Consider the following 71,527-nt stretch of genomic DNA (forward strand, 5'->3'; position numbering starts at 1 on the left):
GAACTTCTCTTGTGCTTAAACATGTGTTAGTCTTCACAGGATTGGTGTGACGTTCAAACGGTTAGACTTTTATGGAATACAGAAATTGCAGACTGTATAACTCTTAAGAAAAAATGCACTTTTATGGTTGATTTTACTCACCTAAACAGTCCAAAGTTCTAATAAAATGCAAACAGAATAATAGTATAAAATTATTCTTATCCCTTATTCTCAGCAGCATCAGTCAATGAGAAGAAAAGACTATAGCCTATCCATATTTAATTATAAAGAAGGTTTCTCTCTGATTAATTGAATCATTAAACATGCACAGATACATTTCATGGTATTAAATATTAGTTACCTTCCAGTATATTAAGAAGTAAAAATCAGAGTGGATTAAATGGGAAGAATTATTCTTAGTGTACATCTTGCAGTGCATAAAACCACTCACTTGTTTCCCAGGAAACGAAAAGGAAGCACAGATATTCAACACAGAGCAAGGAAATGTGTGCAGTCTGCAGAACAATTGAAAAAAAAAAAAAAAACTTGGCCTCTCTTTAATTTATTTATGGTTTTAGCCATTGTACTGTTTATTCTAGACTTTACAAAAGAACAATTCCAGCATTTCTCATACTCCTGTACTGACAGTTGGTGTTTCTATTAAAAATACAATAAAAATACTACTTTAGGTATGAAAAGATATGGAAAAAACATATCCAATCAAAATATCTGCATCATATGTTCACAGTTGGGAAGGATTGATCAAAATGCTTTTATTTGAACCCCCCTATTTTCAATTAGCAAATAACTGCATTAACAAATGCTGGCCTCAGCTCACAGGTTTATAAATGTACATACACAGAATTTACACCCAAATAATTGATTTGTATCCCATAACTTCATTAAAAGAAAGTATAATGAAGAAAGGGGAAGGGGGAAAAAAAAGGTAATCAGGTGTCACTCAAAGAAATGACAAGGCTGAGAGAATAGTTTGGAGCGGAGGTTTTAAGCTGCCATGCTGTGCCTTTCACAGCTGCCTACACTTCATGTCATTAATAACCAGTAAATAAGATCTGCAGGTGGGCATATAGGGCACCCTGAGCCAAGAAGCTGTAGCTAAGGCGTCTGTCTCTAAGATGGGTGGCCAGGCTCATTTGCACAAGGCTGCTTATGTTTCCATAAAGAAGTGTAACCCTACTTAGCATAGCTTCAGGGAAGCTGCCACAATACAGAGAATGCTAATTACTGTAACCAACTGGCAATGATGCATCCAAAATTAAATGGCCTGTGACTGAGCAGATGAACAATTTTTATAGCCCTAAGTTCAGGGAACATGGATATTCTGTCAAATTAACAGACAGTCTATTTGGTCTTAATAGGTAAATTGAAGTCTTTTAGAAAAAGACGTTTAGATGTGTTACTAAGTTATCAGTGTGAGTACAGTTCTCCTTCCAGTTTAAAGGCATCCATTTTGAATCTAAAATACCCATAGCCTATTACAGCAAAAATCAAAACAAACAAGAAAAATTCATGGCCCTCATAAACTTCATTTTCAGGAGCAGATGCAACATGGCCTCTACTCCTACTCTAGGTTCCTGCTCGTCTCTTTGTACTCAGACAAAATTCCCACTGAAGTCAGAAGAAGAGCTTGAGCACAGAGGCCTCCGGGCACAGGCACTGCAGGCTGCCTCCCCTGAGGTCCTTGGTCTTCAGTTCCAGGGAAATTTGGGGGCTTTTCAGGAGAATATCATAAGATCAAAGTTTTTTCTTGACTCTCTACAATGAGCTTTAACAAGCAAATCAAAGCAAAGGCCAGATATAAGTAGTCCTTGATTTTTGCTGATCACACTTCACGAATGAATTACCCACATATTTCAGCAGAGATGATACACCAGTCCGGCTTTCCTACAAACACTCTCAGCAAATATATGTATTCATCAGCTGCCTTTACTATCCTCTTTTAAGTCATCATAACTCTATTCCTGAATAACAGAAAATACCCGAGAAAAGGAAAAAGAAAAAAAAAAAAAAGTAAACTATGGAGAAGAAAGTTCAAAAAAAAAACCACATTTTTTATTGTCTGAGTGTAATCCTTTTCAAAGGGTGTTCTATAGCAAGTGAGGCTTACAAAGAAAGCAATTGGTGCAGTATACCTGGCAGAATGGTTTATTTACAAATTAATCAGTAAGCAAGTGGCTGGTTTCAGGGAAAGCAGAGTTGTAATCAAGCCTGGCTTCGTCTCCCCCCAGATGATAAACAGATGGGCCTAAAACCCAATGAACTTAGGATATGATTACAAAAATGTCACTGAACTCAGGACCTTTAATTACCTGTCAGAGTTCCTTTTTTTTTTTTTTTTTTTTTTTTGCTTTTTGTTGATCATATTGAATTGTAACACGGATGTCTCTTCATTCCAGCTTCCCAATACAAAGTATGGGATTCACCTCATCTGTCTTAAGACATATTTACAGTGTTTGGTCTACTCACCCTAGGGTCCCTTTACAGTCAATAGAGAAAAACAAGGCACTTTTAGAATATAATTCATCTAATCTACTTAGGACGTTTATCTTAAGAAATGATGCATCATGCCCTAAAAAGCTCTGTTTCTCTGCAGTGACTCTCAGAAGTGTTTGGTAAGATTTGGTCTTATGTCAATGTCTACATCTTTTGGCTGGGTAAAGAGGAATCTACGAAAAACCTCTCATTCATTTTTCAGATACCCCAGATGAAAGCTGCGTACCTTTCATGAAGGGGTTCCTTAAAGAGTGAAAGCACCTGGGAGAAGTCCCCTTCGTGGCCACTGGGACTTGTGCAGCCTCCATCTCCGTCATCTACACGAGCACGGAGAGGCAGGGGGAGCTGCAGGGACGAGCCAACCGAGGAGAGAAGCTGGCAGAACAGCTGCAGCCACCGTTCAAGTGGGAACTGATGGATATTGATAACATTGTCTGAATACCTCTGCAGTTTTCACAGCGGACCCTCTCTTCCCTTCGCTTATTGGCTGTTCTCTCCAATTGCTTCTATCTTTGCTTTTCCATTTTTCCGTTTACCTCCTAACATAACCCCCCTGGATAGATTTAAAAAACAATAACACAAAGCTTATAAAACTCCAGCAGTTCCTGGGTGTATGTTATATCCTTCCCTCCCTTTCTCTCTTGTCTATTTAAGATCTGTACAGCAGTCTATTTCTTAACTGTGTTTTTCCTGAAACTAGCCTCAGAGGCGAAGTCTGCATTTACCTGAGCTGCGGTGTCCCCCGAGCACTCTGAAGTCTCTGAAGTCATGTCTAACAAGCTATCATGAACTATTAAAAATGGGGAGGAGTATTTTGGTTTAAATTTGATAACATTACCATCAGAGAATCAAGAAAAATTACTTGTATGCTAAACACCTTTGTAAAGTTTAATTGCAACGAAGAGACAGAGAAACTGGGACTGTAGATTTCAGAGGTAAGTCAAGCAGGAAAGACCTGGGACTGATTTGAGTCCATAGCATCTTGCATATCCTGCTGACAAACGCCTGGTCCTGCAAGGAGCCATATGCAATGCCCTCGTTACCACCATACTCCAGAAGTCTCTAACTCTGAGCCAAGGGTAAATACATGCATCAGTAAAAGGCAAAACAACACTTTTTTGCATTTTTAACAATAAATCTATTTGAAAGCCTTTCAAAAATCAGCTAAACTTACTAAATCAACTTAATCCAATTAATACGAAATTCAGAGAGACAGAAATATCTACTGCATATACTAGCAAGAAAGATAACATTTTTCTCTTACATGAAGTTAAAATTATCCCTATGAAACACAGTTTTGCATATTCTGGATTAAAAGAACTCTGTGTATTTAGGGAGATATTGAAAATTTTAAAAAAAAAATGCATTTCCATAAACTAGTAGCTCATATTCAGCTACAGGATTCATTCTCAGAAGTGCTGAAGTTGTTGAGCAGTGAGTTGCTGAAGTTGTTGAGCAGTGAGTTAGTGACACAATATTTCAGTGCAAAAACTCCAGTTGGGCCATTTTGCAGGTGTTACAGCAAAAATCCGGGAAGAGCTGGGGCATTGTTACAATCATATCTCTCTATTGTTTTGCAGCTTTTCTTTGTCTTCTTTTCTGCCAGGAAAGACTGTCCAGGATTACTGAGTTTAGTACAAAACTTAACACACTGCTCACATTCACACTAGCATCTGTCAAAACACAGGATAAAGAGACAGCTGGTTCAGACTGCCACACTATTCTAAAAAAGTGCTCAGCAGATATTTACAAGATCTCCTTAGCATCACTTTAATTTGAAGGTATCAGCTGCAACTGGACTCAGAAACACGATTCTGATTTTGCAACATGCAGAGAACAGACAGGGATCTTTTTAAGGATATAAATGGCGTAACTTAACACACCCACCACTTGTAGCACTCCTGTGCTGGACATGACTGTCCACATAGCAGACAATTACATACAAACACTCCTTAATTTGCCACAGTACAAAACAAACAACTTCTGTCCAAGATCTTGATGCCTCATGGACAGAGAAAGTTAAAAATGAGTTTCACTTGGCAGCATACAGATGAGGAGAACAGGGGTAGCAAACAGATCAGAGACAGCAAAAACTTATTTATAAGTTAAGATCTTATTTACCAATCTCTTTATGAATAGCCAAAGTTATAAAACAAATGTGTTATTTGGATGGTCTCTGTACATTGCCTCTGACATCAGCCTTATGGGATGACTTTCCTGAAAGGGCACAAAAGCCCTGGGTACAACTGAGATTTAAAAAAAAAAAGGGGTCTGAGAACTTGCTGTAGATTGATTTCATTTTTATGGGAAAAATTAGTGCTGTGGATATGGCACATATGAACATATTATGTCATCTTTCAGTAGAATATATGGTAAATGAATAGTACACTTTGATTGGTGAATAGAACTCTGAAAAGGAATTTGGGATTCAAGGACTTGAATTGTGTGGTTTCCAATCTTAGATACATGAGTGGTCACAAAAATGAAAAAATGATCCCTTCTCCAAATTACACACCAATATCAGCAAAAATAAGGATTGCTGACAGGGATTCACACAACTCCACTTTGTATGGACGCTGAGGAGCCCAGACCCTTCCTTAAAGCATTTTTCTTTAAAAATCCTTACAGAGTTCTCTTTATAAATGCAACTGCTACAAAAACAAGTATTGGGTTCACACCCAGGCATGAGAGATGCAGCAGCAGACTCCGCAAGAGCACTTCCAGGTACCTTCCCCATCCTGGAATGGGTCACTGCCTTGTGTATGACTGCAATGACAGGGACTACAGCAGGACCACGGCACACTTGATAGGTGTATCCACAAGCACACCTACTCACATGGCTTGTCTGCAGCTTGGGAGAGGCCAAAGAGCAGAGCAGACACAGCACTGGATGGCCATCAGGAACCCATTACTACCTGTGATGGACTAAGAGGAATCAGGAACACAGCCACTGAGGGTGGGACAGGAAACTCCAGAGCACCATCTTCTTCCCTTGAAAAAATCCACATTTACTTTCAAATCACTCCTTTTGCCTGAGATGACAGTGGCTTGCAACTTCCAACTAAAGAGGCTTTTTACAGGTGACAGATGCCAGCCAGAAGGCCCTACTGGTACGCACTGTGGGTACACAGGACCTTTCAGGATGAGGTGTCAAACCTGCCGAAAGGTGGCACAATGTGCGATGACTGCATTGTTAGCTGGCTGCTCAAATTAAATTTTAATAGAACTTTTAAAAATAATTTCAGCGTAAACCACAATGTATGGGAGTAAGCCTAAATTAATAAAAAACTATCTTTCAAGAATGAAAAATAAATGTAATCTGAGATCAATATTTATGAAGCTGTGATTAATTGACTGATGACCAAATGATTACAAACTTCTGTCTGAGGCAGCTACTCAAATGTATTAGCTTTGATGGAAAAAAATTAAAAAAAAAATACAAACTGGGTCAATGAAAGAATGCATTCCTAATCAATTTTTAATAGCACTTAAGATTTTATGATTTTTTAAACTTTCCTTTTAATAATTAATCAGAAAAATGAATCTAATTTAAACAAGGTGCTGTAAGGTGTTCTGTATCTGTTTGATGGTGTTCTTAATGAAGAAATTCAATTAGGGCTGACTTTTCATTATAAATCTCTGGTTTTAAGGAATGTTCTGATTGGCTGGTAAACATTCGAGACAGAATAACTGAGATGAACCGCACTGCTCAGCACAAGCTACTCATTAAGATTTTACACCGTTAATTCCAGCTTTCTACTGCTTCCAAAAAGAAAGGGAGAAAAAAAAAAAAAAAAGAGGTTGTGATCTCTATGATCTTTGCAACTTTTTTATATCACAGGGGGACAGATCCTCCACTGCTGGCAGCCACCATGAGGTGTACTACACCACTCTCATAATCACAGTTTAAACCAAAAAAAAGGCCTGTCACAATTGCATGTATATTTTCATAGAACGGTTTGGGTTGGAAAGGACCTTAAAGCTCACCCAGTTGCAAGCCCCCTGCCAAGGACAGGGACACCTTCCACTAAACCAGGTTGCTCAAAGCCCCACCCAACCTTGTTTTGAACGCTTCCAGGGATGGGGAGTCCACAGCTTCTCTGGGCAACTTGTTCCAGTGCCTCACCACCCTCTGAGTAAAGAATTTCCCCTTAACATCTGTCATGGTTTTACTGAGGTGGGCAGCTGAGTTCCACCATGGCTGCTCTCTCACTCCCCCTTCTCAAAGGGGAAGAGGGAGAAAATACAATGCAAAGGGCTCAAGGGTTAAGATAAGGATGGAGAGATCACTCAACAATTACCGTGACGGGCAAAACAGACTCAGAGTAGGGAGACAGTACAATTTATTGCCTATTACTAACAAGCTGGAGAAGTGAGAAACAAAGAAAAGAAACCAAAAACGCCTTCTCCCCATCCACCCTCTTCCACCTCCTCCCCCCAAATGGTGCAGGGGAACGGGGGAATGGGGGCTGTGGCCAGTCCCTAACACTTTGTCTCCACCGCTCCTTCACGGTCACTCTCTGCCCCTGCTCCACGTGGGGTCCGTCCCACAGGATGCCGTCCTTCCAGAACTGAGTCTGCAGGGGCTGCCCACAGGCAGCAGCTCTTCAAGAACTGTTCCCACATGGCTCCATACCACGGGGTCCATCCGTCAGGAGAAAACTGCTCCAGCACGGGTCCCCCATGGGCGGCAGCTCCCCCCAGACCCCTGCTCCTGCGTGGGCTCCTCTCCACGGGCTGCAGCTCCGGCCCGGGGCCTGCTCCTGCGGGGGCTCTCCATGGGCCGCAGCCTCCTCCAGGCCACATCCACCTGCTCCACCGGGGGCTCCTCCACGGGCTGCAGCGTGGAGATCTGCTCCGTGTGGGACCCGTGGGCTGCAGGGGGACAGCCTGCTCCACCAGGGGCCTCTCCACAGGCCGCAGGGGACTTCTGCTCCAGCGCCTGGAGCACCTCTCCCCCTTCTTCTTCACTGACCTTGGCGCCTGCAAGGCTGTTTCTCACTCCTCTTTCTCTCCCAGCTGCTGTTCCGCAGCTGTTGTGTTGTTTTTTTTTTTCCCCTTTCTTAAATATGTTCTCACAGAGGCGCAAACAACATCACTTATTGGCCCGGCTCTGGTCGGCAGTGGGGCCCTTATCTAACATGGTGCAGCTTATGGATTCTTCTCACAGAAGCCACCGCTATGGCCCCCCTGCTACCAAAACCTTGCCATGTAAACCCACTACAACATCTCATCTAAATCTCCCCTCTTTTAATTTAAAGCTGTTTCCTCTTGTCCTATCACTATTTGCCCACGTAAAAAGTCACTCTATCATTTTTATAAGCCTCCTTTAAGTATTGAAAGGCTGCAATGAGGTCTCCCAGAGCCTTGTCTTCTCCAGACTGTCGTTCAGCCCATGTCAGTGCACAAGACCATTCATCAATCTCTCACTTGGATTCCTGGATAATATGCTGCCTGGTGAGCTCTTCTCGCAATATGCCAATGTGCTTGAAAAGTTTGTCCATCTGGGCATATTTGCACCCATGACGCCCACCTACCTCTGCCTTCAGTCCCTAGCGGGTCTTCCAGATTCCAGAGTTCCCTGAACCTGAGGGTCTGGGCAGCTCCTTCAGTTCTCATGAGGTCTGTCTGGGTGTAGGCGCCTTCCTGGGGAGCTTGCAGCCCCTCTGTCTGAGTTTCAGCCCCAGCCCAGCAGCTGAATGAAGCAGGTGGAAACCATTTTTGTTTCAAGTAGCAGGCTGTTTCTTTTTGCTCCCAGAATAGAAGAAAGTAGCCTGCCCAATATTTTCTCAGTGATATACTCCATATCACAAACTTTGGCATAAGGAGGAACATTCAGTAGTAGCCAAAGTTTGCAGAATAATGTCCCAATCTTGAAGCTGTTCCCTGTGTGGCCAAACAGAAGCACAAGTCTCCTTAAATCAGTTAAACCTTTGCAGATGGAAGGCTTGGAGAGAGGTTTTTCTTGCATAAAAATTAGATGAAATGCACCCTTCTTCTCTGTTACACTGCCTATTTCACTAAGACTCTGTATCTACTTGTAAATAAAATAAGCACAGAATGCAGTGCTCAGACTGTGTACCCATACCTTTTGATAGTTATGGCTCTGCCTGCTGCACCTTTGGGTCATTTCAACCAGCCTTCCACCAGACAGCCACCAGGCACAGCCCAGCAAGCAGCACAAACCTGTTTTTTGTAGGGAGTGAGCTTAGGCAATGTGGACATGAGCACCACACGGCCCTAAGATCAGAGAGCACCCCCTGACATTTTGCTTTTAGCAGGACAGACCTGGCTTTAGTGCATGTCTACACGGTATTGCAAGGTGGCCATGAGCCTGACCTCTGCCCCGGTCTCAGCTGGGACAGAGTGCCATACTACGTGCAAAAAGGCAGCCTCCAGCACAGTGTGGGCAGAGCTCAGCAGAGCTGCCTGAAAAGCCCGCGGATATATCCTTAGGCTAAGACATACAATTACAGGTGTGTCAGAGAGTGCCGGCACAGCATTATACTTCTGGAACTTCTTCTTGCCCTAGGATGTCATTCTAATATAATTCGGTTTGTTCGGATAAAATATTCATCTGAAAAAGAGTCTGACAGGAAATCAACCTCTTACATGTGCCTCAAAAAGAAAAAGGAGCATAGTCTAATCTCCTAGGCATGCAAGTTGCACCAACTGCAGATATAACCCAGCATTTGTATTTACTCCTTTGGTTCCTTGCTGACACATGGCAAGAAAAATGAAAGTGTTAGAAGGGCAAGATCAAAAAAAGTCTCACTAAGGTCATAAAGAACAGGGTTTTTCTGACTTCACTTTGGGTATCTAAAAGTAAGAAGCCTAAGCTAGTCGCTTCAAGTCCCTTTGTGGACAATGCAGCTTGAGAGTGGGTACATTCTGCTTTTAGACGAGATAATATTACTGCAGTTAAACTCAAAAAGAAAACTGCATCTATAAACGTAATTTGTCATCTTTCACTGTTTTGTGTGAAAAAGACTAATTGCACTAAGCTTATCCAAGACCGTCAACGTCAAGCATTATTAAATTGCTAAAGTGACGCTCTTACTCTGCCCCCAGCTCACTTACCCAAAGGGCAGAGATTTACACTCTGGCCTCTGGCGTTCTTTTCATTTCCTTTCTGGTGGCACAACATTTTTCTACAGTCAGAAACAAAACATTGTTTTAAAGAGAAAGATGAAATTCACCTTTGTTTCAAAATGAAAGCTGAATGGGAACTCACAAAGAACAAGAGTAGTCTACCGTACAGATAGAGAAAGTTACGAATTTCCACTGTCCTCTGAATGGCACCAGGAACCAGTGAGGCAGATGCTGCTGCATAGGAGGGCTGTCACTCTGCAGGGCTCGTCAATAGTAAAATCCTGAGCAGAGGGGGCCTGTCTTCACCCTTTCTGAAAGTAACTGGTTTTAAGCACAACAGTTTTGAATTTAGGCACCAGAATCACAAGCTTAAATCACTTCTTCACTCTCAGGCAAACTTCACTCTATATTCTTCTAAATCAGGCAAAATCACCTGGGAAGCCCTTCTTAAGAGCTAAAGGTCCATCCTCATTTCTTAAAGGCAAGCTCTAACGGACTTCACTGTTGCAGCAGCAGATACTGAGAGGGGATACTCTGGCTTGGTACAGCTTGGCAGCATCCAGACATTTCTACCTCAGCAGAACAAGGGGAAAAAAATAGTGTTTTACATCTATTTGTGCAGGTGTAAACAATGACCTTCATCTTAGGTTTTCACAACATAAAGACATACACCCAAACATAACCAAATTATTAGAACTGTTAGTAATAGAAGAAGAAATAATACAATATTGTTTAGTATGTTACATTTGCGATGTACTGTTCCGAGGCTGCGCTTGGAAGATACAAAATATGTGTGCAAGGGTAACATGAGAATGCACCAATTCATGATGAGGAGTAAGGAGGATTAAAAGAATGCTCAATTTGCAAGACATCTAGATAACTGGGGCTTCTTGGACTCTGGGAACTGGGTCAAACCAACCTTGCGGTTTGGACTGAGACCAAGGGCTCAGAGAGCATGCGTGAAAAGGAAAGGTTAAAAAGTTCAACTCTGATGAAGACATCTTACTTCATCCCGATGACCACCCGGACGACCACCAGAGAGTAATACGCAAGCGCAGAAGGACTGATAAGATAATTAGCATACGAAGCGAGGCTAGGTGGAGCTAGGAAATGAATATGCATAGATGAGTTGTGAAACCTAATGCATATGTAGTATCTTAGGAGATAAAAGAGAACTAAGAAAACGAATCAGACGAAGTTAGATTTGGGCAGGCATGCCCCTAACTTCCGGCGCCTAATAAAGCACCTTCATATAATCACTTTGTGGATTATGTGTCTTCATGAACGCTAACAGAACCAGTACAGATGCATTAGTTACCTCGTTTACCACATGGGCTAATTAACTGAGACAACACTGTTCACATACTTACCTGTGCTCCTAGCTATCTCTGCATAACACGTTGGTGGGAAACATACACAGATCTAAAATATAAGTGACTCATGACTTTAATCCAAAAATACCAATGACTTTATTCAGCTTCAGGAGTCAAAAAAATTTATAGATGAATCTCAAGTTTAAAAGAATTAATTAGCTCAATTTAGTACTCTGACCAGTTTATCTTGTCCCAAGTTGGTGCCTTCAAAGCTCTCATCAAATAAACTTTTGTTTTTAATAAGTAATGTTTTCTATTTTTGCTGTTCATTGTCACAAGGTTTCCAAGATTTCAGGAGCACATGGCTCAATAATTTCACAAACAGGTCATTAGTGGTTGGGTTCTTGGCTTTCGACCTGTCCTTTTCCACCCTTTCTCTGTACATGTATTAGTAGCAGTGGCCAAACACTGATCTCCTACCCATTTGTTTGATCCTTATGCCCAAGAGCCTCAGCAAACATACCAGGCACCCCAGGAAGGTTTTTATCTGTTGCATTCTATTTTGCAGCCGTGTGTGTGTCCCCACCACTCAGTACTACAGTGTTAAGTGGCCTGGACCCTTTAAAGGCTTGTCACCTCCTGTAGTCATATTATATTTCTCAGCTCCCCTTAACTGCAGCAGATTGTTACCCCTCCAGCTCCCTTCTTCTCGCTCTCTATGTTCTCCCTCTCTCCCAGCACTACAGAATTAAATATTTTCCATGCCCCTGAAGAGTCAGTAACATCATCCCATAAATTTCAACTAAACCTCAGGCACTACTAGATCACAAATAATTTCTGAAGTATTTGTTCACTGACTAGGCATCCAACTTCAGCAGAAATCTGCTAAACAAATAAGTTTAACCTCCTTACCCAGAAAATATATTCCTTTCAGTAGCTTATTCAGAGAAATGAGCTCCTTTATGAGCTATTTTTTTTAAGAGAAAATATATACATCTCAACAGATCTTGTCCTCTAACAGGTCACTTTCCGGTTACGTACAATTTTTTTGAAGTGGTGGAAGTTATGCTGTTGAAAGGGTTCCTGCATCATCCCAGATTCATTTTAAAGGGTTTCACGTGTCAATTGTAAGATGTATTTCCTTGTTTTTGATTTCTCTTTCATGTATTTACCCTTTCTGCTCTTTTTATAGTCAATTTCAATCAAAATCAATATACAAAAGCAGCAAAGAAAGACAAACAACAGGGGTTTCTTGCATTCTGGCATGTTTTGCTTGCTGCACGATAAATTCACTTAACTCACACCATGCTCCAGTGGTTCCCTTTAAAGTTCAAAACCCAATAATTTTACACTTTCGAAAATCCTCCAGGCACCCTCCTACCTAATCAACAGGTTGATCATGCCAGGTCTAAAAGTGTCTCCTCACAGGAGATGTCCTGTCAGCCTCTAACAAATAATGGTACATATATTACATCACTAATTGATTCTTTTTTTAATTGATATTAAATCAGTTTTTCTGAAACTTACTAAAAAGTGATGTATTTTGGCAAGTGAATATTCAACTTTTATCAAGTACAGCTTACTCAAAACTGTCCTTTCCCACCTAGGAATGTTACCACGAAAGCTGCCAGGCACTGTTGGCACTGCAATGTCAGTACGGATTAGTTTGCTCACTTTATTTGCAGTAACTCACCCATATCAAATTGAAATGCACCCGTACAACTCTGCTGTGTCGGTCTAAGATACTTTCCTTGTTAATCATTGCATCCACAACTTTATGCTTGTTTGAATTAGCTGCTCAGCATTCCCGGCATTTATCATGTGGTGCAATGTTAAATCACTCAGGTCTGTAATTTTCAGCATGCTGTGGCACGTTTACAAGAAACTACAGGGGTCCCGGGACTGAGGTCAAGCTAACAGACTCCTACAAGTCCTGTCCCCCAAGCACTGCGTCCCAGCTGCTGTCAGGCAGCCTGAAAAGCACAAACCCTGGATTTGGAGGGGCATCAGTGGAAGCAGGGCAGCACACAGGTTTTCATCCATGTAAACCCATCTTCTATGAATTCTCAACGAGCCTCCACTGGGCATCGTTAGTCAAGCGTTGCTGCTCTTGCAGGGCTTTCAGAGTCACAGTTTCCTCTTTGCCCTCACAGCCACTGCTGCATGGGCCATGAAAATCCCACCAACTAGCACCCCCTTGAGCAAGGGGTGAAAGGTTTTGGCTGACTGGGCTGTGTGGGAGCCGGTGGCTGACATTGGGTACAAGGTTGTAGAGGCACAGGGCTGATCCTGTAGCACTGGGGAAAATGGCCAGCGCCAGCCAGTGCTATGAGTAGTGGGGAAGGGGGGGTTGTGCCCTGGTTAATTGAAATCATAGAAACATCTCGGTTGGAAAAGATCTTCCAGATCACCAAGTCCAACCATCAACCTGAGCTACAGAGTCCCATCACCAAACCATGTCCCTTAGTGCCACATCCATGTCTCTCGAGTACCTCCAGAGATGGAGCTTCCACCACTTCCCAGAGCAGATCATTATGGTGTTTTCCATGTTGGTCAACAGCAGGCTGAACATGAGCCAGCAGGTGGCCAAGAAGGCCAATGGCATCCTGGCCTGCATCAGAGGTTTAAATTAGACATTAGGATAAATTTCTTCATAGAAAGGGTCATGCATTGGAACAAGCCACCCAGGAGAGTGGTGGAGTTCCCATGCCTAGAGGTACGAAACAAGAGATGCATGGACGTGGCACTAAGGGACATGGTTTAGTGATGGGACTTGATAGGTCAGGTTGTTGGTGATCTGAAAGGTTTTTTCTAACCTAGATGATTCTGTGATTCTGAATCTTTCCCTGGTGCAACTTGAGGCCATGTCCTTGCATCCTATCACTTGTCACCTGAGAAAAGATACTGACACCCACCTTGCTGCAACCTTCTTTCATGTAGCCGTAGATAGTGATGAGGTCACCCCTCAGCCTCCTTTTCTCCATACTAAACAACTCCCATTCCCTCATTTGCTGCTCATAAGTCTTGTTTTCTGGTTCCTTCACCAGCTTTGCTGCTCTTCTCTGGACACGCTCCAGCACCTCAATGTCCTTGTAGTGAGGGCCTCAAACTGAACAGGGTATTTGAGGTATGGCCTCACCAGAGCAGAATACAAAGGGATAATCACCTCCCTGGCCATGCTGGCCACACTATTCCTGATACAAGCCAGGATGCCATTGGCCACCTTGGCCACCTGGGCACACTGCGGGCTCACTTTCAGCCCGCTGTCCACCAGCACGCCCAACGTGATCCACAACCCAGCCCCATGTGTGCTATTTCAGAGCAAGAGGGATGTTGGAAAAAAGACGTGGAGGAAGACATGGGGGAATTAATGGGATTAAAACAGCTGGCATTTAAGTGGCACAACAAAGACCATGGACGGAATGGTTTATTGAGGCAAGAGTGGTTTACTGAGGCAACAAGGGTTTACTGAGGAAAAAAGGGTTACTGAGGCAGGAATGTTTTACTGAGGCAAACAAACACCACTGTAGCCCCACTCCCGCGAGGCGCCTTTACCAAACTCTCCCCACCATCCTCGCTCTCCCCTCACGGGGCCGAGCCGCGGCGCCGCGGGGTATGGCGGTGGCGATGTGTGTACGTGTGGGGGTGCCGCCATGAGGGCGCTTCCCCCCGTTCCTTTCCCGGGGGGGGGGGGCGCTTCAAAAGCCTGCGCGCTGCGCTCCGCTCCCCCTCCATTTCCCCCACCATTCCCCTCCCCAGCGCCGGGCTGCGGCGGCGGCTTGGCCTCGCCGGCTTGCCGTAGTGGGGCCGCCTTAGCGCTGCCTGCCTGCCCGCCTGCCTGCCCGCGGTGACTTCCGTGCGGGCGGCGCCGCCATGTCGCAGCACGGCCCGAGCGTCACGCTGTCCCTCACGCTGCCCATCACCTGCCACATCTGCCTGGGGAAGGTAACGGCCCCGGGGGCGGCCGCTGCCCTCCCTCACAACCTTCCCTCCTTGGCTCCCACCCTGCGCGGGGCCCGGTGGTGGGTGCGGGGGTGCGGGGCAGGAGGGGCTCGGTGACACCGACGGGGGGGACGAGGGGGAGGCAGGACTCAGCCCCGCAGCGGGGGGCGACGGCGCCGCTTGGGGGGGGGAACTGGGAGAGACGCCGGCGGGAGCCTGCTGGGTGCAGGCACCGGTGGGGTTACGCCACCCCCCCACCCAAAAAAAAAAAAAAAGAAATTCGGATGTAGTGCTTTTGAGGTGAAGCTTGTTGTTTTTTGAGGGGAGGGGGGCATTCCTCCTTTTGGGAGCTGGGATGTCTCGAGGTTCGTGTCTGAGCCCGGTGCTGTGTCGTGAAGGCCAAGCGAAACAAAGAAGAGGTGTAGGACCGAGCGGGTTTTGAAAGTGATGAGCAAAATCGGAGCTGGCTGGAGGAAAAGAAAAGTTTTGATTTCCTTTCTCTGACCCGAGAAGGTCACAGGTGCGTTTCTCGTCTCTGGTATCCGCTCCCGGTATTCGCTGGGTGCTGGAAGCCCCCAGAGCCGCCTGTGGGGCTGTCACCGGTTGCTTCTCAAATTTCCCCTCATTCCTCATGGCTCTTCCCTCATGCTTCCTTCCTTTCCAAAGCACACCTCATAAACCAAATCATCGATTACAAAGGCGAAAATAACCTTTGTGTTTGTATCTGTTATTTATCGTCCGTTCTCTTTCTGCCCCACATGGGCTCGACTCTGAGGCCTTTTTTGCTTGCATGGTCACAAAAGAAGAGGAACGATTGATGTGTCAAGTAGGCGTAGCACTTGCAATGGAAGTGGTTGCACACCTCTGTTTCTCCAGCCTCTTACCTGTGGCAGAGAGCGATGCTTTTTGCAGCCACAATTACTCGTTTGTTGGCTTTCCAGTGGGACACAAGCAAACAGGAATGCAGTGCTGTTATCCCTTGTTTTCAATTTATTTAATACAAATGGAGGAGAGCGTAAGTTTATTGTGTGTAATGCAGAGCGGATACTCCTCAACAAGGAGGAGAGCAAAATCAAATTGATAAGGTATTCAGTGTTAAATCTTATCTTGATGGTTTTCAAAATAATGTCACTACTTTAGTGTAGCTTTGCTGTGTAGTCATTCGTGTTTTGCTATAAAGCCGCTGGCTCTTCTCAAGCCACTGCCTCATTCTTCCACTTTTCTTCTGGAATTGACCGGGGACTGGTGTAACTGAGTTTGTACTGGAAGAGATTTCCACACTCTTCTTTCTTGGTATCTTGCACTGAGGTAATTTATTAATGTTATGTAAGTGAATCTAGTGGTGACATCTGTAATGAAGGTCTTTGAATGCTTCCTTTTTCAGTTACATTAAGTTGTTTCAATTTTGCCGAAGTTGGCTGCTCTGACTGTCCTTTTTCTTTTAACACGCATCTTTGTCTCCAGCTCGAAGCATCATTGAAAAGCATCAGAAAAAGCTCCTCTTTTCAAGAGTAAGGCTAGAGGGAGTTGCAAAAAGGTATTCAGTAAAATAAGGAAAAAAATCTTGCGGTTTTTACTAACTCGTTGGGGGGGCAGAAAGCAGAACAGAGGGATGACGTGTTCTAGTACTTCTGTGTTTTGTAGGGTGGGCTTCAAATTGAATATAAAGCCCACCCTCTTCCTATCTGCAAAACTTGCAGAGGATTGGTTACAAACCAGAAACTATTCAGTATGCTTAGTGGTAAGCCGATAAAAAGAGGTAGCGAATAGAAACTCATTCAGTAATGTTATCCACTCGTGTTTAATGAAACAGAGATCTTTGGAGGGGGGATAAAAAATGTTAGTCCATTTTGTTAGTGTGAACAGTTTTGTAAGCTATGTTTGCAAGATGGGCAAATAACCATGTATCACAAGTGTTAATTGCTTGGATGAATTTCATCTTTGTAACCTGAATGTTCAATTAACGTAGTCTGGGCTAATGTCTAACGTAGTTGTGTTCGTAATTAGCGAGTAGGTCAGAAGCTGGCTGCATCAGGCCTTCAGGTTGCTTGCTGCAGAGTGACTGAAGGTCTCCTGTTGATTTCAGTGGTGGTGGTTTGTTTTGGCTTGGGCCTGCAGTTCTGTGTGCGCTGAAAGCACCTGGGATACGTCCGGGGATTTGTTCACTGGTATCAGCGTGCCTGCTTTTTCCTTTGCCTGCTCCTCACTTAATGCTTCTTAAAGGCCCAAGAGGCATAGATGTCTGCAGGATCTGATTTTGATCCATGGAGGAACCATGTTATGTGGGGGGATGTTGGAATTAGGAAATTACTCAAATTCACCTAGCTAATCAAGCCTTCCTAAATAAGCTGTAGTCTTTCCAGTTATTGTGGTCGATTGAAGAACTGAAAGGGTGCTGTAATTCAAGTAAAATGCTCTTTAGTAATGAGTGTGTCATGATCCCCACCCCCAGGCTTGTCACAGGCAGTGGCTCAGGGACTTGGTGAGGGGAAGGGGCCCCCAGCCTCGGTGTTTCCTGATGACATTTTGGTAGCAGCTCCTGCTGCTGGGGCATGGATTGCTTTGTGTGGATTCTGAGCTAACGCACGTGTAAACCTCAGCCCTGAAGTGAAACTTGTAAATGTGTGTAAATCAGGAGTACTGTCCCCCAGAGAGTAATAAACGTGACTTACTATTTTGCTAGAGATATGGAGTAATCATTCACTTGCAAGAAGTGTATAGCCATGTCAGGGTTGGGGTAACTGAGGGTCTCTTGCTCCCCTGGGAGGAGACCTGCACTCTTGAAATGTCTTTTCCTGTTTGGACTATTTTATGTTATTCTGCTCTGTACCCTATAATAGCCATCCATATAACTATTCTCATGTAATGGCTGTTCCTGGGTTTAAAAAAAAGACCAACTAGAGGAAAAAAAAGTTATTTTTTTCTTCTAGCTGCTGATGGGAAAGCTGGAAAAAGCTCTCTTTCTGGTAAAGAAAAGCAGTCAATAACAAGAATGTGTTTTTAATAAATGAAATTGTAATATTTAAATGTTTGCAAAGCCTTATTGTGCTAATGCTTGCATTAAACCCCAAAAAGCCACCTTAATTAGAAGTGATAATATGCAGGTGCTTGGAGGAATCCCTTAGTCTCTGTATGCACACCTTCGTTAACTTGAATTTCTGTTTGTATATAGACAGTCCTTAGGCTCCTGTGCTGTCATATTGGAAGTTTTTAAAATACTGCTAATCCCACACAAAAAGCAAAATGAAGAAGGAACTGACAGACCTGGGCCCTTATACAGATATGTGTGTGTGTCTCAGGGGTAAAATACTTGGTTTGTAGCTTGTACAACACCAACTGTGTAGGCATGATTACTACAGGGCACATCTAATCTGTTTTCCAAGGTGGTTTTTAGCTGTCCTTTTGAGTTCCTTGATTCTCCCTGCCAGCACTTCATTTTTCCTTTTTAGTTTGTCTGCTTTAGTGATAAAATGAATGAGGGAAATCTCAAGGCTGGTGAGGGCTTTTTTTTTTTTTTTGTTGAAGCTGAAAGAATTCGCATGAACGTGGGCTTTAACAGCTTCACAGGGGCCATGAAGTAGACTCTGAAGTAGTACATGCCTCTACCCCCATGAGTCAAAATATGTTTCTTGGGCAGAGATAGTGGTGGAATAAAAACAAATAATTACTTTTAAGAACCTTAACACAGATACTAACGTTAAGCCTTGTGAGGTTTGAGAATGTATTACTATAAATTGTACTAGAGCACCTCAGTAAAGTGGAGGTATAGGGAAAAGTCTTCTCTGTATCATATTTGGTCCCTCTATGCGTACTTACTTTCAAACAGGGTTTGTTGTTATTATTGTTAAATAACATGAGAGAATAATGCAAAGTTTGATTACCCTGCTGTTTGCGGGGGGGGGGAAGCTTCTTGAGAGGAACTGTGTCTGATTGAAATATTTAAGCTGCCCTGTTCTTGGGTAATGACTTACTGGTAGCAATGCATATCTAGCAGGAGGTTTGAATAAGTGATTGCTGGTTCATATTTCTGCTCTGTGGTTTTGGCCTGTATCCTCGTTAGTTTATTTCCATGAAGCTGATTATGTGCAAGCTAGGGTTAATCGGCAATACCGCTTCAGTGGCAGCTCTTTCGAGACAAAGTGTTGGTTGATGCTTGGGGCAATCTCTCAATCCCTCACTGTTAGGAATGAGTGAACGTGCACGTTTTGGTTCCTCCACAGCGGAGCTCATTTCACTGGTTGGCTACAGTTCATGGAGATGGTGGGATGAGGGAGTGGCTTCTGCCACACTGTGTGTTGATGAGCTCTTGGGATCAAGGATCTTTAGTTTTGCAAAGAAAGTTATAGCTGTGGTGTCACTAATAAGGAAATTTGGTGCTGTAAGTCAGGAGACCACTCCTAACCCGTGGAAACAGCAGTGTCTCTTTTCTGCTGGAGACCAGACTTGCTCTGAGAGATTGAGGCAGTATGTTTTCATACTCAATTACCTGAAAGGGTTTTTAAGTATTCATAGTGTCTTTCTGTTTGTTTTCCTTCTTTCCTGTCTTCCTTGATGCTGAAAGGTTCGTCACCCAGTAATCTGTGTGAACAACCATGTCTTCTGTTCCATTTGTATTGAAGTCTGGTTGAAGAACAATAATCAATGTCCAGCTTGCAGGATTCCCATCACGCCTGAAAATCCTTGCAAGGAAATCATAGGTAAGGACAACTGTAGGCTTTGAAATAACCTTCTGATATTTACTGATGGTTGAAGTTCTTTCAGGTCCAAAGATGTCTGGATTTATTTATTTTTTTAAACCAGCCTCTGACTTTAAATCTTTATCGAAGTATACATAATAACAATAAGGTAAAAATTCCAAAGATGATATGTATAATAACGGCTTGATATTCAAAAGCAGCAAGCACCCCACCACTCTAATTATTATTATTTTCAATCTTAGTTGGACAGTGCCTTTTGCTGGAAAGAAGGCATCTGCCTCTTCAAATAGCCTACCTATATGTTGCAGCCTGTTGACCTAAGAGGTCAGCATTTAGCTGAGAAATAGTGTACTTAAATCCAGAATCTTGAATGGGTGTGTGTTCTTTTTGACGGTTGCTTGTTTTTGTGGGATTATTCACCATGCCGCTTTTGCTTTACTTTTTAAAAAAAAGTCAAAGCTGCTTAAGAAAGTCAAAGCTAAAAAACCTGAATGAGGATATGAACTTCCTCAGGGCTGGAAAATACTGGGATCTCGATTTGATGTAAAATGTCACCATTGCTATTTGGTTCTAATCGGAAAAATATATCTGAATAGTCATACTTTAGAAACATATGCTGTCATGTGTTAAATAAATGTATGTGTGTTGGTTTTATGTTGTATTTTACCCTCTCCCTTAGATCTGTTTTAATAGTGTGGTCTTAAATAAGGCATGATTCTGTCAAGGATAATACAAAGTTGAAAAAATTCAAATGTTGTGTTCCTGCTGTGAGACAGGATTTTGACTTCTAAACATCACTAATAGCTATTCCTGTCTAACCTGTTCTGAAAATGCAAGGTTATAGTCTCCCATGGTACTAGATTGGCCCAATATTAGCTGTATTTGTAGCTGATATTATGAAAAGTACTGCAAGCTGGATTGCTAGAATTGAATTGACTGAAAAAGAAACAGTATTTGTGTTTTCTTTCCTTCTGTGCTGCTTTAGGAGGAACAAGTGAAAGTGATCCTATATTTAGTCCGACAGTTAGAAAACACCTACGTAAAACAAGGCTTGAATTGCTCCACAAAGAATATGAGGTAAGCACATGGGAGCATTGTGATTTTCCAGACGAACTGCAACTGTTAAATTACTGTATGCAACTTGATCTTTCTGCTTTGAGTCCTGAGTCTTTAATTTGAGCAAAGCTTTAAGCTGAATCTATGTGGAACTGAGCCGCATTAATATCCCACCTTCTGGCTGAGGTTGGGGAAAGCATTTGCTGGTGGCTGAAGAGGTCCTGCAGAAGCCATAGTGATGCTCTGTCTAAGCTACAGGTAGCCAAATGCAGCCAGTTCCAGAGACTGGAAATTCAACCCTAAGATACTATGGGAGGGTTTTCTTTAAGCATATTGGGTGTTGGGGTATTTGTTCTGTATTTGGTACAAAGACAAACATTTTCTGAAATACTCCCCTGTTACTTGGGGAGGCTAAACTTCTTGTTAAAGAATAATGCCCACTGGAATCCTCTGGTGTAGGTTAACTTATATGAATTGTTGCTTTGTTGAATGAATGCTTGGAAACTTCTCTGTTCTGCTGGAAAAATATTCTCTTAAGAACAAGGTAAAAAGGTATTAATAAGGAATATGCTTAGTTTGTCTTCTCAGTTATTGTTTCCGTAGTAGCAAGAGTGTGAAGACACCGCACACTTTTCAAGGAAACCTGTCTCACAGCAAGGAGAATGAGAGAAAAGAAACAGACGCTGTATAAATATCCTTAATGCAAGGGAGGTGAGGGCTGCCTTACAACAAGTTTGCCTAGAGCTCAGTTTCTTTCATAGAGCAGTCATTGAGAGGGAGGTTTCCCGTGTTTCTATTGAATCAACTCCAAAATGACACAGATGGGCATAGGATAACATAAATGTCTTTAAAAATGAAGCTATTTAGAAATGGTTATTAATTTTTTGAGGGGGGTGGGGAGGGTTTGATATTTTTTTTCATGCAAATATGCCTTGAATTTATGTAAATGCCATCTTATGGTCTCTTTTAATAGTCTTACCCTGAGCAGTGTAATTCTTAAGTTGGAGAACAGTGAAAAAGACATTTTTAGGATAAATTACTTTTTATCTCTTTAGCAACAGGCTTTTGAAGATTTTCGCTTCACTGTGGCTCCAGACTGACACAGCTAGTTGCTTTCTTTTTTTTTTTTTTTTTTTCAGTCTTTCCTTAGATGTTTCTACTTTTATGCACCTGGAGCAGCCTCTTCCAGGCAGTGCTCTGTCCATTTTGAATGCTGAGACTTTCAGCATCTGACCATGTGATGTTTCAGAATGAATCTCTCATATCGTTCTCAAATAACAGCAAATGAGTCAGCAGAGGACGACCTTAAGAATACACTTTATACAGGAAACCTTCCCACAGAGTGCCCTAATAATAGATTCATGTTGCTGACTGCTTTGAACCTTTTGGTCTGCCCGCCAGTTTGTTCAGGGTCCTTTATGTAGTCAGGGGATTCCCTTCACTAAAACCTTCACTGTGCTTGAGTGTGCAGGTTGATTAAAATCCTGCCTGGAGCACAATACATAAGCATATTTAGATAGATGCGTAAGTGAAGGCATGCATCTGGGCTTGCCAGAGAACCCATGTTTCTAAAGTGCTGTGGGAACTTGCCAGTATTATTTAATTAATCTCACACATTATTTTAATTCCTGTGAATTTCTGACATCTTTAGGATGAAATAGAATCCCTGCAAAAAGAAGTGGAAGAACTGAGAGGCAGAAATCTCAATTTACAGACACAGCTGAAATCTCTTCTGGATCCTACAGCACCGGCTTCCTCTTGCCAAAATGAGGAAACCAGCCAATCAGCAGATGAAGCAAGTACCAGTGGCCCAGAAACCCCAGAGGAATGGAGCAAAAAGCTGAAAGCTGCCAATGATATATGTGAAAAAGTGATAGATAATGTGGAAAAGTTAAAGGAGGTAATAAATATGTTTTTTCAGCTATCTGGTCGTATAATGTTCATGTTAGTTAAACAGGAGTGAGAGCTGGCATGACCTCTGGGTACTTCATAGATCTAGAAGAAAAGGGGGAAAAATGAATTCCAGTGATTGTTGGTGTATCATAGTATTTCCATACAGCCTTTGCATGTGTCAGATGTAATTGCTTGTTCTAGTGAGCCTTGTATATGGCTCTTCCTCAACTCCTGTGTCACTCTATGACTGGGTAATTGGATTATAGTAGTGCTTGTCACCAGTATTGATGACCAGATTTTTCAGGCTTGCAATAATCTATATAATATATCTATTTTACAACATTCAATGGCCAAACACAGTACAGTTGGCTGAGGCAGATTTTGCACTATTGCCCTCCTTGCTAACCAATATTTTTGGTGCGATTTGCTGAGACAGAGTAACTTGACCCTTTGACTGAAAATAGACAAGCTTCAGCATTTTATAACCCAAAGATTCTTTACCGAAAACCTGCAGCTTTTTATACATCTTGAATGTAATAGAAAAGAAAAATGATGTTGCAGAAGGAGGGATGCAGGAGGTAGTTGTGTGAAAACCCAAATAAATAAAAATACCTTGCAAAATCTACCTATGGGCACAGGAAAAATGATGTTAAACATTGACTTAGAGTGAAATTTCAAGATAAACTTGAAGGGCAGGGTGGAAAGGACTTGACTTGCATTTACTCAAAATGCTCCTTGTATTTCTTCTATGAACAATCCTGTGTCACCTCCTGCAAAACTGAAGCCTTAGGGTTAGTGTTCTTTCCTAAGAATTAGTACTGTTTGTTCCCTCTGCTAGACTCAAAGGTGTACATCGTAACATTCTGCCATTTTGTTGTTCTTAATGGGACACTTCTAGGCTTGTGTCTGTGCAGCCTAAAGGAAATTCTGGTCCTGATTAAACTAATCTGTGCATGATAAACCCTAAAAATGAGACAAAGAAGTAAACCAAGTTTCCAAAATGAGCTTTTTCAATAGCACGGCTAGACTTGGACCTCGGCTTTACAGACAGGGACACAGCTGGCCTCCTCAGGGGATCCCAGGAGCATCAGAGTATAGTTGGCTGAAGGGGGTTCACAGCAAGGAGTTCTTGTCTATTTTTTTTTTCCCGTTACATTAAACTGTGCTATCTCTTTTCTGTGGTGACTGAGGTTTATAACATTTTTTCCAAGATAGGTAAAAATAAGAATATAGTGAAGGTTGGGGCAGGGGTAATGTGTGTGTGTGGTTTTTTATTTGTTTTTTTTTGTTTGTTTGTTTTTGTTTTGTTTTTTTTCTCCAGCATAACTCCAGCAATGAAAGGGTTTTATGTTTATGGAGTCTCTGATTTTGGTAAGGTTTAGATACAAATAGAAGGTTTAGAAGAGTTTTAGGGGCTAAGTCTGAAACTATGATGCAGATACTTTCTTCCAGTCTGTTTCCTGTTCAACAGCTGCTCAGTTCTGGAAGTACCTGAAGTCACTTGACTCTTCTTCTGCACTTACTTCACTTGTGAAACAAGTGTGCACTGACAAAGCCCAGTCTGAACAGCAGGAGCCCTCTTTCCACATAGACTCAATCTTGAACCACAGAACTACAAACCTACTTATCCCCTAAAATAACTGACACGGGAGCTTCAAACACTCAGCATTTCTCAGTGAAATGGCGTCCCTCAGAAAATGTGGTTCCTGTCACTTTCTAAATCAGTCCATGTGAAGAAAGGAGTCACCTTTATCCTTTAGTGTCCTAGGACAGAGACTCCCAAAGTAGATGTTGTAGCTGAGTAGAGTCAGAGCAAATCTGAAAGTGCTGCTACAAACACAGTAGTTAGGAGTATTAGATAAGTATGCTCACTGATAGTGTGGTTACATGAAGTCATTAATCTAGACACTGCTGCATGGGGGGGATCCCTTGCAGATCACTGGCTTGGAGGTTAGAGCACTCTATGGAAGGAGACCAGAGAAGTTAGGGTCTGCCTTCCTGTGTGCCAGCTAGATAACTTGTGTACCAGCTCTATACAAGTTGTGCAGATTTCTGTTTGATTGTGTGGCTGGAGGAACTATGTCTCTGGAAAGAGAGAAAGGTCTTGGCTGTGATGGCAAATGGTTTGATGCTTCTGGATTCTTACTACCTTCAGAATAGCTTTTCATATTCTTCTTTTTTAAATACTCAATAGAGGAGTTGACACTCAAACACCCAAGCCCTGAGCTCACCCTTCCTATTCCTTCTATACCAGAAATCTCTACTTTTGTCTCTAGGAATATTGTAGGTTTTTTGTTTTGTTCATTTATTTCCCCTCTATTTCTGCCCCCTCCACTGTCTCAGCCTCACCTGGGGAGGTTACTTATTTGGATAAGTATTTAAGGTTTTCTGCCTCTCTTCTTGTGCTGTTTGATGCTTGTAACAAAGTACATTGCACTAACAAGGCCAGATACTCTGGATCATACTTACATGATGTTTCCACTGCATACTAGAACTGAGACTGTGACTTGCAAGTCCTGGATTGGTGGTACAGTTTTCAACATACAGAGACCAAGTAGACTATGAAATGCAGCGAGTTCATGCTACTTGTTAGGATGGTGGCGTTCGTTGTTCTGAAACACGGCAGCAGGAAAGCTTCTCTTTATATGAAGTACCTTGTTAACAAGAGCGTTTGCTGAACTGAAAAGAAGGAATTGACCTCAATTCAAGGAACAAGAAGGGTTGTGAATCAGGAGTCTTAATCAGAAGGTCCTGCAAGAAAGTGAAGAAAGACTGCAAATAGCTTGTCATAATGGATTTACATCCGTAGGATAACTGCTTTGAAAACAACAAGCAAAAAAAAAAAAAAGGGAAAAAACAAACAAAGTAATCTTAATCTAGTTTGGGATGGTGGAAGCTGTTCTACATTAGTTTTGCTGATACCTGCACGTTGTAATGTTAATGCACTTAACGTATTTAGTCATGTGGAAAAAAAAAAAAACATGGAATTGCCATTAGTACATCTCCTTAATGACTTTCTGTACTAACTAACATAGCTGTGTTTATTTCCCTGGATAGGACACTTGCAATGTATTTTGGGAATATAAATTAAAAATGTCTGTTCACTCTTCAGTTTTGCAAGCCATTTCCCATGGTGATTTTTAAGTGGTGTCCCTGTCTGAAGGCTGTTTTCCTGCCTTCACATTTCTAGTTCTGTCTCTTTAAAAAAATCAGAAACAGCTTGTCCTATAAATATTGGAAGTCATTTCTATTTTACTCTATACTGATTTTTTTTCCTTTTCTTTTCCTTAGGCAAATAAGAAACTGAGCATGGAAAACAATAGCCTTTTAAGAGAGAATTTGCGACTAAAAGCTGAAGTTGATAGTAGATCACCCCAAAAGTATGTGAATATTTTAAAAGCTTCTATATTTTATTTATAGACTCTTTAACTGTTGTAGAACTTTAACCTAAAACTATGGTGGTGTACATGGCATTGCATATGTGTCTCGAGGTAGACTTTGGAGTTTTTATCCTCACAGACTTGGGTGACAAATGCAACCTAGAGAATAGCGGCAAGTCTGCGGTGAATGAATATGCACTGGCTACAAATGCTGTTGTGTTATCTGGCCAATACTGGAGAACTGGATTTATTGAATTCTACAGCTAACTTATTTTTTGTTACTGAGAAATTTCACTTAAATCTGACATCCTTTTGTCAAAGCAGGTTTGTTACTCTATAGAGGTTCTCATTTGCATTTGGTTTTGTTTGGTAGTTTGTTTTACTTCCTTTTGCTGCCTTCAGGGTTTGTTCTGTGAACTTAGACTCCTCGTACAAGGAGTGTCTCTGACATTCTTGTGTCTGGTCAAGGCATGCAAAATCAGACTTATGCAGCATGAGGACATCATGCCCAGAGCTGACATCTCTGTTCAATGTTTCTAAGTAGTGAAAACATCAACAACAATTACCTCAAAAAGCAGAAATGTTTTCGTACCGATTACAGCTGTGTACTAAGGTACCTCTCCTTGGAAGTACTTTGTAAAGCAAAGTGATCGCATTTTTAAAGTTCTGTCTTAGAAAGATAAGAGCGACATTGGCCAAAGTTTTATACAGTGATTTTGGGGAATGGGGGTGGGGAGACATCCTTCGTAATGTGAGAGGAGAGCTCTCTGGGTTTTGATCTAATTTGCAACTAACTTGCTGGAAGATGAAATTCATCCTAATAGGGAGCTTCCTTGTCAGACTGTTTGTTTAAGACCCCAGGAAAGCAGATGCATGATCCTTGTGCTATGATGTTAAATGTATAAAGGTACATTTTGTCCTGATGTCCCCTAATAAGGGTGATAAAGTACTGCTAAAGGTCTTGGCAGTGGAAAGGGATTTAATGGCAACAAATATCTTTCTCCCCTAAGACTAGAGGGTGAGATGGCAAGGATGGGAAACACATAAGTAGATGCAACAAAATAAATCCTAGAAAAGAAGAGCTAGAAGAGATGGAATCATCTACCGCAATCCTGTTTCAGTAAGGTCAGGTAAACTCCCCGGTGGAAGGAATTTCAGTTTCTTCTACATGTACCATCCAGTTGATCGGAAAGATCAGATGTGAAGGGAGGGGGAACCAGACTTTGTTGCAGACTGGTTATTTTACCATCTTTTGCCCATGCAGCATAAAAGAATAGCTGATGACTTTCCTCTTTAGAAGCACAGATAGAATCAAATGTTATTGGAAACTGGACATAACAAATACCTGGTTTTGCAACCCAAATGCCTAGTTGCATCCTTCCTGCGTGTTGGGAATGGTTTTGCCCAAGCTAACTCTAGAGCTATGCATGGAGATTGGAGGACGTGAGTTGGATCAGGCTTAAACTGGCTCAGGAATGGTTTCTACGCTTCAGAAGTTTAGATAGTTGCATGCCTGTACCCTGCTTCTGTTATCTTCAACTTTGGTGTACCACAAGAATTTAAGTACATGCAAGGAAAAAAATATCTTGGAAGAAATCCTACAGCATGTTAAAGTTAGTAATTTTGATGTACCCTGTCTATACCCATTCAGTTCTAGTCTGGTCTTCTAGAGTGAATTCATCCAACTCTTCTAGGTATTTGACTTAGGATGAAAAGTAAGCTTCTGATTTATTTCGTGTTGCTGTATACTCTAAGGTCTCTCCATTGCCTATGGATTTCTGAAGCTGTGATGCTTAGAGATGGGTACAGTATTCCAAGTGAAGCTTCAGTAGCACTGACTTAGAGCAGAAAAACTCTCATCTTGCTACAAGGTCCTTGTATCTTGCAGTACTATTGTTGTTGTCTCCTTTTATTTGGCACTTCTAGCTCAAATGGCCTGTACCAGTTCTGCTAAATAGCTACTTTAAAGTTAAACCGGTACCCCATTTTGCACTTCTGCTGCTAACGTCCGCTTTCAAGTGTGGGACTTGACCTGTTTACTGGCTGTCTTCAGGTTGATGGCCTGATGCTTACGTCAAATTTTAAGCAGTTGTTTTGAATTCTAATCCCATGGTAGGAAGTCTCTACCATGTTAGTTTTCCAGATTTTATAAATTCATTCTCTGGTCCTTGCGGTCATTAGTCTAGCCAATATCTAGGCCAGACTTAACATTGAGACACTTCTGAAATAATCTTCCAGTTCTGATGGCAAACTTTGATAACTAATATTTATAAGGCTTTTAAACTAAGCTTTACATCCTGAATAGTGGTTAAAATAGCTTAGCCTTACCTAAGAAATCAGAATTTAAGGCATTAACATCAGAACCCAACAATGTCACGGTAGTTAAACTTTTCTGTGCAGGTGCACTGATTTGCAAATGCAGTTGGTTTTGGTGCACTTCATTCATTGTTGAGATGGTAAGTTTCGGGAAAAGGTTCTGAATGGGTCTCCAGTACACTTTAAAATAGCTACTGAATTATATCCTTATAACTTAATGTCATGACCATTCATTTGCTTGTCATATTTCTTAGCTTTGAATTGCCAGGTGTGGATTTGTGCTTAAACAACTAGCTAGGTAACTGACTAAAACTTGAATCAAATGATTTGGGAAAGGATTTGTCAGTATTCAGTTCCCTTATCCCATACATAACACATCTTGTGCATAATGATACTGGAGCTAATTATCACAACTTAAATAATTTTAATAGGCTTTGCTTTATAGCAAAGGAAGCTCTGATGGCAAGTGAAAGATCCCTTTGTATCATAGACTCTGCATCTGACATCACAGGGAAAGTATAGTTAGCCTTCTTCAGTGGCTAACTGAAGAAAAAAACTTTCCTTTTATCATAATCTGGAGTTGTTTTTCCTTTTGATCATCCATTGAAACCTGCTGAAAAATATCATTTGTCATTGCTGCAGTGTCAATTTTATTGATGGGAGGTTTTACACTTTTTTTTTTAATAGATGATGGTCATTGATTAGGGTTTTGTTCTTTTTTTTATTTTTACTTCCTGAAACATTTTTGAGAATAATTCCTCAGACCCAGAGTTTAATTTTTGAGCAAAACAGATAGAAAGGAAAAGACATTGACCAAACCATCATGAAGTTGGGACATAGGCCTGAAAAGCAAGTAGAGGTAAATTTCATGCTCTGATTCTTACCAGAAACCTGTGTTAGTCTCCCATTTCTCAGGCAAATCAGACTGTTTGGTGGTTGTTTGCTTGCTCTTTACTTGTTCTTTCTCCTAAGGAATTCTCTGTGACTTCTGTTTTTCTGGTACAGAACAAGAAAACTTCTAAAACTTAAGTTTAGCGGGATGATTAAGCCCTGTGACTTCCAGCTCTACTTAAAATAGAAAACTGTTAGGTCCATTGGCAAAGCACAATGGATCTAAAAGCATTTTTGGCAAAGGAGTGTTTGCTTTTTACCTGAAGGAAAATAACTAGCAAGTCCATCTACTCCAGGGTATAGCGTATTTTATGAATGGTTAGATTCAAATTAGCTTGAATCAGACTCCTAGACTTCCTAGGAGCCGTTCCCCTAAATATTTAATTTCTTCTGCCAGTTAAAATCCCAGTATGAAAAACAGTCTGTAACATGCTGAAAATTGTTGCATTATGTCCTTTTTTTTTCTGGTTTTTTTTTTTGTTTCCCCTTCTCCAGTTTTATTGTTTATCTTGTCTAGATTTGTGACTTTGGGTACATGCACACCAAAATCTAAGGCTGTTGACTTTGTAGGTCTTCTGTGCAACGTCCAGTTTTTATTCAGTTCAAATATTTCCACTCATGCCAAGCTACTCAATTCAGTCTGTATCTCATTGAGCCTACCAATAAGCTTCTCGTAACCTGTGTCCTGCATGCAGGTTTCTATCTTCCTAGATAGAAAACTGGGCTACTTTCTCAATCTCCCAGCAAGCTGGCTGTCCCAGAGGGGTGGCTGTTTTCAAAGACCAGCTGCAGTGTGGCCTTAAAAGTAAATAGGAGAAATTACTATTCGGTAGCCTTGAAAACAACTTTGAGTTCTTGACCCATAGCACTAAAACCTGAGGAAGCACTTACTCTAAGATTAAACCTTGAGTAAATGTGTATCGGTAAGGATGTTTAGATCTTACTTGGTTTTGTGGGTTTTCTGGTGTGTTTGTGGCGATTTTTGTTTGGTTGTTTTATAGTAATTTTGAAGTAACCTCTTCTGGCGTATGGTATTCACCTCCCTGCTGCTCTACAGTTGTCCAATAAACAGCAAAGCTTAGTCTTACTCGTGATGTGAAGGAAATGGACTTTCTTGGCATCCAGGAGAGAATTTTGTGAGATGTCTCTAGATCAGTTTATACTCTTTGAACTGTGCTATGAAGAATGTTTACTGCCTAGTATCTACCCATATTGAAAAGAACTTGTTTTCCTACAAGCTTAGGAAATTAGCTCTGGCAAGAGTTTCTCTTTCATCCTTCAAGAAGGAGCTATTGCTTACATTCTTCTGTCACCTTTTCTGCAGATTGGAAAGCAGTAGTAGGCTATACCCAGGGCTTTGTATTCAGTGGAACCAAATTCCTTTACTGATCCATTTTTCTAGATTCAGATCTGAAATAGAGCAAGATGCTTGAGGTCTATCTCTTTTCCTATTTTTTTATTGTTAGGATAAAGCTGCCTAAAAAAAGCTGTTTGTTAAACATTCCTGTATCGATATTACACGTTGCTTTAAGGAGATTGCCTATGCCTGGCACATTGTCAAGATGTTGCTGCAGATCCCCTTACATGGCTGCTGTGGAGATTGCAAAACTCATTCTCGTCCAGCTGCATCTGGTACATGATGCTCTTCACAGAAAGGCTGTAGAACACAGTGTTGCTTTCAGATGTTTTGCTGGATTTCCTAGCTTTCTTCCCTTCTTAACAGCAAAATTCAAATGAAACGTGTATCAAAATGATGAGACTGGGTTTGGATGCACACTCTGGCATTGTCCTAATTTCAGTCTGTGACAAGCACTGACTGTACATTGTCACTTCCCAGCCTTGTTTCTTTTGGAGAATGGATCATGCTCACATTTCTGAGCCCCAGAGCATTGCACAGTCTGGACCATCAGGTGATTAAAACTGGAGAATCATCTGCCACGGTATCCTTGAGGTCCAAGTCTTTCATATATGGTTATGTAGGAAAACTCTAGCTGTAGTTGCTTGCTGTACAAAAAGAGGAATGTTTATCTCAGTCTGTGTGGTTTTAAAGGAGGTTCATACGGAGTTAAGGTCTAAACTAGACAGGGTCATAGTCAGTGGTCACTGATCTGTGAAAACAAAGCCCTAAAAGTGAATTTGTGAAATGAATAGATAAGGAGAGGAGAAACAACTGAAGAAACTTGATCTCTTGTAGGTGACAGACTATTAAACTTTCCAAATTGTTTCTAAATGGACATCTTCAGGAGTATTCAAACATAACCGAAGGAACAGCTGTAGGATAATGAAAGAGGGTTGCTTAAGTGTTGTAACTGTAATGTTAGTTCTTCTTGTGCACTGATTTGACTGCTAATTTTCTGATTGATGGTATCAAGTTAAAATACTGTTGGGGCAAGGTGAAAGACTGGCTGAGGAAGGGCCCTGAAATGCAGGATTTAGGTGCTCATCTAGACATCCAGCATTACTTCAGGTGCTATAAGCCAGTACATTCATCCAAGGCTGGCAGATGTGATACAGGACCTATAGCAGATTGTATCCTCCCAGAGTGACAGCTGAAGGCCAGCAGTCATGTAAAGGACCTTATGTCATGGGCTGCTGGTGCTGGAGGATCCAAATCCCAGCTGAATGTCTTCATTTACTTCAAGTGACCACTAGTTTCTCTGGACTTTCTTTTTTTTTTTTCTAGAAAGGAGGTACTTGAAACAGATGTAGTGAGATACAAACTCACTGTTTAGTGGAAATGACTGAAGAACAAGTCCCCAGCACTGAAAATACATAGCCCATGTGTGAGAACATGAAACATGCTCTTTACCACACATGCTGAATAGCTGAACTCCTACTGATAGATGTCTGTTGTTGTTCCCAGGTGTGAAATGGTTCAGACACTTTCAAGGAAAACAATTTATCTGGAGTGCCAGGCCAAATTTTCATTTATTTTCATGTAACTGTTCTGTATTTTTTTTATTATTTTTACTATCAGGCTATAACTCTTTGACTATGGCACAGCTCAATGTACATCCAAAGGAAAAGAAGAGGAAATCACTCAAAGTGGTTTTGTTAAGAGGATAGGGAGGATTCTGGCTTCTTTACCCAAAATGCGCATGTCTTCTAAACTGTTAGCTGACCTGCCAGAACAGTCACTAAAATATCTGTCATCCTCTGGTCTAGAGTACTTGGTTTAAATATGTGCACTGTAATACATCTGTCTTAAAAATCAACGTCCTTGAAAATTTGGGAGATAAATGCATGTAAGTCTCAAAGCAGGAACAGAAAGGAATTACTGCTCTGGTGTTTAACTGCAGAGGTAACTGTTTGTATTCGGTGTGTCAGCTGCTCCATTTCTGAAAACCAAAATTCCCAAGCACATCCCTCTACAACAATTAACATATTAGTGATGCTGTTTGGCTTTGAACAACATGCTGCTTTTTTTTTTTTTTAAACCTGAGGACACTTGTTATAAAAGTTGCACTTGAGAATACAGTGCTTCCTCCTCGTAAGCAAATCTCAGGCTGTCACTAATGCTATTTGCATTAAATAAACATATTACACCGTTCTTCCATTAAATAGGAGTTGCCAGGTATGCATATAAATGTAAACATGTTTAATTTGTATGTCAAAATGTGCGTTACAGCAGACCCCAGAAAGTCTTGCTTATTCTATGTAAGCATGTTTCCCTGTCTCACAATTGTCTCTTAAGCCAGCTGTATTTTTGTGTCATTTTTGTATCCTTTATTGAGCAGTGCAGGTTTTATTTCTGTAAGGCTGTGTGAACAGGCCTGTTAGAGAAAGGCAAAATAAATACTTCCGGATCTCTAGGAAGCAAGAATAATCTTGCTCAGGCCCTGCCATGCTGTAGTGACTATCTCAATGTTTTAAAACGATATCTGATTTAATAAAAGCGGGGAGTAAGCCAAAATGTATTGCGTGTGAGGATGCTTATTTCATTGTAAACCCCCCTCTTCACCTGAAAATGTAAGTGCAGCATTTCTGAACTCCCTGTGATTCTGCTTTTATCTGGCTTCATATGGGGAAAGGCGGAAGGCTTGTACAACTTATCTTCCACTTCCCCTCTTACAAGCAAACAGAAATGCAGAAACTTCTGCAATTACAGGAGACAGTTTGTTACACATAGAGTAAGCAAATGAGAGAAGGCCTACTTTCATTTTTGCCAAGACAAAGGTAATTGGGTAGAGCTAATTTGTGGTTCCTTGCCTTGAGTGTTCCAATCAAGTCAGCTTCTTTTGGGGGCAAAAATCTTAGAACATCAATACTCATAAATATAAAAGCACTCCCTTGCATTTTCATACCTGCACAGCCATGAGTAGCAGATACCAAAACTGAGTGGAACTTAGACCACTTTTTAAATTAGATCCATTTGGTAGCAGTTCTGTGAAAGAACTCGCTTGGACTGCAGTGTGAATCTTTCCCACCACTAAGTTGCCCATACCAAAATCTTCAGAGTCCTTTAAATACGCAGAAGCAGCTGAACAGTGACATACATCAGTAGGTCCGGTCACTCATGCCCAACTTGTTCAGGGCGTGTGATACTCCTTATTTCTTTCCCTCACTGCTGGTTTGACCACATTGCAGTTGTCAGCATTGAACAGTCTCCTGCTACTTCGGGCTTAATTTAGTTCCTTGCTGGAAATGCTTACATAGACTTACGGATATTTCACCAGCATAGTCATGGGTCACCGATAAACCTCCTTCAGACCTCATTGGTCTAAAGGTTGCAGTGGGAGCATCTCATGAAGGGGTAAGGGGATAAAATGAGGAAGTTTGTGGGGGAAGTGGAGCGGGAATTCCCTGTGAATCTGAGGGATGCTGAAGGAAGAATAGACAGACAGAAAAAGGGTGGAAATAACCAGACAGTCTTTGTGTTGGAAGACTGAATATAAAGTTGTGCTGTAACACAGGGCTGCAAGGTAGAAAGTGAGTGTTAGTTTAAGCCCAAATACAGAATTGTCATTTCTTTGCAATATAAAACCATGCATGTCAGAGTAATAGGGTGGCTGCAGGTCTTTCCCTCCTTCCTAATAATACCAGAACTTTAATTGTTTTACCTTTCTGTAAATTGAAAGTCTTGGATGGAGCAGGAAATTCCCTGGTGCCCACCTGTCAGTGACAGGTTAGAATTAGTCAGAGCATATAGCTGAAACCTTCACCTGCCCTCTGGGGAAGGTCAGTCTTGAAAGCTGGTGGAGGATGTGGGGAAAGATAAGTCTGTATCTTTGCAGCTGAAAATGTGCTCAAGCTGGAAGCCCCACAAACACAAAACTTTCACAAACCACAAGTGGCAGGTTTAGTGGAGTGGAGTGGAAGCAGAAATTACATTGTTCCAGTTGTAAAGCTCAAAAAAAAAAAAAAAGTAGCTCCGAAGTAAGTGGGAGTACCCACTTGCGATGGCCAAGGAAAAGCTGTATATCTAACAGGAACACAATTGAAATGGTCTACGTAAGTATTTAAACTACCTCAGAGGACTATTGCAATTTCTGAATTTCACATTGGCATTTTGTATTTGACAAGGTGACATTGTGTAGGGAATGTATTGTAAAACACTGCTGTACTGTAGGAAAATGATTGAATGTAAATATTTCAAGATGTGGACCACTGTTCAAATGTTATCATAAATCTTTGCCATTGTTTTAGGGGATAATTCTTCATGCATATTTGAGTTGAATTGATGGAACCAGCCCCTGGAAGGGTAATCTGCTTGTTATTGCCTTACTACCACTAATAGTTTAATTTTGTCTTTCCAGGTATTCACTGCAACCTATACATTATATATGATGATTTATTTATTTATTTTCATAATTAGCAAAGAAATACAGTTCTCGCTTCTGTTTTCAAATTTAACCAGTTTAATAGCTTTGTTCTTTCTTTAAATTAACTTGAAAAGCATGAGGAGAATGTCCTTTTCCAGCTTAATATTTTTTTGTTTGTTTGTTTTACTACTTGCAGGTTTGGTAGGTTTACAGTAGCTGCACTTCAGTCCAAAGTAGAACAAAGCGAACGTGAAATGAACCGTCTTAAAAAAGCACTGGAAAGAAGTGATAAATACATAGAGGAAATGGAGTGTCAGCTTTTACAGCTGAAAAATGCAGGTGAAGGAACCCAGACCATGAGTGCTGTTAGTGAGAGAGCTCTTTCTGCAGATGCTAAAGGAACTGAGAGCAGCGAAGACACTACGTGTTTGAAAACCCAGGTTGAGGAGAAGAAAGCTGTGACTACCGGTCAAAGTTCTGACAGCCTTGAACAGCTGTCAGGTGATGGAACATGTTCAAGTTCTTCTAGTCAAGATGGTTCAGCTGGTTCAAACAGCCAGTGCGTCCCAAAGAAGGAGCTATTTCCAGGGTGTCAGGGAGCTCTGCTGGATGAGAATACTACAAATATGGATACCTGCTTAGAACAGCAGTGGAATAAAATTGAGCAGTGTACCCCATATAAGGATGAAGAACTTTATGATCTTCCAGCACCATGCACTCCGTTTCTGTCTCTCAGTCGTCTTCAGCTGAACACTCCCGATGGAAAAGAAAACGCAGGGAAACCGTCAACGTTCCTCAGAAAGCTGAAATTTGAAGAATTTTGTGACATTTCAGATGACTGCAGCAAAGATTCTCCAGAGCACAGCACAAGCAGTGAAAAGAAGCTAAACTGTTTTACTATGGGAAAATCAGGATTTTGGGGGACTTGCCCAACGAACTTTGCTGAGAACTTAGATTTTGATGAATCAGCGCAAAATTCAGTAGCTGGCCAGTCAGCTGAAACATCAGTAAAGTCCAGCGATAAAGCAAGTTCGTGCTTACCTAAAAGGTTGCATACTCTCTGCTCTTCTGAAATGAATCGCACAAGAACCTCCAGCGAGACATCTATGGATGCCGCCTACCTCGATAAAATTTCCGAGTTGGACTCAATGATGTCTGAATCAGACAATAGCAAGAGTCCTTGCTATAATTTTAAGTCCTCTGATCTTGATAATTCTTCAAAGTCAACAGAGTGCTCAAAGCTTCTGAATGAAACTGAGAAGAAACTGGAAGGGATGAATGAGGAACAGAGCATGAAGTGTCCAGAGACGAGCGATCTACCAGTTGACAGAGCTGGATGGAAACCTGCTATGTTTTCCATCCTCTCCCCATCTGGACTAGATATGAACGACCACTTCCCACTTTTTACGGGCCAAAACGTAGCAGCTAGTGAAATCAAGCCTCCGAACTGTTTATTTCAAAGAGAGTTTTCCCAGAGTTTACTATTCAGTAATTCGCAGAGGCTATTTGAGGAACAGAAGTTTGGTTCGTGCTTTTTAAAGATGTCATCTGACCTGCACACCCAGCTTAATCCTCCTTGGGTGCCTTCCTTTATTGCTGAAAGGAAAAACAAAAATATCAGTCAGTCAACCAAGAGGAAAATTCAGAGCAGCCTTTCCAGCGCTAGTCCATCAAAAACTACCAAGAACTGACTGTGGAAATCAAACGCGACTCAAAGTTGTTAACCTGCAAATGTTGAATATTTACCAAGTGAACTTCATTTTTAATGACTTCCATGCAGTCTGATCCTGCCTTTTTCTGGCTAAGTGTAAACTGAACATTCCCTTGCCCATTGCAAGGTCTTTCCTAGGGAAGAACCATTCCAGATCTGCTTCTTTGGCTGGAAATCATGTTTACTTGGAATTTCTGTGGGCTTTTTTTTTTTTTTTTAACCTTTTAGGTTTTCAGGTATCATGATCTTCCAGTTGTGAGCACAGTGAGCTCCATTGAACAGGACAGTTTTAAGTGGTCTTGTCAAATCCGTCACTTATGTAAGAACTTGTTTTAAAGGTTACATTTTCCATTCCTAAAGATTACATTTTGTGCGTGCAGGGCAGCTACTGGCTATATATCCTATGGATTCATGAAATTGCTATAAAACAATGTCAGTTTTGCCATAAAACTTGCCTCCAAGAGGAAATGTTGCTGCTTTGACTGTTTCATAGCACTGTACTGTACTGAAACTATTGTTTTAAGTGGGTATAAGGTAGCAGCCTCTTTCTTTTCAGGGTTACACTACTTCAGTTAGAAAACGTCGCTTCTTTAACACTGCAAACATAGCTTGTATTTTTTGAAGTTAAGCACAATTTTTAATTTAGTTCCCAAAAAGTGTTGTTATTCTAAATGTGTTCAGTATGCCTATGTAGACCATGAAAATGGGTTTGTATGCTAATGACTTGTTTACCTAATGTGCACTGAACATTTTACATTAATACTGTACCATTTTACATTAATACTGCATGCTTTTCTATGTGAATTGAATAAAACATGTTATAAGCACTGTAATCCTTGATGTTGTCTCTCAAATATTGAATTAGCAAAAAAAAAAAAATTGGGAAACTTCTTTTTGCATAATTTGGAAAATATGTTTTTTATCAAACACAAATGTGAGCTTATTCATGAAAAATAAAATCTCCCTTTCTCCTCGTTATTAGATGTATTAACCATTCTAGTGTCAGCATCGACACAGTTGATGGAAATGGCTTTTGTCCTCTCTGGAGGTGACTCTTCCATGAAGTATTGCATAGGTCAACATAATGTGAGGGCCTACTACAGGCAAGAGACCTAATTAAGCAGCAGAGCAAAATTGGTTTCTTTGCATTATTGTGTTTCAAGTTGTTTTTTTTGTTTTGTTTTGTGGGTGGGTGTCTTTTTTTTTTTAAGGGCATGTTTAATTGTAAGATACCTTTTTTTTTTTTTCTATATGTATAGGCCTTTGCTGGCATTTTTTACAAGCAGACATTCTCAATTCATCAATACGTATGATATGGAAAATCCATACACTGCCTTTAGTCCCCTTGCAAAGTGATAGGCACTGGGAAAATTTCAATAGACTGGCTCTTCTTTTGTAAATTCTTGTAAGCAGTTTGACCAGGAATTACATTTCATATTGCAATGTGTGCATGCATTCGTGCAATTGGGGTGTTCATTTTGAAGTGGGACTTTTCTTTTTCTTTCTTTGCTTGCTTGTTTGTTTAGTTTTTGGAGAAACAAAATTACCAAAAAATCATTCAGGCCATACATGCAAGGCACCTTTCCTGGTGACGTGCAGTATGACACTGTGGTTTTTTATACTACTTCATACCATATACCGCCTGGATTTTAATCTTCAAAGAAAAATCTAGTTATTCTGTTTTAACTTGGGTTTTTATTTTTACTTTTTCCAAAATAAAGGAGCATCATTAATAAACATCTGGACATGAGCTGCTACTTGATTTGGCCAGTTTCACTGAGTCAAAAGATGCTGCCTTGATTTCACCCTCTCAGAGAAGAGGTGAGGGTATCTCAAATACATTCCTAAAATGTCTTTGTATTGCTAAACAATCAATGTAAGTGTTAAGGTCGCTATTGCTTCACTGTGGTTTAGGGGCATGCGTTGCAGTGGTTCATTGCATACTTCTGATACAAAGGTAATTTTCAGCAATGAGAATATGAACACAACTGATACACATGAAATCAAAGTAGAATAAAGGAAAAAGCTTTTCTAATGCTACTTCCTAGTCATTTGGTCAGGAACACCACTTACGAGCTTGTCCTTCATTCTAGCTTTACGTGTCAAGCAACTGGATAGATAGAAAAGAGAAGCCTAAGATTAGAAAAAAAAAAATCCGAAGATCACGGCCATAAACTCCGTAACTCATTCTCAAGCAGGGACAAAGAGATGTTTCAGGGCAAGTGCTGAGTTTCCATTTGCTCAGGGATGGTAACTTCCAGCATTGTGGCAAGACTTAGTGTAGTTGTCCATGACTGGCTGTTTCCCAAGCACACGCACTCACACTCAGATTTCAAATGCAAGAACAGCGAGTAGGTTGTGATTGAATCCAGTGCTGTAAGTGGGAGCTTTTTGTGTATCTCGACTTGAAAAGCTGAAATGTATCTGAATTCTTGTATCTTAATCTTTTTGTTGTTGTTGTTTGTTTGTTTTTTGTTGTTGTGTTTTAAAACAGCTACCCCACTGTAAATTCTGCATTTTGGTTAACGTAGACTGTGTTCGTTTTGGCTTAAAGTTTGGCAGAGTAGTTGGTGCATTAACAACTTCAAAAAATTAACTCTATGTAATGACAGAATGGGTTGGCTTGGAGGGGACACTTGAAGATCACCCTGCTGTGGGCAGGGACATCTTCCCCTAGATCGGGCTGCTCTGAGCCCCCTCCAACCTGACTTTGGTGGGGTATCCTCTGCTTCTCTGGGCAACCTGTTCCAGTGTCTCACCACCTTCATTGTGAAAAATTTCTTCCTGACATCCAATCTACCCTCTTTCAGTTCAAAAAGGTTAATGAATTTCCTCAGTTACAGGTTTCCTGAGTTATAAATTTATTAGCCATAGCAGGGGCTTCAGTTCTCCAGGTTGCGTTCTGTCAATGCTGTGCTTGCTTGATCTCTTGCTGTACTTACCATGTTCTATGAATAAAAGAGCCTAAACAAGGGTCCGTTGCTATCCATTTTTTATGATAGTTATGTAATAATGTAGACTCGGAATATACAAGATCTAAAACTTAACTATTGCAATTTTGATTAAGACAGTAGATTTTTCAAAGTGGTGATGTCTAATGATATTTAATAGCTCATAAATTTTTTACTCAATCTAATTCTACTTACAGTACTAAATACCAGGCAACTTGCAGGTTTCAACGTAGAGGAATGCTCTCCAGGGGTACTGACGATCTAGAGGGTGAGATTGCTGCCAGCCTCAGCTCATCGCCAGTGGAAGCTGTTGGGCTGCACCCAATGCACGGGTCAGGTTTTGGCTTCTTTGCAGGTGGTTTTACCCACAGGACAGCTGGCAATTGACCTGTTCCTCCCCAGCTCCATGAAGGCCTCGAGAGAGCCCGGTTCTGCTTGCTGCTGCTTCCTCAGATCGAAGCTCATGCTACAATGGCTCTACTGATTGGCACCAGATACTGACTTGGGATATGTCTGGGTTTTACCGTGTGTTTTTTTGTTGTTGTTTGTTTTTTTGTTTGTTTTTATGTATCTTCAAAAAGGGAGGGAGGGGTAGTGTACAGCTTATGTCCATAATACAAGGTGCGCTAACTTGCACCCCACTTCTCCATTTTACAGTTGTTTCTCACACCAAATAATGACATTTAAAGGCAGTTCGAATCAACTGAGTCTGATCCTAATGCTCACACAGCATCAAAGTGTGTTGCTGCTGCTAGAAAAGAGTCCTGCCTCTGACACCCATCAGCCAAAGGCTTGGAGAAGTCTTTACACAACTTCTCTGCACTGTGGCTAAGGCAAATGTCTTGCAAACAGTGAAGCCGATACACCTTGGTGTACAATTGTCCCACGTGAATACGCGCAGGCTTCTCTCTTCTCCTCTTCCAGGTTTGGATGGGAGGAAGAGCAACTCCAAGGTAGCCAGAAATGGGGATTTGGGGTTATCCCAGCGACTGCCTGCAGGCAAAGGTGACGGGCAAGGCGCCCGCTGGGGAGGTGCTGTCCCTGTCCTGCCTTTGTTGCCTCGGTGCCACTTAACGCCAACTGGGAAAGCCTTCGTCAGCCGAGGGACAGAGAGGCAAGAACAGCTGGTGCAGGGGAAAGCGTGCCGGTGCCTTGGCAGCCACGAATGTAGCGCGGGAGGATGAAGCTGGGGAGAAGAAAAAAAAAAAAAGTTTACTATTTCTGATTTTTTTCAGCTTTTTTTGGTAGAAAGCGTAGCCTCTACTGCTTTTGCAGGCTACGTGGCTGCTGCCTGCATTCTCCTGGTTTTCGGGGCAGCCAAAGGGACGCCAGCAAAGCCCGGGGTCCGGGGACATGGGGGGCGGAGGGGGGGTCCCGCTGGTCCCCGCTGCTGGCAGGGGGGCGGCACGGGGAGGGACCGGCCGGGGATGGGGTGGGGGGAGAAGAAAGGGGGGGTCTCCCCCCTCTCATCGGTGCTGCCGCTCCCCGCAGTGTTTTATCCCCCCCTCCCCTTTTCTGTTACCCAAACCTGGTGATTAAGACGCGAAACTAACAAAGAGTTTCTCTCCCACCTTAACCTTGCACACAATCCTTTAACAAATTAATTAATCCTAATGAATTAACACTTCATTTATTTAAACGCGCTACAGTTCATGAATTAAATTTTCATGCAGTGATTAAAGGCTGTTAAAATATGCATGATTTCGTTAAAATTTTATAATAAATCAGGGCAATGTGTTACATGACAAGGCAACTACTTCCCAGCCCCTCGCTTTGATTCGCGCCGGGAGGGGGGGCTCCGAGCCCCATTTTGGCAGCTGGGGGGGGGGGGGGCCTGGACGTGGCCAGCAGCCCCCCCCGAGCCCCTCTGAGCCCCTCGTCCTTCACCGGGACCCCCACGGAGCCGGTGCTGAGGACGAGCGTGGGCCGGGAGGGGTTTTGTCGGAGGGGGGGCACCGCTGAAGAGGGGGGGGCGAGGAAGAAGTTTGGTAGCCACAGACTGCAGGGCTCCCCACCGGCCCCCTGCCTTCCCGAAAGGGACGTCGCCAGCCACCTTGGGACACCAATCACCACCGAGCGTTTCAATTTTTAATATGACAACACTCTACACTTTGGCTGCAAAAGCAATTATTGCAGCTTGTACATCAGTAATTAGCAGGTCTTTGCTGATGTAAGGAAAGTCCTCATTAGGACATGGAAATACTTTTTGTGCATTCACCCAAAGGGTTATTTTTTTTTTTCCTTCAGAAGGTTGATTTTTATCATCTAAAGGGAAAATAGCTTTTACACTAAATGGGATATTGACTTTCCGTGAACTTCACCAAATAACACATGTACTGTAGGTTTTCTCTCGGTGCTCTCACTGACACTCGGGGTAGGACAAATACCGCGACTGTAAAAAATGCAAAGCTAATGTTTGGTGGAATAAAAATATCCAGGAGGTTTACAGTGAGTGGTTCTATAAACTCCACATTGACTTCTTTTTTAAAAGTCAGGTTGTATAGCAAACTCTGATCAGACGTTAATACTTAATATCCCAGGCTTTAGTATATTCATCTTTGGGGAATCCTAAAAAGAGAAATCAAATACAATGGGTTACAGTAATTAATTTATAAATCGTTTCACTGTGGGAATAAGGGGTTACTTTATTACTTTCTCGAGATAGGCAGTTCAGTCAATTAAGGAAATCTGCCTATTCCTTGCGTTGGAAGCCGGAGAAAACTGCGGGAGACAAGTGGATGCATTACACGCAGATCTATGCCTCCTGTACCGAGCATCTTGGGCCGTAAGAGCAGGGGAGGGGCGGCAAGGGGGGGCAGCGCTCCCGGCCTTTGCGCTTCCCGCTCCCGAAATCATGGTCGGGAAATGTCCCAGGGACTGCGAAGGGAAGTTTTTGCTCTAGGGCTTGGAAAGCGACGAGCCGGGCAGAGCGAGCGCTATCTGGAGGGAAAATAAAAATTATAGTGAAGATTATGAAATTAATAATAATAATGATAATAATAATACCTCTCCCCCTCCATGGCCTCTGCCTCCTCCTCGCCGCACCGCAGACAAAAAGTCCAAAAGTTCCCAAAACTTCCCAGCGCAGCCTGTGGCAGCGGGAAGCCCCCGGGGGACGCCGCCCCGACCCCCTCGGGTTTTGGGGGTCCCTTTCCCCAGCGCCGCAGTTCCTGCGGGTGCTGCAGGCCAGCGAAAGGACGGGCTGCTCGGCCCCCCTTTTTTTTTTTTTTTATAATTATCATTATTATTCGGGAGCTGGGCTCTTCCCAGCAACTTGGCGAAAGGTGGTGGTGCCTCCCGCCTTCCTCTTCCTCCCCTCCCCTTCCCCAGGAGACTTTCTCTTTGCAAGGTACGGTAGCTTAGAAATAGCTGGAATAAGTCACGACTTTAAAAAAGAAGGAAAAAAAAAAAGGGAAAAAGAAGAAATGAAGAAAGAAATCCGCATGAGGTGTTACTTGGCTGCCCTGCTGCAATGGTTTCGGTAAATAAGGGGAGCCCAGGAGCGGTGTCTCTGCCTCCGGTGCCCCTCTCCGAGGCGAGCTGCATGCAGGCATCCCAGGGGAGGCGGTAATGGATGGAGACCTGGCTCCCTCTCGCCCAAGTAATTGGCACTCGTTCCCTGCTTCCTCTCGGGCTGGCCGGGGAGCTGGGGAAGGGTTTATGCGGGCTCGACTCGTGCTCGCCCTTTCGGCCGCCCACACGCCCAGGGGGAGGCCGGCAGGAGCCATCCGGAGCCCCCCGGGGCCGCCGCAGTCCCCGGCGGCTCCACCTGCCCCGGGGGACGGGGCCCTCCCCGCATCGCTCCCCGGGGTTTGGGCTCCGAGCTTTCACAAAACCGTAAGGCGGCTGAAAGGATAACAAGAATCTGCTCTAAAACAGGGCGGTAGCCCCAAATGTCACTTGGAAATGGAAGAGTGGGTTGTTGGCTCTACTGTCGCTCTCCAGGACCGTTTCAGTCAAACGGGAAAGTGCTCGAAGAATGAAACACAGAGAGAGAGAGAGAAAGGAGAGGAGAGAAAGACAGAGAAAAAGAAAGAGAGAAAGAGAGAGAAAGGAGAAAAAAAGAGAAAAAAGAGAAAGAGAGAAAGAGAGAGAGTGAGAAAGAGAGAAAGAGAGAAAGAGAGAAAGAGAGAGAGAGAAAGAGAGAAAGAAAGTTTTTTTCTCAGACTACTTTTCTTTTTCTTTTCAGGCTGAAACTTTGCAAGTAGGAATCGACTTGTTTCTTGCATCTAGAGTTTCCCCCTTAGCAAGAGAGAAAGGGGGGGGGGAAGAGGAAGAGAGAGGGAAGGAAGGAAGGAAGGAAGGAAGGAAGGAAGGAAGGAAGGAAGGAAGGAAGGAAGGAAGGAAGGAAGGAAGGAAGGAAGGAAGGAAGGAAGGAAGGAAGGAAGGAAGGAAGGAAGGAAGGAAGGAAGGAAGGAAGGAAAAAGAGAAAGAGAAAGAGAGAGAGAGAGAGAGAGAGAGAGAGAAAGAAAGAAAGAAAGAAAGAAAGAAAGAAAGAAAGAAAGAAAGAAAGAAAGAAAGAAAGAAAGAAAGAAAGAAAGAAAGAATCTGTCTGTGACTGCTTTCCTCTTCAGATCACGCCGTTTTGGTTTGGCAACTTGGTTTTCCCACGGTGGAGGAGCAGGGGCTCGCAGGGGAGCAGCGAGCAGACAGACAGGCACGCACCGCCTCCCCTGAGCAGCGCTCCCCGTGCAGCAGGCTCCTGGCGGGCCGAGAGACCGCCGCAAGCGGAGCCCGACACAACAGCTACACGGGGAGGGGAACACGAAGCCGTGCGGGCACCACCGGCCTCCTCAAAGCCGTGCCCGTCACCGGGACCCTTCTCCAGGTGCAAGCCTGGGAAGCAGCAAGTCCTCCGCGCAGCGCCCCGCTCAGCCCCTCCTGGCAGCCACAGGTGCCGCCGCTGCGAAGGGTGCGAGCGCTGCGGGGGATGCAACAAGGCGCGGGGAGGCAGGGAGCGGGGGGCGGCGGGAGGGAAAAGAGGAGGAGGAGGAGGAGGGGAAGGAGGAGGAGGAGGAGGAGGAAGGGGGGGAGACAGCTGATGCCTGTCAAAGCCGGAGCCGCCGCGCTCTCGCGAGAGCCCGCCCGGCTGTAGCCACGGGATGCGGGGCTCAGGTGCGCGCAGAGCGCAGCGCAGCGCGCCCGGCGCCGGGCAGCGGCAGGCAGCGGAGTGAGGAGAGGCGGGGGCCGCAGGGAGCCCACCCCAGCCCCGGCCCCGGCCACCCCGGCAGAGGCGGCCGAGGGGGCAGGGTCCCCGGAGCCGCCGCCACCACCGCCGCCGCCGCCTCCGCCGCCGTCGTCGGCTTCCCCCCCCCTCCCCGAGCCCCGTCGGGAGGAGAGCGCCCCGAGAGCACTTTTGCCCCGACTTGAGGAGTGTTTGTGGATTTACATGCCAAGCCTTCAAGATGATGTCCATGAACAGCAAGCAGCCGCATTTTGCCATGCATCCCACCCTACCTGAGCACAAATACCCCTCTCTACACTCCAGCTCGGAAGCAATAAGAAGAGCATGTCTACCAACTCCACCGGTAAGGGACAGGCAGCTGCAGCCCTCTTCTTCCTTCTCTTTTCCTCCTTCTTGTTCTGTTCTTTCTTTCTTTCTTTCTTTCTCTGTTATGCATGCACGCACTCTTTCTCTCTCTCTCCCTCTCTCTCTCTCTCTTTCCTGTACACTGCATGTATGTGTATGTGCATTAATAAAAAAACCGCTGCGAGGCACATTTTGACAAGCGGCGCTTAATGTTTTTTTCATGTCTTCCTCTGCAATCATCTGAGCGCCTGTGATCTTTTTTGAAAGCGGTGTTCACACGAGTCTCCGACTTCATCCACTTTCTGTATTAATTTTTATGACTCGGCCTCTGAAAAGGAATGCGCTTTATGTGCTCTTGTGTTTGACATAATTCCCCAGCTGAGAGTTACAGATCTGTTTCTTCTCCTCCCTCCTCTTCTTCTTCTTCTTTTCCCCCCTTTCTTCTTCTTTCCTCCTTTTTTCCTTTTCATTTGTCCCCTTCGCTCCTCTCTTTTTTTTTTTTCCGGATCCTCCCCCGGCCGACCCTTGTCTTCTTCTTTTTCTCCTTCGCTCCCTCTCGTTGCCGTCCCCCGTCCCTCTCCCGTCCCTCTCCCCTCCCCTGCCCCTTCCCCGCGCTGCCCCCCGCTCGCTCGCCCCCTCCCCACCCTCCGCATGCCGACCCCGGCTCCCCGCCCGGTCCCCTCGAACTCCCTCGCCCCCCTCTCCCTTCGGGGGCTCCCCCCCGTCCTCCCCCGTCCCCCGGCCGCCGGTCGCCCCCCGTGTGCCCCGCGGCGCCCTCCCCGCACCCCGCTCTGTTTTGTGTCCCTTTGCAGCTGCAGAGCAATATCTTCGCCAGCCTCGATGAGACCCTGCTGGCGCGGGCCGAGGCTCTGGCCGCCGTCGACATCGCCGTGTCGCAGGGCAAGAGCCACCCCTTCAAGCCCGACGCCACCTACCACACCATGAACAGCGTGCCCTGCACCTCCACCTCCACCGTGCCCCTGGCGCACCACCACCACCACCACCACCACCACCACCAGGCGCTGGAGCCCGGCGACCTCCTCGACCACATCACCTCCCCGGCCCTGGCCCTCATGCCCGCCGGGGGGGGCGGCGGAGCCGGCGGCGGCGGCGGCCACGACGGGGCGGGCGGCGGCGGCGGCGGGGCCGGCGGCGGCGGCGGGGGAGGCGGCGGCGGCGGCGGCGGCGGCGGCGGGGGCGGCGGGGGCCTCATCTCGTCGTCGGCCCACCCGCACCCGCACATGCACGGCCTGGGCCACCTCTCGCACCCGGCCGCCATGAACATGCCGTCGGGGCTGCCGCACCCGGGGCTGGTGGCCGCGCACCACGGCGCGGCGGGGCAGGTGGCCTCGGCGGCGGCCGTGGTGGGGGCGGCCGGCTTGGCCTCCATCTGCGACTCGGACACGGACCCGCGGGAGCTGGAGGCCTTCGCCGAGCGCTTCAAGCAGCGCCGCATCAAGCTGGGGGTGACCCAGGCCGACGTGGGCTCGGCGCTGGCCAACCTGAAGATCCCGGGCGTGGGCTCGCTCAGCCAGAGCACCATCTGCCGCTTCGAGTCGCTCACCCTGTCCCACAACAACATGATCGCCCTCAAGCCCATCCTGCAGGCCTGGCTGGAGGAGGCCGAGGGCGCCCAGCGGGAAAAAATGAACAAGCCCGAGCTCTTCAACGGGGGCGAGAAGAAGCGCAAGCGGACTTCCATCGCCGCCCCGGAGAAGCGCTCCCTGGAGGCTTACTTCGCCGTCCAGCCCCGGCCCTCCTCCGAGAAGATCGCCGCCATCGCCGAGAAATTGGACCTCAAAAAGAACGTGGTGCGGGTTTGGTTTTGCAACCAGAGACAGAAGCAGAAACGGATGAAGTTTTCCGCCACCTACTAAAAAAAAAGAAAAAAAAAAAAAAGAGGGGAGGGGGCCGGGAGGGGCGGCTCCGGCTGCGGGGAGAGGGACCGTGGGTTTTTTTTGGGGGGGTACAGGCGGGGACCGCCGCTGTCCCCCGCGAGGCCATGGGAAGCTGCCGGGGACCGAGGGACGATGTAGAAATAAACGCGAAGTACTCGAAGAGAGGGGGTGCGGGGAGGGGGGGGGGGGAGCGGGGGGGGTGGGATGCGGGGGGAGCCGCTCTCAATTATTAAAACGCAAAGACGCCGGGACACCACCGAGAAGCAGGAGGAGGGAGGAGGTGAAAATGCTCTAGGAAGCCGCGGGGGTCACTTCTGCAGCCCCATCCCCCTCTCCCCCTTCTCCCCCCCCCTCCCCCGGACCCCCCCCTCCTCCGGCAGAAAGTGGGAGAAAGAGCAACTTAGAGCGTAACCACACAGACACACACACCAATAAATACCGTGACAGCAACAGCCACAAACCGACCAACCTAAGTCACAACTTTCAAAGGAAAACAAAAAAATCCGAACAACAAACCCGAAGGCGAAAACTGTCGGTGACGATGCTACTACGTTTGTTTTGCTTTGGGTCTCTTTGCGTTGCTTTTCCTTTCTTAAGAGTTTTCTTTCTTTTCCCTTCGCTCGGTAAAGGAGGACGGCGGTGGGGGCTGTGGGGTTGCTCGGTTTGGGGGCGGCTTTTGTCTTTGGTTCTGGTTGTTTGGCGTTGGTTTATACTTTTTTTCTTTTGGTTGGTTTTGTGATTTTGCTTTTGTTTATTTATTTATTTTTCCTCGAGTGCTGTTTTCCGCGAGGCTTTGGCGATGGGTCTTGTCTGCGCCGGGGTAGCGGAGGGAGCCGGGCTGGGGCCGGGACTTGGGGCAGGGGCCGGATCCGTGCCTGCCCCTCGGTGCGGGGCACCCGGAGCGCAGCCGCTCGGGGGCAGCCCCTTTGCTCCCCGCTGCTGCCGCCGTACCCCCAGAAGTTACTTCCGAGCCCCTTTGTCTCTGCGGGGTTGGCGTTCCCTCCCCTGCCCCAGCGGGGATGCTCCCTCCGCTCCCCCTAACCCCGAGAGGAGGTGCAGAGAGCTCCGGCAGGGCTCGTGCCCCCCGGCACCCGCAAAAAACCGCTGGATTTGGGGTTCGTGAGCAAGATCCCGGCCCGGCTCCCCCCCGAGGGCTGGGGGTTATTTCAGCCGGGAAGCGACCGCAGCCGCCGGTGCGAGGAGGCAGGGGCTGAAATGACATTTGGCTCAATGGCAACGAGAAGGGGCTCGGAAGTCGTCTGGTGGAAATAATACACCTTTGGTGGGGGCTGCTGGCTTTTTCGGGGGTGGGGGTGGGGGGGTCCGTTTGCACTATCCCAGCCTCTCGGCTAGGCAGCGATTCTATTCCGCAATAACGGTGCCGGTACTGCTAGGCAGGGTGTCTCGCGGATCCGGGAGGGGGGGAAATAAATAAGAAAAAAAGAAAGAAAAAGGTCAGAGCTCCTTGTGTGAAACGTCAGCTAGGTGCAGAAGCCATTGCAGGGTCCGGCTGTTACGGAATGACTGTTAATGCTTTTAAGTAAGGCGGAATCTGTGAAAGGAAAATACCCTCCCGTCTAAATCAAAACAAACAATAGACTGAAATTATGCATGACCTAAAAAAGACAAGGAAGAAAAAAAGCATAGAAAGATCCGTGATAAAGTCTCGATATTATTTATTTATTTAACTATTTATTTTATTATTATTATTAATATTATTATTATTATTTTGTGTATCATTGTTTGCAGCGCAAACATTCTATGCATTTTGAAACTGAGCACTAAATAGACTAGCTTCTGGTAGAATCTTTTGTGGATGGTGTAATTTCACAGTTTAACTGCCTGTTTTCACCGAAAACACAAACATTCTTGTCACGTTCTTGTATTTAGATTTAAAAGAGGTTAAAAAAAAAAAAAAAGGAAGAAAAAAAAAGAGAGAAGAAAGACGATTGTAAATATTTTCTTTAATGCACAAAGAAAAAAAAAAAAAAGGTTACAAACTGCAACCACGTGTGGATCCTGAAATGTCTCACTGAATAATCTACCTGTCCATGTATGTTTGCTGAGCTTTCTCCTTGGTTGTGTCTTTACTATATTACTTTTATTTCTATCAGAAATATTTCTGTACGCCAAAATACAACAGGGAGATGCGTCCCAGCATACTTACAAATAAATCAAACGTGAAAACAGAATAGTTATTATTATTGGGTGCATTTAAAAAAATAATAATATTTCCGAGACACGGCTGGTAAATTCAAAGTAGAGCCGTTAGCCGATAGGACTAATTCTACCAAAAAGAAAATAGTGAGAGATGTATTTTTCTGCTAAATCCAGAAATCATTACTTTGAGATAGCTCTTATGTGAAAATCGGTGCTCTGAATAAAATTAACTATATATTAGCTGCGTGTGTTTCTTGAAGTTTATTCTATAACTGCAGAATATAAATCAAAGTAAAATTTTAAGAAGGACTTCTGAAGTATTTCTTTTCAGTTTACTGGAAAGGATTATGCACCTACAAAATATGTATAAAGAAGAAAAGCTTGGGTGGTTTCAGGTTTATATGTTGTTCTGACTGGCCTAATTGCACTTAATTATGTAACAAAATACTTTATTTTTATTTTGGGTTAATAAATATGAAAATCCTAAACTGATCTCTCCTTATGTTGTAAATGCCATTGTTCATTAGGAACGTATAGGATGCCACCTACTGCTTCAAGTGATCAAAGAACCTCTTTCTATTTTCTGATGACCTGTGACTAGATCAGATGCCAAATGTAAAAAGTTACTTAATAGCTGGGATTATTTCTTCTGTAGACATATTTTAGCCAAATCTTTTTGATTTCGCCGGTAAATCTGTGAATCAAGACACGTGATGTTCAGAAAGAATAATACGTTCAAAAAGCTGTGATTTTAAACAACTGTTGATGTTGAAAAATAAGCACTAAAGGTATTTTTAAAAACATAGATCTCGTCCACCGGAAATTGACTTGTTTCTGTTGTTACTAACTTGAAATGTCATCAGAATTTTTAATAAATGCATTTGTAAAAATATTATTTTATAGAAAAGTATTACCGGATATCATTTTTGGAGAGTCAGGAATGAACAAATAAAAATAATTACCAACGTTGTTTTTTTTTTTTTTCTTTCCATCTGCCCCAGACGATTAAAATGTTACAAGCGAAAACACATTTGTGTTATACATAATGGGCAATGTATGTATTGAAAAGTTAAGGAGTTTGTTTTGTAATCAGTACAATCCTTATCTAGTACAGAGAAAAAACAATATGTTAATAAACCAGATCATGAAAATAAAAGCTTTGCAGGGTTTCCTATTTTTTTATGGTAGGAAACTGTGCAAAACCGGAACGTTCCGCTTTCCTTCGGATAAATATGAATATTTCGTTAAAAAAAATACACGAAATACTCATGAGGTGTTTTTAATAAATGCCTCGCTAAAAATATCTCAGGAAATAAAACTGAAAAATAAAAGAAAAGCTTGTATATTCGTGTTTGTAAGGATGCACAGAAGGAGTGCTAAAACTTTCGCTCCCTAGGAAAAAAAAAAAAATGAAAGGGAAGGAAAAGGGAAGGAAAAGGGAAGAGGAAAAAGGAAAGAGGAAAAAGGAAAGAGGAAAAAAAAGGAAAAAGGAAACAGGAAATGCCGCCCCCGGGTGAGCCCCCCCGAGCCCCCGGGTCCCAGTCCCTGCGCTCCAGCGGCTTCCAACGGGGCTTGGGCGGTCGCCAGCGGGCTAGCGGTAGCCGCCTTGGTTCGTGCTCGCCGGTGCTGTTCACACTCTCTTGGGCCGGGCTGGGCCAGCCAAAGGGCTCCAGGGCAGGGTTTGGGGTCGGCGGCGCCCCGCTGCCCGGCCGCCCCCTGCCCTCCGGGTCCGTCCGCAGGTAACGGGGCACAAAGCGCCAGGCTGCCTCGCGGTGCTCTGGCGTTTCCCAAACGGTTTAACCCCTCCCCCGGTTATTTATGGCTTGCTTTTGAGCCGGTGCTATTTTTTAAGGCTTTATTGTATTTACCTGCTGACTCCGAAGAGGAGAAAAGCCTAATTGATTTTAACAGATCAGGCAGCAGAACTCCAATCCGCATGGGAACCTGTTTCCACCTGCGAGACAGGCAGATTATTATCAGTAATTATGTTATTTAAGAGTTGATAAAATATTAGAGCTCGCTGGCTGCCGCCTCGGCCCCTTCCTTCCCCAGCCCGGCCCCACGCCGGCAGAGCGGCGGTGCTGCAGCGCCGCTTCCATCACGTGCGGCGCGGAAGGAAGGGTTGCTGCAAACACAATTACACAGCCGCCGTTAATAATTCATGGCCTGAGATTTGGAAAATTAATAAAATGAATTATAACAAGAGGCTAATTAAAAACTTTAGTAATTGTTGTCAAGACAGCTTGATGGGAGGCATGCTGCAAGACACCACCACCACCACCCCCCCCTCCAGCTTCCCCTTCTTCCTTCTTCCCCTTCCGCTTTTGGGAAACATTTTTTTTTCCTCCTTTGCAACCCCCCTCAGCACCTGAAGGAGGCTCGGTGCGGGAGAGAAGCAGGGCTGGCAGTGGGTGAATATATATATATAGGTCAGCTGCAGTGGGGATGGGACCGGGGTGGTAGAACTACAAACAGACCTCTTTGCATCGTGGTCAAACGGTGGAGGAGTGGATGGATGGATGGATGGATGGATGGATGGATGGATGGATGGATGGATGGATGGATGGATGGGTGGGTGGGTGGGCGGGTGGGCGGGTGGGTGCGTGGAGAGAGGGAGGGAGGCATGGAGGGATGGAGGGATGGAAGGGTAGAGGGATGTGTGCATGGATGTGTGGGTGGATGGAACGAAGAGTAGAGGGGTAGGTGGGTGGGTGGGTGGATGGATGGATGGATGGATGGATGGATGGATGGATGGATGGGTGGGTGGGTGGGTGAGTGGGTGGGTGGATAGGTGGATGGAAGGATGGAAAGGTAGAGGGCTGGCTGGATGGGTGGATGGATAGATAGATGAATGGAGGGGTAGAGGGATGGATGAATGGGTGGATGGATGGATGGATGGATGGGTGGATGGACAGATGGACAAAATCCAAGGCTCAAAACTTAATTTAAAATAGGATCTCGCATATAAATCTTCGAAGAAGCAAAGGGAGCAGCAGCCACAGAAAGCTGCCTAAGCCCTGTCCCCAGGAGAACAAATGCGGGCTGGGGACAGGCAGGGCACGCTGGCCTCCGCACATTGCTGTGCACTTTGCTCCTCTGCTTCTCCACCCCTGCCCTTCCTCCTGCAGGCTGCAGGCACAGCTTCTAGCCGGCCCCAGCGGCTGCTGCGGCGGGGCGGGAGCTTGCCGGTCCCAAATTGCTCTCTGGGTTTTCCCTCTGGGGAAGCATTCGTACTCCTTTGAACTGAGCTTTAACTCCTTCGGCCTGCTCGCCTAAGTCTGCCAAAGCATCTCGAACTCTGGGAGGAAAAAAAAAATAATAAAATAAAAAGTTCTTACATGCTTCTTTTTAAAAATACATATTGGGAAGAGAGATGGGGGGGGCGGGGGGGTCACTTAAAAAAACCTGATCCCATAAGAAGCTCTGAGGACTGAAGCGTTCAAAAGGCTTTATATCAAAACTAAAAACCCACGCTGCCACGTTGCGGGGAAATTGTGACTTGGCCCCGATGTGCTCCGTCGAGTCCCCCGGTCGCTCAGCCACCGGCCCCTCCCGGCCGCCAAGGCTGCGGCACCGAGCAGCGGCTGCAGCCAGGGCATTTTGGGCTGCCAGCAGCCCCACATCCCTCGGCCGGGTAAAAGAAAGCGAGTTAAAAGTATAAGCCAAAGCTAATACCTGTGAAAGCGGAGGTTTTTTTTATTTTGTTGCATTTTATTTTTTTTTTTCATTCCGTCCTCTTTTTATTTGCAAAAGATGCTCCTTGACGAGAGGATAGCGTGTCAACATGAGCACGTCTTTGTACGGGCTGCGTGGAAAGAAGACGAGGCGCCGATATCCATAACCTAGTCCTTGATTACGGTCATTAGGTAAACAGAATTACTACCAAAAGTTTGTTTGGTAACTAATTATAGCTCGCTAAATCTCTGCCTCTCTTCACTTCAGCGTAATGTATACAAACTTTTGTACACGCGGATCAGAATAAAACAAAGTGTTGACAGCATCCAGCAGTGGAAATTCACTTACACAAGACTTTTTTTCACTGAAGTGTTGACAATAAACATTTAATGAAGGCAGAGACTTGGATGTCTCCAGACAGTGTCAGAATACTTTAAACAGACCATTAGCATGGCTTCTTCTACTTCAAACAGAGCACACTATACCATAACATTATAAAAATACAAAGTATGAAACAAATAATCTGTTTATACAGATATTTTAAGCTGTTTTCACCAGCTCTGACATCCCCTGTATTTAGTAACAGAAACTTACTCATTTCAGATTACTCGCGCTTAAAAAATGTTAAATACAGTTAATGCAATATTAATCGCCCTTTGGTGATATAAAATGCAATATTTTCAGGCAGCTATCGAGCTTTTCTAGAGGAAGAGCTGATGAAAACAGTCACAGCTGAATAGTGGAGAGAAAAAAGCTCTGTATTTATTGCTTTTGTTTGGCTTTTGGCTACAGAGACAGGAACATTCTAATGGGGTAAGGACATTTATTTTATCTGCAATCTATTGCTGCTAGAGCAGGAGTGGCAGATGGGGTTTGGTGTTATATTCACGGAGTAATTTAGAGCAAATCCTAATAACTAATAATGATTTATGTTAATTTCAATCACTTATGTGACTTTATTAAAGCGCTGCTGTACGAGGAGCAGAAAGAGCGAGGGGAGAGAGGGGGGAAAGAGGCGAGGCTGGAGAGAGCTGGGTCTGTCTGAAACCGAACCGCGGGCTGGGAAAAAAGCTTCAAAAGGCTGCGTGCTGGGCGCCTGCCACATCGCCCACCCGAGGAAGCAGCGACCAGCACCAGCCTCGGCTTTCTTGGGAGACTGCGCGTCTTCAGCGCTAATTTCTTACAGAAATGCCCCTTGCAGCAAGCCCAGCCGCCTACGGGAAGCAAACAAAATAGAGGGAGAGAGAGGGCGAGGCAGAGCCGGCGTGCGGGAGAGGCTCGCGTTATGCAAAATGTATTGATTTGTGTGCAAGGACCTGCCATGCTGATGCGCTGGGCTCCCGAAAGAATAGAGGGAAGCTCCTGGCAGCACAGCTAGCAAGACCCCAAATGTGCACCGTGCCAAACTTTTATTCTGGGCTGCTTCGGCGTGGTGGAAGTCTGCAGCTCTCTGCTGACATTGCCTCGGCTTTACTCCTCACCGCAAAGCCCTGGGAATCTCTTCCCCACGGGGTTTTATATTCTTATTGGGAGGGAAAAAAAAAAAAAGGAAAGAAAAGAAAAGGCGATGAGCCTTTTTTATTTTCCCCCATCACCTTCCCTTCCATTAACCACTGGTGAGACGGTGAGACCGGGGTGCACGCACAAAACCGCAGGCACGCACATCCTCGGGTGTGCACTGGAAAGGGAGATGGTGGCAAAAGCGAGGGAATCTTAACCCAGTTCTTGCTGCTCTGCATAGGATCGGTTTGATGTAGCTTAGAGGAGTACTTACAGGATTTTGAAAGCGAGGGTGCTCTTCCCTTCTGGCAATTTACTTTCCCAGCTACCTTTATGCGTTTTTCTGCCTTAAGGCATACAGTCTGAAAGTAAAACAACATCAAAGCTCCTTATTAACACTATTTTCATGAAATCAGAAGATGAAGCTACCTGAAACGTTTAATCTAGTGTTAACATTTATTTCCGAACAAAACAGCCAGAACAAAGTTCAAAAGAGCTAGGGCAGTTATCTACGGGGGACTAAAAGGCAAAGTGCAGGGAGTGATTTATGTTTCTGTCAAAAGCCTTGAAACGGATTAAATAAACCTTATGTTTCGCCTCATTCCCAGCCACCGCATCGTGCATTACAATCCCCTCTCCAAAGAACAAGCCAGGGGCTGGCTTCACTCCCTCTGTGCCAGGTGCCATCCCCTTGCAGAGAAGAGTTTCCTAACTTTTGCAGAAAGCTGCCTTTTCTGCTCTGCATGCTAAATGCGAGTGATTTCCTTTCAATGCGATTTGTGCGTTTTATTTATAAGGTTTTATTTATAGCAACGTGGCTTTTATTTTTTTCCTAGGTGGGGGGAAGACCCCCCAAAAACATGAACCCTCTGTTTTATGGATTGCTTCTGCTGTCTCTCTCGTCACCTTCTTCTGCCAGCCGCTCAGCTCTGTCCCCCTAAAGCCTCCGGTTTCCAAAAACCCTGCTCGGGGCGGTGGGCGGTGGGCTCCGGGGCGGCTCTGCTGTGTTAATGGCCCTGGGGTACGCCCGAGGTGCCATCTCAAGCTGCTGCGCACGCCATATGTCAGGCCGTTAGCCACATGGATCTATTAATCAAAGGGGTAGAGGGGGGAGAGGGAGAGGGAAACGAGGGGGGAGCTTTCAATACCCCTCCCCATTTTGCCGCGTACGCTCTCCTTTCATTTCTCCGGGATGCAAAGAGCCAAAGCACCTCGACCACGCAGCTGTAATTCTCTTCTGATCCGCTCTTTTATAGCCCCGTGTAACCAGCTCAAGCCAGCCGACAGAAAGATTTGAGGGGGTGTGTGGTGTGTGTGTGGTGGGTTGTGTCTCTTTTCCCCCTGCAGAGGATTTAGTTGTAAAGTGCTGCTCAACTTCTGCTACAAAAATGGGGTGCCGGTCCTCCCCTCCATCTGCAGCCTCCTCCCTTGCAGGGTGCTTCAGCTGGCGAGCTGAGCATCCCCCCCCCTGCACGGGGCAGGCTGGCAGCCGGAGCTCGGACCGTCCCTGTCCCCCTTCTCCTGTGGCCTGTCACCCCCTCGCAGGACATCACCACTTCTTGTACCGGAGCTTTGCTCCGGGGGGACCGAGCCCGCGGGACCCCCAAAAGTCCCGGACCCCCCAAAAGTGCCGGGAGCAGGGGAAGGAGAAGCCTGCGCAGGACGAGCGGTGTCAAAGCCCCCGTGTGCAGGAGCTTTTCGGGCTTTTTGACGCTGCCCTAAGAACGGGACCTCCTAAATTTCTGCGGTTCAGGCGAATAAAGATGCTCCGATGAGTCCAAGGCGAGGGTTTGCGCCCCAGGAGGTGCAGGTGCTCCCGGGGCTGCTCCCTGCCTGGAGGATGTTGGGGGGGTCGTAGGGATCAGCGTGAACATGCTCACACGGGCTCCTCCTAGACCCCGGTGGTCATCTATAGGTGACATGCTGCAATCATTACCCTCAGAGTAACTTTAGGACCGCGCAATTTTTGGCTTTTCTTCCGTGATGCGGGAAGAGGGACATTAAACCGACCGGTCTTTCCCTCGGAAATAATGCGGCGTGAAGTTTTGCCGTTCCAGATTATCCTTAAAAAAAAAAAAAAAAAAAAAAAAAGTGCGACGGGGGGGTGAGACGAGTCGCTGTGGGGTGGAGGATGGCGAGGACGGGACCGCCGAGGTGCGCCAGCAGGATCCCCTCGGGGGGATCGAGCAGTGGATCGGGCGGATCCCGCCGTGCCAGCCCCGCTCTCCAGGCCAGGCGGCACACACGGATGGGCTGGAAATGGTGGAAAAGCGCCCGGGGGAAAGAAAAGGACGTGGGCTAGTCCAGGGACACGGAAAGCACGGAGAAAGTCTGCTTTTTTGTAGGTTTCCATAAAACGCACAAGACCGTCTCCCTTGCCAAAATTCCCCCTGATGGTGCAGGGGATGGCAGGGAGGCAAGTTAGAGTGAAGAAGGGTTTGAGACAGTTTCGGGTTGTATCGCGCATTGAATAGCCAATGCTGGAGTCAGTCTTTAAAACAGACTAATTTGCTGACCTTTTTTCCCCTTTCGGCGGATGGAAAAATAATGAGTGCATCCGTGCTTAGATCTAAACCTTGCACCCGGAACGTTTTCTTTAACACAGATTGCCTTATAACCGGCAAAAAAATATGAATGCCTTTCTAAGCAATACTTTGCATCAAGACAGAAGTAAATGCACGGGCTGAGCGTCAGCTGATGCTGCATTTCCACCTAGGGAAAGGCTCTTATTACCTTTAAATTTTGGTGCACACACCACCCATCATTTTCTTCCTCTATTTAAAAGGTAACCCATATATCTGTCGTTTTAGGTTTCCAAAGACTCGTAACTTAATTCCTTCAGGCTATTCATCAGCACAGTAATTAAACTAGCAAATGGATGTAAATAAAGTGAAATTGGTTTCATGACAGATGAGCCGAAGAGGCCTCTGACATGAAACAAGCCAGGACAATAATTATTTCTGCACCGGGCTATATGAGGAACTCCATCTGGATTTATTAGGTGCTGCAAGTTATTTGCTGGGAGCAGGCAAGACAGGAGGACTCACTTTAATTTGACAGGATTTTTTTTTTTTTTTTTTTTTGCATCCTAAGTAGGTTACAGAAAAATAAATCTGGAATTAACTTTGGCAATCCTCTGAGAAGGCTCTACCCAGCGTAAAAAACTCGGCAGGGAAAATAGGCAATGGAATAAAGGTTTATTAAACAATTTCTTCCCGAGTGCTCAATGGAAGGGAATCTGCGTTAAAATCCTGCTCTCGAGATCTCCCCTATTAAATTACAACCCAGATCGGGGCAGGCAGCGTGTTTCCCTTTCCTACGAATATACATGCAGTGCAACAGAAAGTAGGCAGATTTGGAGAGCCTGGGAATTCTGGAGAGCTTCTCTTAAATAAAATAATTATAGTCTCAGCTAAACGGTGTCTGGCAAGATGCCTCCACTCCCTCTCCATGAAGGAGAAGTTTTATACCTGTGGAGAAGAGGGGAGCAGAGAAAGGGACTGGGAAAGGGAGGGTATGAAGACCGCAAGGCTCAACTGTAATTGGAGCCATCAGGTCCAGCTTGGAGTGGAAGTAATATACAGAATAAATAAAAAAAGGGCTCTCACAGCAGGTGCAGATTAGTCCCTTTTCCCCTGAAAAGATTAGAAACGGCCTGCTTTATGCTTAAACGTACTGTCAATTATTTAAGCGCCCCTTCGTGATTAGCAAGTAAAAGTAACGCTCCAGAGCGCTGGAGAAATGAAGCAAGAATAACATCGCCTTCCCACGGCTCACGTCGCCTTTCCAGCACATGCCCAGATCCCTGCCGGCTCGCATCTCTCATCCCGGGGAAGTCTGCGAGCTGCTACACCTGTGGGGTGGGGAAGGGGAGAAGCGGGGGAGGGAGGGAAGGGGCAGGTTCAGGGGGAACAATTCCGCCGGCGAGGCTGCGCAGGCTGCAGCCCAGCGTTGTGTCAGAGGCGCTTTGGGGCTTTGGGAGAGATTTTCCCTGGAATGCTGGACCCTCTGATCCCTTCCTCTGGGGAGAGGACGAATAAATAACTAACTAACTAAATAAATAAATAAATCATCTGGCAAGAAATCCCAAATAAAAAAAAAACCCCAAACCAAACCAAAAAAAAAACTCCACCCTACAAACCACCCTCTTTGAACGGGCTGGAAATGAGCCGGGGATGCCTGTGTTTGCAGACGGCAGTTTGATCAGAGTTCATATCTGCCTGCAATCAAGTCAGAGGAGTTTTTCCCCCTTCTTCCTGGAAAGGACCGTGATAACTGCAAAGCCGGGGAGACGTCCTAAAGGGACCGAAATCCCCTTATGTCTGAAGCTTTCCTTTTTAACACACACCAGACTAATTATTTAAAAGTTCTTGTAAAATTAGAAGACATAGCCCGGTCCTTTAATTAGAATACAGTGTGAATAGGGATAGCATATGGAGGGGAATGTCAAGAAGAGGGTGCCAGGGGCAGATCCTAGGAAATCTGTATTCATTTCTGCCTCCTATTTGTTCAGTAATCTCTACCATCATAACTAAATCTTGGAGCACTGATGTAGTTCGAGTTGTTGTTGACTCAACGTCAAAATTCAATCACTGGGGGTTTTGCATCAGCCGGGCTACTTATTTGTCTAATAAATCCGTCATTTTGTAAGAAAAATATTTGAGCAGCCGTACTTGACCTCTTGGTATCCACAAGCCACATTTATTTCTACCAGTTTACAAATGCAAAATGGAGATGATCATCTTAATGCCTCGAGGTGCTGTGTTGATTTCTGATTGGATTTTAGATGGAAATATCTATTTTAAATACCCCATGATTAAATTGTACATATAATAGAATTCATGCCTCTCGAATCAAATCCTGATTTGCAAACCCCGATTTTATTTTAAAAGAAATATTACCTGAGGATAAATTGTTTTCTTAAATACTTGGTTAACACTCCCCCCCCCCGCCCCCCACCTCCCCCAAACCCACACATCTCCTGTTGCGGGATTTTAGTATAGCCGGGATCTTTCTCTTAAAAATAATAAATAAATAATAAAAGCCCCTTTTTGGCCCCTGGGCCACCCGTTGATGATTGTGAGGGGGGAGACAAGGATGGGATGGAAAAGCATGCACTGGGGAGTCCTGGGGGCCTGTCTACTTTTAGTTTTTATGTGTAAACCTGTCGAAAAGGGGGGCAGGCTGCAGAAGTTCAAATGGAGATAACTTTCACGGGGGGGGGGAAATGCTTTCATTTTGGGGACAGGTTCAGGAAGGAGAGGGGGGAGAAATAAGGTGACTGTCAGGCTGTGCAGGGCTGGGGCTGCTCCTGGTGGCAGCTGCCCCCCCCCGAGCTCCATCATGAGCAGAGAAGGGAAGGAGTGGTGGTAGTGGTGGGGGGAGTGAAATATTTCAGCATATTGAAAATACTAATGTTGGCTTGTAGGAATTAATGTAATGGGCCACCGTTATTAACAACTTATAAAGGCTTAAATCAATATAAATTAATTTAATTATGATTTCTAATTGCATTATGCATGATCAATTTGAAACACTACATTAAAGATAATTAGAGCAGGGTGCTAGTCACTAATCACTTCCCTAATAGCTTAATGAAAAGGGATGTCGTGTATTACCTATGGGGTAGACCCATGAAATAATACGAATGCTTCTTTTTCGATGGAAGATGATTGTACATTCTCATAGGCATTTTAATCGCTTTGTTGCAAATACAAAACGAAGTCGTACTTTATGTAGCTATATATATGGCCTGGCTTAAATTTTATTGGCGTTGACTGAAGTGCTGATATCTTATGAGCCCATCTATTGATGACCTGAAGGAAGACTAACTTTTATGTAAAAGTATCATGCTGTCCTCAGAAGCTAGTGCCAAGAGGTCACAGTAGATGGAGGTCCTAGCTTAGCATAATGGGTTTAACATTTCCATGACATCATCAGGGAATCTGAAAAGGAGTCTAAGGATAATCAGAGTGGTCATTCAGAAGCAGAGTAAATATTTTATGAGGATATATAGAAGACAGGAAAGAAGGTGGTCAGAAAGGTGAATCTCTACTTCTTCATGCTCTGTGAAGAAGGTTTTTCACTTGGTACCAATTTTGATTGAAACCTTGTGCATTGTTAAAACAAGAAAAGGCAGAGCACGACTCTTGGAGGGGTGAATCCTGATTTGTTTTTAGCTGTGATCTAAATATATTTGTATTCATAGTCGCCTTTGCAGATTATTCCTCTCTGAGCAGTTAACTTACTTTTTAGATTTAAGTCCTTACATGATTCTTCATTTACACTGCACATTGTCACTCACTCAGGGGTCTGTTCCTAGTTTAATAACAAATGTTCATTTAACGTTAAAATTAAAAGCAAGCAAAATAACTGAATACATTGTAAATGGATGGCGTGAGGCAGGCTAATTGAAAATTCTTTCCTCGTGATTAGCTTTATTTTCATATCTCTACCTAATAACTGAAGTGGAACATGCAGCATACATCTTGGTTCGACTCATTATATAATTCATAGTTTTCAGAGAACTAGAGTGTAATTAGGAAAACTGAGATGTGAGGAGAGCAGTAAAAGGACAGTCGCACATAACACCCACATTTATCACATCAAGACCTGTCTGAAGAATTTTCCTTCTTTTAAGGCCTGACTGAGACCCAGAAGCCTTGGGGTTCTGTAGGATAACACTGTCTGAATAAAAGGCAAAGGACTTTTGGAAGGAAATGTCGCTCAAGGAGTATAACCTGTTAAGGATAAGAAATTAGAAATATACTGATTATAGCACTGAACTGTGATGGTAGATGCTTCCGTGGATGGAATGGTCCCAGGGAGATACAGCTGTTCTTTTATTTTAAAAACTTGTTTAAAAGTGCACAGTAGAATTGTTATTTTTTCCTCTTGTCCTGCAGAGGGAAGATAGCAGCAGAAATAAGCTTACTTTGCATAAAAATTTCTATCTGTTCCAGTGAAGTGGGACAAATTGCAGGATCAGCCTAGTTGTTCCCTCTGTTGTTCACAGGCTGAAATTACCTGCCAAGAGCCAGTGATAGGATCTGAAAGCAACTCATGGGAAGATTTAATAAAGAGCAGGCACCCCAAATTCTAGCTTCAGTTTCGCTCAAAGAATCCTCCAGAGAAGCCCTCAAGTTCTGCAAGGAAAGTTCTTATACATATATTGGAGTAGTAGTAAATGCATTTGGAGTCCCTAACACCTTGGACAAGGATGAGATATCAACACAGCTTAAAATACCGAGGTGACCAGTGGAGACAAACCCTTGTGGCTCCTGTGTCACTTCAGCATTGCTCACTATTCCATCTGCCCTGACTTTCCTGCCCTGTTGATCCATTATCCCATGATCTCTGCCCTAAATGAAATGATTTCCACAACTATTGTTCAGGCTCTTGTCAGGAATGAGGCATGCCCTTGTATGACTTCCATAGCCAAAGAGCTCACAAGGAAAAAAACAGTCCACTGCATTTCGTAGATCCGTTCAAGGACTGAAACCTAGACGTAAATTCACCTTCTGATATGGTTTCATTTTCTCTGCCATGAATAGAACATCATTTATTCTATACAAAACCTTATAACCTAAGCTTTTCAGCCCACATAGGAACGGGGGAAGCCTTTTCTACAGAAATGTGTAAGAGGGGTTGTTAGCTAACATGACTTTTTTTTTTTTTGAGAATATTAATTATACTTTTTAAAGTTATAAGCACAAAGGAATTCCTTGCTTGTGCAGCATCAAAGCCTTGCCTACGGTTTGAGTGGTTGGAATGAGTATTGTACAGTCTATATTTATGCTCTTCTTATGTACAGCAATTGATTTTAGCATTCTGAACTAAGGATGGAGAGTGAGCACTGTTTATATGCCAGGGAAATAAATGTAAGTAAATGAATAAGAGACAGTGACAGCTGAAGTAGCCTTGTAGCTATGGAGCTATCTCACACTCCTCTTTAAACTAAGTCCAGTATTTAATAGAAGAAATGCAGTCATGGTTCAAATGCATCTTTCCATCATTTTAGGGAGCTTCTAAATGACTGGCGTGTTTGCAATCATGGCAATCCACCACAGCATTAAGATCCATTTTTGATATTTTTTTTCCCAAGTCTTTTTTGTTGAATATAAAATTTATATTTCTCCTCACCTAAAATGAAAAGTTAGGAAAAATTTAATTCCTTTAAATATTTTTTTTTACTAAATTTGCATTTGCTGCCTCACATCTCAAAGCTTCCACTTTTCTGACTGTTTTTTTTGCACAAGTCACTGACAGCTGCAGGCAAATGTGTTAGCAGAAACTTTAATAAAGTCTTTGTTTTTAAGAGCTTCAAAACTAAGCTGGCAGTTTTGGTTCTTAGTAATAGAACTAAGTACGTTTTGATCAGTGGCTTCGTTTAGTGCTGTGCAGATAGGATAATTGTGCCTGACCATGTTGTCATCGCGATCCTGGTGGTGAGCTGCTGTGCACTGTGTGATATGTTGGATTGCAATACTACACTTCTGAAAAATTAAAACTGCTCAGAAACTGTGCCACAACAGCAGCTAATTGGACATTGGGTATCATGATTTTTTTGAAAATGCATAGGGTGGTGTTAGAGAAGTTTTATAATAATATGAAGCAGTAACAGGGAAGGTCTTTTCAGCATCCATGGGAGACTGAAGAGGATGATGCTCTTAGCATGCAATTAAATATTAATAATAGGGAGAAGTTGGGCTAATTTTTATTCTCTAAAACATTGTTAATAGGTCTCAGTCTGGTGAAGAAAACATTAGGCACGTTGCTGTGTGTCTCACCTTTTTAACCCTGTTTGTATATTTAAGTAAACATATCTTAAGATTTTTTTGTGTTAGTGATTGGTGACAAAAACAAGCTATGTGTTAAATCAGTGCCAGGCTCAGGAGAGCAACGTATTCTGGTTCAAATTCATCTTACTGCAAACTGATTGAAGGATGATTGCCACCAACTACTCTTCCTTGGTTTTGAACAGCACATGGCTTGCTTGGCCAAAACAAAGGGCAAGAAAGCTTATGCATATCCACAGAAAAATGTGGAATCAAAAAAAAAATATGGATTAGGAAACAGATGAATATAATGACCTTCCTTACTCTCAATCATATGCTGCCAGCTAAGTGTTTGAGTCTGAAAAATTGCACTAATGAAGCTATTTGAAGGCTTTTGTGGACAACTGCTTCCTCTTTGAAGATTAAATGAATGATGTTGATGTGATTAATCTTAGTACAGGGAGTGATGCAGCAGCCAGAAAATACCTTGGTGATTTTCATAATTAAACTGAATCAACATTTCAAAGAAATGCCAGTGTTATCACTTGTATATTAGAATTACATTCATTAGACAGAAGAAACAAATAATTTGAGCAAACAAGATTTTCCTTTTGGTGTACTGAGACTTCTGTCATGTCTCAGACTATCTTACTATAAATCATTATTGCTGTTTAATTTTATCCTTGCTTTTTCAGATTTTTTTTTTTTCCCATAACCACCCTAATGATTCATGGTTACTTGCTTCCTGCTTACTTATTCCTGTATTAAATAGCCTTTCCCAGTTTTCCAGTCAAAATTACCTGCCCAGTATAGGATTTCAGATCACTGCCACTGAAAAAAGATGTGAATAGTTGCTGGTTTATGTGGCTAATGGTGTCAGACATTCCAACGAGCTTTATCTTTACAAAGGCTCACCTATAAAGGATAGGACAAGTCACAGAATGTATAGAAGACAGGAGTGACAACAGTTCCTGCACAAGACCGAAATTGCAAATAGCAGTTCACAGTGATTTGTGGAAATAACAGGTTGGGTCAGATTCTGAACATTTAACTCATTCCCTGAGAGTCTTACAGCTTGGGTAGGACTGCCTGAAGAAATAGTCTTTAGCTGCTAAAGTGGCATAATCTGGATTCACATTAATAGAGCAATCCTGAGTGGTCTTTGGTAATGAATATTTAAAATATTTGTATAACACTGGCACTATTTTGTAACATAGGGACCTTAAAGTATTAAATGTATTTCCCAATGTACTTGCTTAAACACATGCGTGCACACACGTATGCATGTGTGTATTCACAGACAGTAAACTTGCCAACCTGCCGAACAATTTCAGTGGGATAAAAACAATGAACACCACAAAAATAGTCAGCTGCTTTTTTAATGCAAATGAAAGTGAAAGTGTAGGGTTAATGACTGTTGCATCAATACAAATTCACTGTATCACTCTTTCTATCACTACTTCAGATTATTTGAAAGGTTTCTCTGTGTCTTTTGGTAACCCTGATAGTGTACTTCTAGCCATTGCACAATCTTGCCTTTCACAGTTGCTTATCAGAAAAAAAGGAATGACTTCTTTAGCATAGTGGATAAAAAAAACTATCTTTTCACCTCAAGGACCTCAATTTTAGTTTATTCTACAATCTGAAGAGGAATGAGTGTGGTGGTCCCCCCCCAATCTCTAATGGACAATAATCACCACCACCAAGCTGCAGTGTTCCTTTAAATCCAGTTGAAGGCAGCACATGGGCTTGGAATGCCCACTGATCCCAAGAAAAACCTTCCTGTGTTACTCTCTGGATATGACATAAATACAGCATCCCTCTCACCTATTTGACCTTGAGTCCCTTCACCTAACCTTATATATCCATTTACCCCATTTCATTCTTCATACCCCACCCCTCACTTCTTAATAGAGGAAATATTGTATTTGCTGTCATCACATGAAATCATTTCATCTATATATTTCGCTCTTTTTCTCTTTCCTGTGTTTCGTACCTTACATCTGGCATTAATCTGTACAGTGCTTCGTATGTGACTGAATCAGTGTTTTTTGCCATCATAATAAAAGGGGTTACCACCAGTAATGTCACCTTGGGGTGTGAGACCCCAACATACATGCTGTTATAAATGGCCCAAATGTGATTTCATAAGGACATCTGCTGTTCTGAGTAGCAGCTCTATATTTATCAGTCATTGCAGAGTGAACCTTGTGATCAAAGAAAATGGTCAATGAGCTGTACATTTATCTCTCCTAGCTTTAAAGAGGCAAGTTGTCTAGTCTAAGCGAATAGTTGACTTCTGGTATTGTCCATAAATACAGAGGTAGGCATTTCTGAATGGTAATCTATTTCATTTGAAGACAGCTGACTGTAGTAGTTGACCTGAATAGGTCTCTGGAGGTGCCCATCCTTTTCTCTGGCTTCACCACAGACAGAAGGCCTGGGCAGCTTAACCAGCCTTGGAGAGCTATCCTCAACTCATCCTTTGTGACCTAGGTCTACCTGGCTTTCAGGAATGTCTCAAAAAGGTTTGGGAATATCAGGAGTCTATTCATTCAGGAATTAGTTTTGGACACAGATATGTGAACATGACAGTTCATATATGGCCTTACTGTGATTGAAAGGAACAACAGCAGACTGATGGGATGAGTTTGTTATACCAGAAGTTTTCGTTGCCCTTTCAGAGATCCAGATTGATTTCTGTGACTTTCAAGGGAGGAGAAGGAGGAGGGGAGAGAGATAGAAGGTAAATGAAAACAGCAATAATCCCATTCCCCCAAAATCAATAGCAAAATGCATTTTGTAGGAAGATAGCTTTCTTTTGGTTTAAGTTTTGCTACTTATACCTGCTCTTAAAAATTACTTTAATGGGCATCTCTCATACTTTTTTTTTTTTTTTTTTTTTTTAAGATCTGCCTTGCCTTCCTCTCTCCCTTCTCACTCCAGAATTTGACTTTAGGTGTTACCTGAACACTGCAAGTGCTAGTTAAGAGCACAAGTCAAGTGCTGAGTTGTGTGGACACTGCCAATGTGAGGATGCTTATCCTGATAAGGATGGTGTCGTGCTGTTGGGCCAGGGCATTGGAGGTGATTTCTTGGCTTGGATGCAGCTACTCCAAGCAAAGCAGGAATAGCTGAGATAAGTAGCCACAATAGTGAGCTCTCACAGAGAGGTAGTGAGGAAGCAACAACAGTCAATGAGTGGACAAGCAGTATTATTCTCCAAAGTCATATTGTACTATCTACACAGATATCATCAATTTATTTTGTGCAGATATAAGTATACTGATATTTTCATTAAAAAATGGGCATTGAATCAGAGCTAGTTGATAAGGTTCCATTTGGAGACAGTGAAAAGAGAAAAACATCTGAGAAATACATAATTCAGTCCATCCCTGGACAAATATCTCATGTAGGTAGGATGAATCACTCCTTGGAGTTGCCTATTTCTCTCAATTTTTAGAGGTTTAAAACTAGGGAGAACTAATCCTGACCCTCTTGCCAAACTTTTATATGTTATCAGTAGTCATCTAATCATAACAAATGCAGGGAGGAGTATATAATATAACACATAGCATACTCTACACATATACACATATATATACATGTATATATATATATATATGCACGTGCATTGATATGGCTTCAGGAACCAGAAGAAGTAGGGGGACTTGAACTGGTTCATATGGGAGAGGAAATATACCAAAAATGTTTCAGTGGAAAATATTAAAATTCAAAATTTTTCTTCCTCTGTTGGAGAAGATTTCCAGTCCAGTAGCTGTGGTAGAGACTGGAAATCCTACTCACTTTTTCAGACTCGAACAACAGAAATATCAGAGTGGGTAGAAGCTGTAGGTGAGCATTTATTAACTCCTAACAGCCTGCTGTTGCACAGAAGAATTATGATTATTGGTTCAACTGTACTATTTATAGAAAATATTTAGTATGTATTGATATCACATTAGGAGCTTTAACAACACAGACAATGACAATGTCTTCAGAAGCGAACACTTTAAAAGGGAGATAAGTTTCAGAACGAGAACATGTTGCTCTTCATTACACTGTTTATAAATACCATGCTCTTAAAAACAAGGAAGGGGGTATCTTTTATCTTACTTTGACTATGTAATGAACAAACGTTCTTATTAAACAAGAAAGAAATATCACTGCAACATATAAGCCTTAACTTTGATCCATTTATTGGTGAAGCTTCTTAATGTATTACTTTCATGTATAACATGCATTTTTATTTCTGTACCTGTTTTAAAAGTATGAGAAAATAATATACTTAAAATATTATTTTATAACCACTTTGTGTTAAAATATTTATAGTAGTTGTTTATCCATAATAATGTTGTATATTTAACGCAAAAATGAAAAAGGTACAACATTGTTGGCTTAAGGTAAAACTATGTGTTTATATGGTTTACATTTCAGTATTAATACTTAATGAGTATACAGATGATTTTGTTTCCTTTTAAAAGATCTTTTTAAGATGCTTATATTTCAAAATGATTGAAGAACTAGATTTTAGATGTTACACTATAAAACAGTTTGTGATGAAATAGATATGGCCTTATTTTTTATAGGAATAGTCCTTCCTTAGGTGGAACAGATGCTAGGTGGTACTGGTAAAAATGGTGCTGTTCCAGATCTTCAGGTGTGTTTTACAGTTGGCAATGTGGAAGTCTTGGACAGAGTAGTGATAGGTTTTTCTGCTCCCTGGATTAGGACACTAAAAGAGCTTGGTTACATTTCTTACAGAGACACCAACTGCCACTGGAAAGGCTGTAGGGTAACCAACATATCTATATGATGTGTTGGACTCGCAGATGCAAAACTGGACGTATATACTTTGCCTTTCCAAATCACAGTTGAGGCCAGGCGTGACATCCTGCTTTATCTGGAAAGGCACTAGATGCTATATTGATGAAAAGGAGTCCCTAGCTGACCTGCTCTAGACATTGAGTTTACAAAGACATGACTCATACACCTGAAGAGCGTGTTTTTCTTTGGCAACTATAAAGGAAATCTGGAATGATTGTCCTACTCATGGACATCTGTGCAGTAGAACTAAAGGTAAGTGGGCTGAATCCTACCTGTGAGACCCAACTCTAAAATTTAATGATCTAACCTTCTGTCTAGCTTACACTTCATCCTGGAAGACCCACAGAATATTTCAGTTCCTTATTCACACCCTGGATTTCATCGGGAAGTTGGGCAACTAAATTAAGATTTATAAGCATAAACTGATAGATCTCCAGCTCCAAAGCCAACAGTGTGTTGATGCCAAACCACCTAAACAAATGGGTCTTATTGGTTTACAGGTCTCAAATATGCTCATTAAGACAGTTGGAATTGATCGTGCTCTTTACTCTAACAAAGACTAATCATCAGGTTACTTGTTCAAGGCTGAGCTTCAGGACTTGTGGTTTGAAATGACTTGAACCTCATCCCAATGAATATCCTGTTTATGACACCATCAGGTCAGTGGGGAGTAAAGGGCTTGTGTTCTCTCCTGTTAGAGATGTGATGCTCATTAGACATTGGTCACTGGGAGTGCAAAAAAATGTTAGCTTATATGGGTTAGTATTTGGGAAATCGTTAGAGTCTGGTCTATTTGCTTGCGATTATTTATGAATTTTACTCAAGGATTGCCTAAAATAAAACAGATGCACCTTTTCCAAAAAAAAATATTGGACTATTTACATTCTCGGTTTTCTTCCTTCTAGCAGAGAACACACATTTCCTTTGGCCTGCATTGAGTCACAGTTCCATAGAGCTGCCTTCCCTCTGGTCCCACATATCTTGTGTTGTGAGATGTCATTCCATTTTAACTGCAGTCATCACTGTCCCATGAAACCTGGTCTTTCAGATTATGCTCAATTAAGTGCAATGGATTCACACTCAACTCTCTAGACCTGCTGTCTATATTGGCTAAAGGCTGGATTCACTTCTCCTCTTTTTGGGTTCAAATTCTGTCTTAGATATTTTTGCATACAAGATACAAAGTTGATCCAAAGGAAAATCCAAAGGAACACCCACATTTCATGTAGAAATCATACCTATGATCCCCATTCACTTAGACAAATAGTTTACTGGTAGACACATACATACAGACTCCTAAATTTATACTGCTACAGTGCGGTGTTGAATCTTGTACTCAAGATTTGATTCGGTTGACTGTACAGAAGCCCCTAGTGCTATTTCAAATACCCCAGGTTTATCTGTTTGAGGAGCTGGTGGACATGACAGAGGATCTAAGAGACCTTTGTTCCTCTGGCAACAATGGCAGCTAGAGGGCAGATGGAGTGCTACCCTGAAATATCTCATACAGCTTTAAATGCCTGCGTACAGTCAACTGGATTAAGCTCCTAATGTCAATGCCTAAACTTCAGAGAGAGGTAGTGAGATAGCAATATTCTGTGGCTAATGTTTCATAACAGCTATCTTTAAGTGAGTCCGCTCCCAGCAGGTAAACTCTCTGAACTGCTCTTTAGTGCCTAGTTCTCTCCAGTAATCAATTAGGAAGCCTAAGCACCCAATTTAGGCAGTTTGTGACTGCCTAATTAATGTTCTTAATTTTCCTAACTTCTAAAAAGGAATTAGGAGATGATATACATCCTTGAGTCTGTGCTCAAGCAGCCAGTGTTTCATTATTAAAATTGTACAGGAGTCTAAAACCTGCTTCTGGACAGTCTGATAATTGCCTAAATCTTGATCTGCTAGATGTGTAGCACATGCCTATGCAATGCTTGGATTTTAAGTTATTCTAGCCAACGCATTTGTAGTGTATGCAATATGATATGAATAGGTTTAACTCCTGATATACCTTGCAGGTTTTCGTGGCCCCACAGATGTATGGACGGTGCCAAGTCATTCAGGTTTTGTTGCATAAAAGTAGAACAGAGCATATGCCTTAAGTTAAGTCTGTGAACTTATCTTAATTTAAGGTAGAAAATTTGGATTTTTGTTTTGTTTTGTTTTGTTAGGGTTTTGAAACTGCATTTTTCACCAAAATGTTCTAAGCATCAGAGTCTCTCCGTGTGAGATGTGATGTTCCACTTCACAGGGAGTGATTAAATATTCATCAAGCTAGTGAAAGAACAAGCTTTTCAAAAGACAGAAAGAGTCTGGTACTTAAGGCAGTCAACTGGGAAAAAGAGAGATCTGGATTCCAGTCACTCCTGTAATGATTACTTAGTATTAAATACATACACTGGTTCACGAACTGGAACCCAGCTTCTTCTTTCTCAGTAAGGGGAGGTAACTATCAAGTACTTTTCACTTTCTCTCTGTCCTAGTGATTACTTAATTATCCTGGAAAGCTCTAGCTGGGGAAAAGGGAGCACTCCACTGGGAGGTGGGAGACTGTAGTCCATATGGCAAAGAAAACTACATGTGTATTACTTGGGTCCTTTATTATCCAAAAGCTAGAATAGGAAACCCCTTCTACTCGGAAGTTAAATGTTGTTGTAACTCAGGGTTTTAGAACTGTGAATATCAAATGGAAGAAGGCATCTCCTGTAATCCAAAATAAGTTGCAGAGTAAGGTGAAAGCTTAAGGTATATCCTTAACCTTAACGTTTCCAGCAGCACTTCTTCCCTCAGCATGTCTTTGTGGTTTCCATCTTTCCTATATATTTTACAAGGACTCAGGACTGCAGATGCTACTACAAAAGTATATCTTTTGGAGAGGTGCTGTGGCATTTAAACAAAATTCCTTGCAAAATTGTCCTTTCAAATAAAACTCAAAGACATTTTGCATTGTCTCCATAGCTCCTATTGAAATCAGGATGAATTTTACCATGGATTTAAGAAGAGGCAGAACTGTACCAGCAAGGACGTCTTTTATACCCCACTTTTCCCCTGTAGTTTTAAAAAGAGAAATATTAGAGAAATATTCTGTTGAATTTCTCCAGGACCACCCACATTCTTGATGCAAAGCTGGGGGGTTCCTTCCTTCCTTCCTTCCTTCCTTCCTTCCTTCCTTCCCTCCTTCCTTCCTTCCTTCCTTCCTTCCTTCCTTCCTTCCTTCCTTCCTTCCTTCCTTCCTTCCTTCCTTCCTTCCTTCCTTCTTTCCTTCTCTTTCTTTCTCTCTTTCTTTCTCTCTTTCTTTCTCTCTTTCTTTTTTTCTCTCTTTCTCTCTTTCTCTCTTTCTCTTTCTTTCTTTCTTTCTTTCTTTCTTTCTTTCTTTCTTTCTTTCTTTCTTTCTTTCTTTTTTTCTTTCTTCCTTCCTTCCTTCCTTCCTTCCTTCCTTCCTTCCTTCCTTCCTTCCTTCCTTCCTTCGTTCCTTCCTTCCTTTCTTCCTTTCTTCCTTTCTTCCTTCCTTTCTTCCTTCCTTTCTTCCTTCCTTTCTTCCTTCCTTTCTTCCTTTCTTCCTTTCTTCCTTTCTTCCTTCCTTTCTTCCTTTCTTCCTTTCTTCCTTTCTCTCTCTCTCTCTTTCTCTTTCTCTTTCTTTCTTTCTTTCTTTCTTTCTTTCTTTCTTTC

At 43.3% G+C, this 71,527-nt stretch overlaps 2 protein-coding genes across 2 annotated transcripts; both read left to right on the forward strand.

Annotated features, from left to right (window-relative positions):
- Nucleotides 1–14,213: 14,213 nt before the first annotated feature.
- OBI1 (ORC ubiquitin ligase 1) lies at nt 14,214–39,518 on the forward strand. The gene is made up of 6 exons (XM_083833055.1): nt 14,214–14,843; nt 19,402–19,537; nt 20,523–20,614; nt 22,245–22,493; nt 25,778–25,866; nt 35,032–39,518. Exons 1-6 carry the CDS (start codon nt 14,772–14,774, stop codon nt 36,524–36,526), a joined length of 2,133 nt encoding a protein of 710 aa, XP_083689181.1. The 5' UTR covers nt 14,214–14,771; the 3' UTR covers nt 36,527–39,518.
- A 4,265-nt stretch (nt 39,519–43,783) lies between these two features.
- On the forward strand, nt 43,784–48,925 carry POU4F1 (POU class 4 homeobox 1). Its single transcript, XM_083839564.1, has 2 exons — nt 43,784–45,025; nt 45,840–48,925. Exons 1-2 carry the CDS (start codon nt 44,903–44,905, stop codon nt 46,902–46,904), a joined length of 1,188 nt encoding a protein of 395 aa, XP_083695690.1. The 5' UTR covers nt 43,784–44,902; the 3' UTR covers nt 46,905–48,925.
- Nucleotides 48,926–71,527: the final 22,602 nt, after the last annotated feature.

This window comes from Anser anser (genome assembly GCF_964211835.1).
Source record: "Anser anser genome assembly, chromosome: 1".
NCBI classification, from domain to species: Eukaryota; Metazoa; Chordata; class Aves; order Anseriformes; family Anatidae; genus Anser; species Anser anser.

Bases quoted from the DNA above. Each gene is read 5' to 3' on its own strand.
- OBI1 (XM_083833055.1), top strand. From the start codon at position 14,772: ATGTCGCAGCACGGCCCGAGCGTCACGCTGTCCCTCACGCTGCCCATC. The intron at 19,538-20,522 runs GTAAGGACAACT...GTGCTGCTTTAG, and splicing joins TCCTTGCAAGGAAATCATAG to GAGGAACAAGTGAAAGTGAT. The intron at 25,867-35,031 runs GTATGTGAATAT...TACTACTTGCAG, and splicing joins GATAGTAGATCACCCCAAAA to GTTTGGTAGGTTTACAGTAG.
- POU4F1 (XM_083839564.1), top strand. From the start codon at position 44,903: ATGATGTCCATGAACAGCAAGCAGCCGCATTTTGCCATGCATCCCACC. The intron at 45,026-45,839 runs GTAAGGGACAGG...GTCCCTTTGCAG, and splicing joins CATGTCTACCAACTCCACCG to CTGCAGAGCAATATCTTCGC.